This window comes from Protopterus annectens, chromosome 3.part1 (assembly GCF_019279795.1).
Source record: "Protopterus annectens isolate FY-2018-M chromosome 3.part1, PAN1.0, whole genome shotgun sequence".
NCBI classification, from domain to species: domain Eukaryota; kingdom Metazoa; phylum Chordata; order Ceratodontiformes; family Protopteridae; genus Protopterus; species Protopterus annectens.
In genome coordinates, this window is record NC_056732.1 from 1,067,346,004 (window position 1) to 1,067,418,092 (window position 72,089).

The 72,089-nt window shown below is 40.3% G+C and overlaps 1 long non-coding RNA gene across 1 annotated transcript; it reads left to right on the plus strand.

The window, feature by feature from the left end:
• Nucleotides 1–27,315: 27,315 nt before the first annotated feature.
• Nucleotides 27,316–60,059, plus strand: LOC122798873. The gene is made up of 3 exons (XR_006364323.1): nt 27,316–27,367; nt 56,519–56,610; nt 58,933–60,059. It is a non-coding gene; the product is annotated as an uncharacterized LOC122798873 (long non-coding RNA).
• Nucleotides 60,060–72,089: the final 12,030 nt, after the last annotated feature.

Genomic DNA, 72,089 nt, shown 5'->3' on the forward strand with positions numbered 1-72,089 from the left:
GTTTAGACAGTATCCAGTTTGGGGTTATGAAGGCTGTACCTACTCTGTCAGCAGAATTTGTTGTTCTGTTGGTCTCAAATGACCGTGAACTCCAGCATACACTGGATTAGTTCACTGTTGAGTGATAAGCAGCTGAATGAGAATCAGCTGAGGTCATTGTCCTCTCGCAGAAATGAGTGGAATGCTCTCTGCAGGTAAGGTGGGGGGCTATTTCAAGTGGAGGAGTTTCGCTATATAAGGGTCTTGTTCACAAGTAAGGGTAGAGTGGATTGGGAGATCAATCACTAAATGATTGCAGCAGTGATACTAGTGCCAGTATTGGCCATAATGTATCCACAAAGGCTTAAAAAGAAATAGTAAAAAGTCATGGGCATTCAGAAGCTATATAGCTGAAACACTTGATGTCCTTACAGGGTCATTTGCATGTATCACATGGGTCTCTATTACAGAAGGTTTAGGGTATCACACACTAATAATTCTAGCTTGGCTGGGTTTTTACTAATTGGTCTGTCTGTGTGAGTGTGACCATTTTACTCTTTGATTTGGATGTTAGCTGGTGTGTGTGTGTATATATATATATATATATATATATATATATATATATATATATATGAGTCTAGGACTATTCACTGAAAGCACATTTCACTGAAACACATTTGACTGTGAACAATTCACTGAAAACACAATTCACTAAAAACACATTTCACTGAGTTATATATGGCCCTTTCCCCACTGTAGTGTGATCCCGGAGTTAGAATATATAGTAAGGGGGGTGTGGGTGACACCTATTTTAAATATTTTGAACTATACACATGGATATTTGCAATTTTAATAAATTACTCTTTTCTAAACTTAATATATATCCAAACTATGTAGGGGGGCTATGCCCCCCACACCCCCCAATGTGGAGGGCAGTACACCCACACCTCCCTTACTATATATATTCTAACTCCAGGGTCACACTACAGTGGGGAAAAGGCCATATATAACTTTCAGTGAAATGTGTTTCAGTGAATTGAGTTTTCAGTGAATTGTGCTTTCAGTGATTTGTGCACAGTCATTTGACTTTCAGTGAAATGTGCTTTCAGTGAATAGTCCTAGAGCCATATATATATATATATATATATATATATATATATATATATATATATATATATATATATATATCTACTACCAATAGTCCAAGAAATATATATTCCACTATATCCAATTGTAGTACAAATGATAAAACTAACAGATATTTTACATCAACATTACCATTTTTAATTTTTAATTCCAATGATTAAAAAGTAACTAGCCAAGCAATGCAGACTGGACCAGTCTTACCCTTTGGCATCATCAGTGCTATACACACACACACACACACACACACACACACACACACACACACACACACACACACACACACATACACACATAACATGTATGTGTGTGTGTGTGTGTGTGTGTGTGTGTGTGTGTGTGTGTGTGTGTGTGTGTGTGTGTGTGTGTGTGTGTGTGTGTGTGTGTGTGTGTGTGTGTGTGTGTGTGTGTGTGTGTGTGTGTGTGTGTGTGTGTGGATGTATGTATTACTTTTATATATTTAGTTAGGTATTTTTATATCTTAAGTTAGTTTGTCTTTCAGGCAACAGGAATGCTTATCGATGGCCATCAGGGCCTTCTCTTCCAGTATGTATGATTATAAATTAATCATAGTCCATGTTGGAGTGAATGATCTATCACGAAACCCATGAAAGACATGCAAAAGAACTTGCTGGAACTTGTTATCCAAGCTTCATTCAAGGATAATATTCTGGTTTGAGTGGTGTCCTCCCCTTACCTAGAATGATGCCTAGATTCAAGGAAAAGATAATCACATTCAACAATTGGCTAAGTAACTCTTGACATTCTAGGGCGTCATGTATCTCCCTAGGATGAGGTGACCAACAATCCTACTTGCCTTGCAAAGGATGGCCTGCAACTCTTCTTCAAGTGCTTCTGCATTCTGGTCAAAGTCTTTTCCACCTCCATTCTATCTTTTTTCTAGGCAGAGTTCATGCAATGAATACACCAACTTAACTAACAAATAAGTCATAAATTGGACAACACCAAACTGTTTTATTTAGAAGAACTTCTACATCTGGAAGAAATCCTTTTGTGTAGTCACTGAGAGATGATTCAAGTGTAATGACACCACCTAATCAGTGCCAGTGTTCTGTGCTTATCATACCTTTAAGCTCACTTGTAATGATAGAGACATCTCAATGTTTACCAGAGATTGTATCCCTTCCAAACTGATACCCCATGAACCTCTCCATGAGCTCATCATATTTCAGCTCACACTAAACTAGTCAGAAGTTTGTTACAGATCCCCTTCTATGGCCCCAAAAGATCATGAAAACTTCCTGGCATTCCATGAAACTGTTCCTATAAGATATGGTTCTTTAATCTTCAGTCACTTCAAATAGTCCTCAGTAAACTGCAGTTCTTACACTTCTGTTGTTGGGTAACCAAAATGTTTCTTAGATTGGGTTACCCAGAATTCCCTGGATCAAACTGACCAAAATCCCTGCAGGGGTGGTAATATCAGGGACCTCTTTTTTAGAGACTCGCCCTTGATATGTTCCCTGTTCTTGGTTAGCCTTCATTGGTTATATCAGACCACAAACTGGTTAGCTTTCATTAGTTATATCAGACCACAAACTGGTTAGCCTTACCCTCAGAGCATCCACTCTTCAGTAACCAAAGAATACCACCTTCTTTAGAGACTTCACAAAAGCAATCCTTTTACAATTCCATGACAAAATCTCAAAATTCACATTAACCATGCAGCAGATACAAGATATGCAGCCACTTATGGCAAGGATCTTCATGTTCATTTAGATAAAGGCATTGACAAAGGATCTTCATGTTCATTTAGATAAATGCATTGACAAAGGATCTTCATGTTCATTTAGATAAATGCATTGACAAAGGATCTTCATGTTCATTTAGATAAATGCATTGACAAAGGATCTTCATGTTCATTTAGATAAAGGCATTGACAGAACAGTCTCTGCCAGAAACAAATACAGCAGCAAATTCAACAACAAAACACTCTGTGGGTCAGTAGATAAATATTTATAAGCACTTTTATTGAATTATCACTTGTGACATAGGCAAACTTACATTTATATAAAAGTAATCAAACCATATTAACAAGTTCAGATTTACAGACATTGCACCACATATATTGTTACATATCCTATAATCTAAACAATGTCGCATAAGTTATTCAGTTTCTGCTTTCTTTTAAACCTCATTCCTCCAGAACATTTGTGTGCATACACTGTTCCTACAATTTCCATTTTTTTCCATGTAATTTACTTCTACCCTTTTCTAAAAATCATACTTTGTTCTTTTATCTCTTTTACAATATTCACTATTTCAAGTACATTTGGTTTAGACTTTAAGTTCCATTTTCTAGTAATTGTTTTTTGGCAGCCACTAGAATTAATCTTAATAAGGCCTTATTATGTCTAGAGAATTCAGGCCCTGTTTCCCAAGTCAAAAATTAATTTCTTTACTTGAGTTCATCTGCACACCCAGTATTCCTGACAGAGTACTCTGTAGGGAATTTTTAAAGCCTGCCGACTTAATATACTCCCAAAAATATGTTCCCAGGTACCACTTTCTTCCCCATCACAGGTCCAACATTTGCCATCTAAATGAAGATAAATTCTTTGGGTCTGCTTGGGGTATAAAAGTATCTATGCAAACACTTCCAGGCAAAATCCTAATATATATGTATTAGAAAACTAAAGCATAATTCACATCACTGCTCTGATATATTAGAAAACTAAAGCATAATTCACATCACTGCTCTGAACTTATTTATAAAAGCATTTCCCAATCACGATCCTAAAGGCATTGCCAACACACTAGCAAATAAGTTTGCTGCAAATTTCACCCTTGAAACTATCATTCCTGAGTCACTTTCCCATACCATCTCAAAGGATCATTTCTTTAAAGCACTCACCAACACTTCTTCACTGCGTCCTGTCAGTATACCAAGCTGTCATATAAACAGTGTCAGTCAGGCTGTTGCTGATCTCCTCCTTAATTTGTTCAACCTAAGGCTTGCCACAGGATGTATTCCTTAGTCATGGCATGCTGCTGTGGTGATGCCCCTCCATAAGGCTGTCTCCATTACTGACTCAGGTAGGTGCACCACCATTAGCCTTATTGGTGTTGTCTGTAAAGCCATTCAATGAATTGTAATGACATTATCAACAAGATATTAAAAGTTTCGTTAGTCTTGACCTGTAACAGTACAGTTTATTAAAGCAGACAATGTCTGATTAATATTGTATATTTCTGTGGGGTTCTGTCATATACCCCCTCCTTTTTGGCATTTATTTCTCTGACCTAAGCAATGACACCAAGAATCTATGGCTGACTATGCTTGCTAATGATTCTAAGTTGGGTGTAGTTGCTAAATCATCCAATGATATTAATACCCTTCAGATGGAACTAACAAGTTGCAACTAAATAATAAGAAATGCAGTATCATCTTCTTTGAAAAACAACACATTTATGTCACCTGCTGTATCAATGGCATCCCTCCTTCCAATGAATATGTGATGAGGGACTTTGGCATCTGGGTGAATGGTTCACTCTCCTTTGATCCTCATTAAAAAAACTTGAGTCAGTAAAATCCTTCTATATGTCACAATTAATCACAAAGGGCATTCCATCTAAAACCAAGGAAATCATTGTTCACCTGTACTCTGTCCTAATTAGACCCATTATAGAATATAATGCACCATTTAGCATTTATTTAACTGGACACATTAAAAAACTTGAAAAACCACAGAGGTGCCTCACAAAAAGGATGTCAGGCCTCAAAAATCCTAGTTACAGGTACCTGTGGAATCACAGTTCCCTGTACTCTGTGCTATATAGGCCCTTGATCACAGATCTGCACCTCAGTTACAATGACCTTGGGGACCTTAATACCTGAGACCCCCACTTTCTCAATATCCTGAGTTGCACAGCCAATTCTAGAAGAAGAGATCTCAATTTACATCTGGTAAGAAAGAAAACAAAATGGAGGGCAAGAGCTTCATTACCCAGCACCTCTACATGCTCATGAATAGACTCCACTTGCATGCGAAGCAATGTAACTACACATCAGCCTTCAAATACAGCTTAAACAAATGGATTGATGCCCTAAAATGCACTCTGGGACTTACAGGACTGGCCCTCCTTGAAAATGTTGTAGAGCCTACAGGTGGTTATTGGTTAGGCATGCATGGCCTCTGATCAAATAGCGTTGAATAGCCTTGTACTTCCTATGATTACTATGATATATCAGATCTAGGACTATTGAATGAAAGTTCAATCGTCCGAATCCACAATAACTGAACACACTTTAACGAAAGTGCTTTCACCAAAAAATTGCTTTTGTTAAAGTGCGTTAGAAAAAAAAACAATAAATCTTCTTTTATGCAGGGGGCAAGCCCCCCTGCACCCCCCATGTGGGGGGCTGTGCCCCCACACCCCCCTACTTTAATATTCTCACTTCGAAGTTGCTCTACAGTGGGGAAAAGGGAAATTTCCCTTATCCGCACCGTAGTGCGACCAGCACAACGAGCATACTTATCCGAAAGGGCTGCTTCGGTGAACAGCACTTACAGTCAAGTATGTTTGGTGATTTCTGCTTCAGCAGAAAGTGCCTTCGGGGATCTGTAAGGATCCTGATATATCAATATATGCATATATATATATATATATAGAGAGAGAGAGAACTCTACTGAAATTAATTGAAACCTGTGTAGATTGACAAGTGAAAAATACTGACAAAAAAGATAAACAAAAATTGACAGAACAGTGTGCTTACTCCAAGACATAACCTCAAAGCAGGCAAACTAAAAACAACATAGCCTTCACAATCCTGTTACTTAAATATACCAATTCTGGGAATGCACAATAATGGGGAAAGTGTATATTCTCCAACCTCATTATCATAGCGGTCCTGCGCAAAAGCCAACAGTTTTCCCGTCAACAAAATTAAGCAGTTAAGCAGACAGAAAAATGTCTGGTAATATACTTATTTTTTCTGTATGAACAATTTAAATGCGTATATTATTTTGGAAAGTAAATACTGATTTTAGCTTTGATGTTATAATAGCTCAACTAACTATATGACACTAAATATTTCGGAATTCATGGACTTTAATCATACAAACTTGCATAAATTCTAAGAGTTAACCAAGCCACCTTGGAATGTCACCACTCTCCATGACGCTTCAGCTGCTACTTCATCTAAACTCGAATCCCATTGTAACCAAACATAATGAGAAATTTAAAAATAAACCACCTTGTGATCTACCACTATAAATAAGCATTATATCAAGCTAAAATAACATAAAAGAAAAAAAAAACATTAAAGTCCCACAACAAGTCCAGGTTCATTAAAGACTTTATCAAAAAAAAAATATCATAGAGGAACTAAACATGACCATCAGAAAGACCAAAGCTGAATGTGAACTGCATAAGAAACCAAAGATGACTACAAATCCTGCTTTAGGTATACTAGAAGACTGAGATATAACACCTTGTAATGTGTACAACTAATCTAAAATGACATTTGCTACTTTGAACCTAAATATATAAATACCATATCTGCAGACAGAATTACTGCCAGTTTTACTCCAGAAGCAGTTATTGAAATTCCACAAAAATCACTGCACCCCACACTCTCCTATATACCACTTCAATGTCCCCAGCCAATTTACCTTGATGTCTAGTTAATAGAACCAGATATGCCTTCATTGAACCCCTTCTGCACTTATTTTACTTAAGCATAGCATAAGGTATATTCCTGAAGTTTAGAAAGAAGCTGCTGTGTAAAGGGGTCCTTATCATAGACCACAGGAGCTGCAGTCCCATCAGCCTAAGTAGCCAAATTTGAAAGGCCATGGATGCTTCACATCTGACCACTCAGACTAAGATATTAAAAATCTCATGCAATTGGAATCACAACAGATTGTTTTTGTCAAGCCCAGATCATGTCTTCTCAAGTCAGTAAACTTATTTGACAAGGTTACAGACACAGTGGATAGTGGCCACTCAGTCTACATGGGGTATCTGAATCTGGCTAAGGCCTTCAGCACTGTACCCTATGCTGGCATTATAAACATACTAAAAGAACTAAATGTAGAGCCTTACATGTTAATAATGACGGCAAACTGGTTGAAGGCTAGAACTCGTACAATTAAGGTGAGAGGTGCCATTTCAGAAAGTAAAAAAGTAGCTAGTGGAGTATTATAGGGCTCGAGTACAGCAACTATTCTTTTTTGATATATATTTTTTCTGATCTCCCTTACAAAATTCTGAACTATAGCTAACCAAATTCACAGATGACAGCAACTAGGTACTAATAGTCAACCCTCACTGATACAGATGAATTTCAGTGAGAACTAGCCCGTATAATCCAATGGTGTACACAGAAAGGGCTCAAACTAAATACAAAAAAGTGTAGCATCATCATCTTTGGGAAACACACCTCATTTACAACATACAGCATAGCCAGTACACCATTGGACACAGTAGTCAGAGATCTCTGCACCTGGAGGTGCAAGTCCCTCATGTTCGACCACCATTGGGAAATATTTCTGTCTAGCAAAACTAACCTGCAAAGGTATCTCATCAAGGTGAAAATATGTTATTACTTCTCTGTACTCACCTGTATTTGGACCAACTATTGAGTACAATGCCTTTTTTAGAATGCACATAGCCAGGCATATCATCCAGGTAGAAAGGTTTCAAAGTTTCCTGATGGAAAAGATTACTGGACAGAAAACTGTAGCTGCTGTGACAGACTACAAACTCATCCCTATAATTTGTCTCTTATAGACTCCTGAGTGGAGATCTATGCCAGGCATTTTGAGCCATCACAAACTCCATCATCATGGACCTCTTATATCTTCACAAGATGAACAGCTGCACAAACACATGAACCACAGATATGAAACTCCACCATCAAATAACCAGACCATATTGGAGGAACAAAGTCATTATCCAACAGTTGCACATCTCTGGAACAAATTGCCAGCTGCATGTTATGGTGTATTGTCACACTTTCCATATTAAATGATTAATAAACCCTCAATGACTGGAGTAATATTTTTTACAACATACAATATCAAATTTTACATTGTTTGAAACAGTGTGTGTTATTTTTGCAATTAAGATTGTTAATAAGGACAGCCCCTTGAAAGTTGTCTTGAAGCTAAAAACTTCTGATATGACATTGTGAAAGACTAAACCCAAAATGCCTTGCTAACTACACTGGTGTATAAGCTACTATTTATCTATGCTAAGTGTAGTAGCAGGTTTGTCTTATAGCCTAGTAAGACAAGTTGTCAGCAATGTTTTACAGATAAAGCACCCTACATTGAAAAATTATATGGGATGATTTATTAGTGAAACTGTAATGTAAGTGTTCCTCTAAAGAAGTATGGTATTATTGATTACTCAGAATGCACTGATGTTGCATATAACTCTTGCCAGCACCTAAGGTGACATCATTTTGTGGATGTGGTCATAAAGAAAATGTATTTATTTATGTATTTACTTATTCACGGACATTTGTTTACTGGGAAAATCTAACTGGACAATGGTACCCATTTTCAGCAAAGTCCTGGGGAGAAAAATTCCAGTAAAGACAATTATAGATATTAAATAGCATTCATAGGTAAGTCCTAGGCAAGTTGCCTTTGTGTGATACTTTAACCCTAGCCAATTTCTTTCAAAGGTGAGAATCAAACCCTGTACTTTAATTTCTGTGAGGTATATGAATGAATTAGTAATGCAATCGATTTACTATACTTCTTATTGGAAATTAAAGGTAATGATTTACTGGCAAAGACATACAAACAGAAAAAAAAGACTTTATAAAGGAAAAAATAAAGAGAATGATTAACCGTTAAATACATAACATTAGAGAAGGAAGGCAGTTAATGGATATGTTGAATAACATGGTTGAAGCTGTGAGAAAGAAGGGGGAAAGTAAAATGTAGGTAAATTAGTCTTGGAGAAGATAGAAAATTGTTTATGTAAACAGAAAGTTACCAAAGATGCAACAGATAAAATTGAAGAGTATAGACAAGGAAATATTAAGGAAATAAGAGATTAAATTATGTAAAGGAGTACTATATAATTTTAACTGGAAGATTTAGGGTTTTTTTCATGGAATAAGCTGAAGATGCTGGAAAAGAATATAGAAAGTGCATAGGCCATATATAGACTATGAACAAAGCCAGGATTCAGCTAGATATTCTTTTATAGGTTCATGGGTAGGTTCATAGGTAGGTACTAGGCTATTGGCCCAAGGGCCTATGTAAGCCTAGCCAACAAGGTTCCCTGGCTTATGCCACCCAGGAAGTTATAGTGCAGAGTTAAATGTGCTGAGGTTAGAGATGGACTTCTGCGCAAGTGGGGTTACGTTCTAGGATTTGGCAATGCAGACAGAGAACAGGGCATTTCCTGCAGATTTCTCAGGTATGTAGATTGAGAGAACTTTTTATCATATGAGCCTAGTAGTCTGTTGGGACAGTAGTTTTTTAGAATGCGAAATGCTGAGGTAATTCAAGTCAAAGTATTTGTTTTAAGGAAGAGCAGTGATGGATTCTATATGGTTTGTAAGCAGTTAATTTGCAATTTTGTTATAAAATTGTTCTAGTTTAGTTCCTAGTGTAACCTGAAGATTAAGGAGGATTAGCATCCCATAAAAGATTGATGGTGAGAGGTAGGTAGCATCCAAAGTTCTTTTGGTGGTGTTACTAAGAAAGCTTATTTGCTCAGTATAGCATTGCTAGCTTCTGGTGAGCTATTTTAATTGCAGGTTGAATGTGTAAATCTTTTACTGTATTATCAAAGGAGTTAATTGTAAAGTTGGCTTTGTCTTCTGTGTGGGATTTAGGGAAGAAAAGGAATAACTTAGTTTTTTTTTTTGGGGGGGTGCATTTAACAGTAGTTATGCATTGCAGATCTAATTTTTGATGGAGGTAAAAGCTTCTACTGGCTAATGTCTGAACCACTGGAGATTAGTCTGGGATAGACCCAGAGAAGACATTTGTTGCAGGAGGGTGATATGTGAGATAGTGTCAAAAGCTTTTGACAAGCCATGGAATAAAGAGGAAACAAGTTTGCAATTTTCCCTGGCTTGGTTGGTTGATTGTGTTTGTGAAGGTTAGTAGGACAGAGGTTGTTTTGTTACGGCCAAGACAAAAAACATGTTGTGTAAGAATGATGTGGTGTTCATGGAGGAGGTAGTATAGTAGTTGCTTCTGTATATATTTTTCCAGAATTTTAGACAGTGGAGACAGTACAGCTCTATGTCCAACGTTTGATAATTCAGTTGTTCTACCAACTTTGTGGAGTGGAATAATGCATGACTTTTTCCAAAGGGATGGAAAATAGGGCTCTTTTACTGGCCTGTTTATAGGAATAGAGATGGAGTAGGCTATATAATCAGCTGCTATCTTGAGGTAGAAGAAATAGAGATAATCTGTAAAGTGAAAGCAGGCAATTTTTAATTTCTTCAAGACTTTATGGATTTCTAATACCATGATGGGAATGGACCATCAAGAGGTGATCTTATGTGCTATAAACTTCATCATTTTCTATAATGCTTTGTAATTCATTTTTTCATTGTTTCTCAGCTATATCTATGTTATAGTGTTTACACAATCCCCAGTGCACCACTCTTACCAAATTATAATGCCTTTTAGTATACAAGTCCTCTACCATGAGGGTATATTTCCATTTCTGTTTGACAAAACCTGCATTTGTCAGTTTCTCATACCTTTTCAATGGAATTTATAAACCAACGTGTGTGTAGTCCACTGTCCTGGGCCATCATTATTAGACTTTAATTTTTTTGGTTTCAATCCACCTCTCCTTAACCATACCTGCATCAGTCTTGGTTAACATGAGGTTGCTCCAGGAAATCTTCACACTTGCCACTATATTTATAGATTTTTCCAATTTTCTTTCCTTCTGATTGGATCCATTTCTTTACATCTGTTCTTTTGTTTTTGGCATATTCAGTTGCTGTCTGAATTTTGCCTACATCTTGTTTGAGTTCCATACCCACCTAATACCAAAATGTTTCTGCTAAACTAAGCAAGTATGCCATATTAGACTTCTTCTCCTGATGTTTTAAAATTTTCACTGTGTTTAGTTCTGTTGGGGTCAACAGATATGTATGCAGTCCCACGATTACAGACCTATCAATTTCATGGAGACCCATACCTCCTTCAAAGTAAGGAATAGATAAAGTCTTGGTGTACACTGATTTTTAGATATAATTTGATAAGCATTTTTCTTATTTTCTTGTCCAACTATTCTAATACTTTTGGGGCCAATCAGTCATCCCAAAGATATAATGTAGAACAGAAAGAACAAATTGTTTTATAGCTTGGACTTTTTTCCTAGATGTTAAGGCAGTTTTCAGTATTAGTTTTAATCTTCTAAAGTATTCTTTACTGACTTTTATTCTTATTTCATCCTATGTTATTGCCAACCTTTCATCTATTCTCAAATATTTATACACTTCCTCCTGCTCAAGTTCCTTTATATCGCATTCCTGTCCCAAGTTAATATTTTCTTGGCACTGCATCTTTCCTGTTTTAAATGTTGCTTTTGCACATTTATCAAGACCAAAATATGATTCTTCTATCATATGAGAATTTCTTTAAGAATTTTTTTATTAATTTAACATAGTTATAATATATACACAGAAATGAAGAAATTCAACATCACATACTGTTATACAATCTTAGGAATATATTGAATTATCAGGGTAATCTTATATAATTAACATGTTAAGAGTCTTTCAACAGCAACATTTCAAGGCTATCCCAACCACTAAATGTCTTATTATGATTTATAGATCTTATTCTGATCACTTCTTTTTCAGTTTTACATAGTATTGCTGTTAAATTTAAAAAGAATCTTTGAATGTAGGAACTAAACTTGATTTCCAATTTTGTAACAACTTTTTCAAGCTACTAACAGGAGACAGCACAACAATTGTTCTTGTTTGACTTTTACAGATAAAGGAAGTGGAGCATTCAGTAGTATTATTGATCTAGTTAAAGAACAATTATCAGACCATAGACCCTTAAAAACATCTTATCTTATATATATATATATATATATATATATATATATATATATATATATATATATATATATATAATGTTGAAGTCATACTGAAGTCATTGCATAACTGTGCAGTTTTATTTTTTTCTAAAGCTACCTCCACTTTATGCATTAAAACTGTTTGCTATTTTGACATTAATATTTTAGTGACTTCGGTGTTATCTCATTTCTTTGTTCTTCAATCCTCACTTTGTGTAATTTGTCTTGTATTTCTAACAACTCTTTATACCACTCTTTCAATTTATTACTAGCCCATCTTCCCATTTATCTTTTTAAGGAGTCACATAGTGTGACTTTATTAACCTGACCATTATCATTGAAAGATAAAAAGTTCTAAGATTTGTTCCTTAAGATAACTCTTAAATTTCTTTAATTTCACCATATATATTGAGATTCTGTGAATAATCTGATAAATTTGTATATCCATTAATATATTAAAACGTATTGTATTATGATCTGATAAAGGACAAGGAATAGTTTTAAAATAATTCACTTTATTAAGTAGATCTGGTGAGGCATAAATCCTATCAATTCTAGTTTGCATTCCTTGTGCCTAAGAGTAATAAGTGAATACAAATTACTTATCTTCTGCTTTTACTATTAAATCAGCTAAATTATTATTACTAGTCCATCTGTTTACTGCTTTATCTGATACCAGAATTTTTTTTCTTTTTTCTGTTCACTGTTCTTCTGTATTAGATATACAGTAAATATCCTCTGCTAAAATTAATTACCCTTCCAATGACTCTGCAGTAAGGTTATGTGACATTTAGCTACTCTTGCCACTATTACAAGAATCCAGTAAAAATTAGCTAGTGTATAGATTTTGCTTCACACATGTGGAGAGAAGAAGTGATCTTTGGGATATGATACCTGTCTCTCTAGCAGGTCGTATTTATATCACAGGCAATGTTTAAGTCTTTAGAATGGGTAATTCTGATGCTGTTTGTTTTGCAGATATGCAGAAGATTCATTAGAGTAGGTTCTGACAATGCCTTATATGCCAGGCATAGATCTTCCATCAACAGTCTGTAAGAGAAAGAATACAGAGATAGGGCCTTGAAGCAGTCTACATAGAACATGTTACTTATGTCCTATATTCTTTTAGTGAGGAACCTCCGTGGATGTTCCACTTGTTAGATATACCTGGTTACGTAGATACCAAAGGGGATATTGTACCCAGTGACAGATCTGATGAATGCTTAATACAGTGGAACAATGACTTCCTCGGGCTTAGCTACCATACTTTTGTTAATTAGATGCACAACATAGAATGATTTCCTCAATACTGTAGACACATGATGGTCAAAGGCTAGATTACTGTCTCTGTGTCTCCCCAAGTACCTGACTACTGGGTCAACTCTTAGGGGTGTGTTATCAATATGATAGTTACCAGGGGTGGATGACTTCCCAAAAGATACTATTATGCATTTTTTGGCATTTAGTTTTAGCCCATGGTTCTGGCACCAGTTGTTTGTCTGTGTCAACTCTTCCTAAAGAACATTTGTGTCAGTGGATGACTAAATGACAGCTCCTAATTTCAATCATCTCTACATTTTGTCAGCCAGAGGCCACTGACATTGACCTTGACTTCAGAGAAGTAAATGCCAAAAATGAGTGGTTCCAGGATCAATCCCTGAGGGACTCTATTTGTGACTGACCTCTTTGCAGAGGTAGACTCCCCAGTACTAACTTCCTAAGTCCTGTTTGTGAGCCAGCTGGCTATTCATCGGATTACATATGGTTTTGTACCTAACCTCATAAGTTTGTCAACAATAACAAATTGTGGATTTTGTCAAATAACTTGTCCAGGTCAAAGTAGGCAGTGTTAACCATTTTGTCCTTAGCCATTGCTTTGGCGACCTACTCAAAGAAGTCCACCAGGCTGAGTAGGCATGACCTGCCCATCATTCATAGGTTCATAGGTTCATAGCAGGTTAATAGGCTAATGGCCCTAGGGCCTTTACAAGCCTAGTCATGTTATACTACTTGTTCCCTAATTGACCTTGGTTAGATGGTCATTATTTGCAGAGCCAGTCTATGATCAACACTGACTGCCCCTGTCTGTGAGAAACATAAATGTCACCCTCAGAGCGAATTTACAGTCTCCCATCCAATTGTCTAGATTGCGCTTGATGGAACCAGATTGGGTTGGGTCCAGTGTCTGGAGGTTTCCTGCATCATTATAGTTCATTTTCATGATAATTCTTTCCATGGCTTTGCATATGACACTAGTGAGACTTATAGGTCTATAGTTTCCAGGGTCGGTAGATGGCCTACCTTTGTGCAGAGGGATGACTGTTGCTGTTCTCCATTCATGAGGCATGAAGCCTGTTTGGAGGCTACAGTTAAATAGAAATTCCAGAGGGCCTGATTGATCATGTTTCATGCCATTTAGAAGGCATTCTGTGAGATTGTCTGGGCCCATTGATGCAGCGTTCTTTGCCTTAGAGAGAGAGAGAATTAAGGACCTGTTCCATAATGATAGTAGGGGGAGGTATATTTGATGGTATTTCCTGAGGGAAGGTCAATGTAGAGGGGAGGTAAAGCTGCACCTGAATTTGTCATCCAGTAGGTTTGCTATATCCCCTGGCTTTTTTTAATTTCTCCAGGTCATTTGGGTTTCTAATACCATGATGGGAATGGAACCTATTCCTAAGTCAAAGTATGACTAAAGTTCATGAAATTGTATTGTTTTAATCTGTGATGTTAGCCAGAAGTGTTGCTTGCAGCACCCCCAGTGTGCCCAGTAATGACTCCTGCAATTCATATGGAGTTACATGTATTGATAACATTTCCAAGTATGATTGTGAATTATTTTTATAAGACCCATTGCTTCAACTACTATTGGAACTGCCTGGGTATCCTTCTTCCACACTGCCATCATTTATGTCTGCAAATCCTGGTATTTTATGACTTGTTGTCTTTCTGTACATAAGACACTGTAGCAGTATCAGTGATCAATGCTACTTTGTCTTCTTTTCATGGACTACTATATCTGTTTTTCTCACATTTGTTTTTCAACTGTTGGTAATGGGTGATCCCATGTGATATAAACTTCATCATTTTCTATAATGGTTTGTGGCTCATGTTTCCAATGTTTTTCAGTATTATAACGTTTGCAGAATCCCCAATGCAATAGTCTTTCAGTATTCAGTCCTTCCACCATTAGCATATCACATTCAGCAACAAGATCTACAACTGTCTCCAATTCTGTTTTACAAAACATACATTTGTCTGTTTCTTCCACATGTTCAATGGTCTTTTGTAAACCAACAAGTAAGTAGTCCATTATCTTGGGCTGCCAATATTAGCATGTCATCTTTTGGTTTGAATTCGCCTCTCCTTAACCATTCCTGCATTGGATCCTGATCAACATAAGGTTGTTCTAAGAATTTTCTATACTTGCAAGTATATTTATGCATTTTCCGCATTTCTTGCTTTCTCATCTGACCCTTCACCTGATTTCCTTTCTTTTGTTTTCTGGAACACTCAGTTACTGCCTGATTTTTAGCTACGTCTGGTTTGATTTCCATTCCAGCTTGACACCGTATATGCTACTGCTAAACTAAGCAGGAAGGTCATCTTAGATTTATTCTCTTCATGTTTTAAAATTTTCACTATGTTTTTGTGATGTCAGCAGATATGTATGCAGTCCTATGACTGCAGATCCATATGTGTAATCAGTTTTGAGAAGGCTGATACCTCCTTCAGAATGGGAAATATATAGTCTTGGTATACACTGATTTTTATAAATCATTTGATAAGCATGAAGCATCCTTCTTGTTTTTTTGTCCAACCAATCCAATACGTTTTGGGGCCAGTGAATCACTCCAAAACTACAAGTTAGGCCATGAAGAGTAACCTGGTTTATAGCTTGGACTTTGCTCCTAAATGTCAGCACTGTTTTCAGTATTAATTTTACTCTTCTAAAATATTCCTTACTATGTTTTATTGGCATTTGCCCATATGTTTTTTTTTATCCTTCATCAATTTCAAAATAGTTATACACTCCCTCTTGCTCAAATTCTTTTATATCACATTCTTGTCCCAGCCTGTTTTTTTCTTGGTGCTGCAGCTTTCCTGCTTTAAAGGTTGCTTTTGTACATTTATCAAGACCAAATGACATTCCTATATCATCTGAAAAAATTTTGACCACATGCAGTTGTGCTTTCACTTCCTCATCTGATGAACTATACAGTTTTTCAACCATCAACAAAAAGAAGATGAGAAATCTTTACACTTTGTTGTTTTCTGGGCACCAAATTGTACCCATGACCTAATCTGTTAAGCAGATAGCTTAATCGGTTAAGGGCAAGACAAAAGAACAGCAGTAATAGAGTCACCCTGGATTATCCCTCTTTGAATTTTTATCCCTGGAATAATATTTTGTCCTTTAGCATGGCTTAACTGCAAAGTGGTTTGCCACTGTTTCATTGTCAGTATAATGTAATTGATCAGTGTAGGGTGTATCTTATGCATTTTTAAGGACTCTTTTATCCATGAATGTGGGATACCATCAAATGCTTTTTATAGCCTATCCATGCCATACTTAGATTTTTCCCCTTTTTACAGTTCTCCATTAGGATTTTATTTAATAACAAATGATCGTTTGATCCACATGACTTTCTTTTGTTACCCTTTTGTTCTATTGCCATGATTGAGTTTTCTTCTAAATGGCTATAAACTCGGTCAGCATCAATTCCAGTGTATAGTTTATATGTCATCAGAAGGCAAGTTATTTGTCTATAGTTTCCAAAATAGCTTGTTGTTTTGCTCTTAAGTAGTATTGTTTTTCTTGTTTTTAATCAGGTTGGTGTCTATTTGGAGTGCGCATCAAAATAGTTCTTACTCATAACTAAATCTTAATGTAAATATGTTAATACTTTTTAGCCAGAAGTTAGGTACTGCAAATGGGCCTGGGGTTTTCCATTTAAGAGTTGTTATTAACTTTGTTGTCATCTCATTTCATATCCTGTACATTTGAATTTCTTATTCTTACTTTTACTTCTTCTATCTGTTCAGCATTTTTGTTATGTTCCATAGGATTTTCATAGATATTTCTTCAAAATGTATCTATTTCTTCTTTTTTGGTGGTGTTTCAATTCCTTTTGCTTGCTTCCCAATTCTCTATAAAACTTTTTTGTGTCATCAATAAATTGTTTATTTTGTACTTTTGATTTATATTTATCTGCATATCTTCTACATTTTTCTGCCTGTGCTGATATTTTTAGTTTATTATTTGCGATAGTACATGATAGCTCCTCATCTGTTTTGATAGTGTGTATTGCTTTCTGTCTTTCTGAGTATTTTTGTTGATCTGTTCCCTCTTCTATACTCTTCTAACAGTGACACTTCTTGTCTTTATTGCTTTATACTTTTCTCTGTTCAGTAGGAGATGGCATTTGATTTCCCCCCTTCCTTTATTGCCCTGTGTTTTTATAGTAAGAATTTTAGCTGTTATTAATTTAGTTGCACAATAATATATCCTATTTACTTTTGTTATATCACATGAATTTCTATGAAGAGTCCTAATTACACTGTTCATTTGTTTTATGAAACTTCTAATTTTGGAGATTTATTGATTTTCTGCAGTGTATTTCTTTTATAGATCTTTGCACCTGCCCATCTCTTATTAAATCAAGCAGCTCTTCTCTTAGATCATTTCTTCTAAACTGTGAACACATTCTTTGTTCTACATTTTCTGTGGGCATTCAAAAGGAAAGTTCCAGAGCAGCTTCCTGTGCCACATTCTCTTCAGTTTCATCCTGTGTTATCCATTGTTCATTCATAAGGGAACTCACTGGCCTGTCACTCTACAACATTGACTGTATCAGAATTGCCAGTTTCCTGTTTCTTGCCTTGCTGTGCAACTCTAACTGAACTTTTATACTGGCTTTCCATGGAAGTCTTTGAAGTATCTTCATATGGTAGCTGATCACATGTTTTCCTCTCCTGTGGCTTCTCCCTAATTTGGGCATTCATTGCTCTATCCCGCTGTGGTGTTATCAGAGTTAGATTTTCTACACTAAATCCTTCACTTTGCAGGTAATCCATAACCTCAGTTTCTATTTTTTTTTTAATTTCTCCATTACTAGTCCTCTTTTCTACTTTTCCTGTTTGTTTTCTTATTTTTTGGATTGTAAAATGTTTCATATCTGGATGCCTTTGCTTGAGTTGCTCTTCAAATATGTTCAGCTCTGCTCTTTTTGTATTGATTAGTTTTGTTTTCTCCTTAAATATTGTACCATATTAAATCTTTTTTCTTTCCCATGTCCATATTTCTTCTTCCGAAGTCTCCTGCTCCTCCTGTTTCTCCTTCCTTGGGAGACTCGTTGTTCCATCATGTTGTGATATGACCTGTGTTAGACTTGCTACACTAAATCCTTCACTTTGCAGGTATTCTATAACTTCAGCTTCTATTTTTTTTTTAATTCTACTCTACTAATCTTCTGTTCTGCATTCCCTATTTGTGATCTTATTTTTATATTCTGAAATTCTGCATATCTGGATGGCTGTGTCTGTATTTCTCTTTGAATATCTTTGGTGCTACTTTTTTGTAATAATTAATTTGGCTTTCTCCTTTTCAGAAATATTGCCACTTACCAGATCTCTCTTTCTTTCCTGTGACCACATATCTTTTTTATACCTTTCAAAAATTTCTAGATTTTGCAAACTAGTTGTCTTGTGTGCAACTAGGTATAAGTGAAATTTCAAGGGTGCTTTTACAGGAAAAATATATGTGGCTATACAGGGTGCTGCCAAACACTTGAAGGGAAACTAATAAGTACAGCTTGATGATTTATGAATAAATGGATAAATAAAGCTAAACAACACATAAACATTGGCAAAAAGAACTTCTACCACTCAACCCTATCCACTGAACTCAGGCACCAGGAAAATTCTGGAATACTATGAACCAAATTATCCACCCTGGCAATCCCTCCACACCCAGCCCTTGCCCTAATAACACCCCCCCCCCAAGAAACGTCTTCTAGTTTCAATTCCTACTTCAGAGATACCAATGACAAACTTATGCAGACTTCCAACCAAACCAACCTCTTAACTCCCACTACCCCCACAACAACATCTCTTCTCTCTAAAGCCCCTGACAATATTCCATCTTCATTCCTAAAAATAGCTGCAGACAGCATTGCTCTTCCTATCAGCATCTTAATCAACAAATCCATGCAGGAATGTTATGTGCCCAAACTACAGCATGCTGCCTTTATCCTACCTCTCCATAAGGGAGGCAAAAACAATAGCATCACTAATTTCTGCCCTATAGCTATCCTCTCCCCTATGTCCAAAATCCTAGATAAATGTATCCACCTATAGCTTATGCCATACCTAGCCTTACATTAACTAGTTACTCCAATCCAACATGGATTCTGACCTGGCCATAGTACTACCATTGCCCTGCTCTCATTCTTAGACACAGTAAATCTAGCCCGTGACTCTGGTAACATTGTCTCTACAGCTCTACTAGACTTATCCAAAGCATTCAATAACATTTCCCACACGCACCTCTTAAACCACCTCTCTAGCCTCCATCTCTCCAATAATTCTTTATCTTGGTTCTCAAGCTACCTCTCTGGTAGGTCTCAAGCTGTGAAATGGGGGAAGGGCACCTCCTTCTTCCTTCCAACCCCCACTGGGGTACATCAGGGATCTATACTTGGTCCACTGCTGTTCAACATCTTCATTAATGACTTCCACAAAGCCATACCCAATACCAAAATTGTACAATATGCAGACAATTCCACTTTAATCTGCTGTGCCCCCACCCTCCCTCAGCTATAAATAATAACCCAAACTGCCTTCTCCTCCACTGAACAATGGATGCTCCAAAACCACCTCTCACTAAATGCCAACATATCCAAAATTCTGTTATTCTCTCCATCAAAAGCCTCCCCTCTTGATAAACATTTTTTCCAAATTGTAAGCCACAACAACACTGCCTTAGAGGTCTCTCCCTTCGCTAAACTTCTTGAGGTAACTATTGATGAACACCTAAAATTCGACACCCACATCCAGCAAAACATTAAGAAAACTCATATTAAACTTGGTATGCTATACAGAAACATCCACTTCCTTTCCCCTCCCACCAGACAAACTCTTGTCACTACCTCTCTGCTTCCTTCACTTTTATATGGTGCCCCAATCCTATCTAACCTATCTGCATCTCTCCTCCAAACTGGAAATCTGCTATAATAAAATTTCTAAATTTGCCACCAAAGCCAAATTCTCCTCCCATCACTGTACTGCCCTTCATTTATTAAACTGGCTTGAACTCCCCAACCATCTAGATTATATCCAAATTACTACAGCCCATAAACTAATTTTTCAACCTACTAAGTGCCCAGCCCTATCCAATATCCTCCAACCATACTCCCCTCCAAGATCTCTAAGATCATCCCACCAAAACCTAATCACTGTCCGTAAACCCAATCGTCCTGGGCAGTATTTGCTATCCTTTTCTTTAGCTAAAAAATGGAATTCCTTACTATCCTCCCTAAGGACTTGTGAAAGCTTTGACACCTTTAAACCTCCTCCTCTACACTCCTACCTTTCTTCCAAATGGAAATGCAACTGCTCTCTCCCCACATAGCCTCATGCCTCTCTCTCCCCCACAAACGTTTCTCTACCTCTGAGCCTAAACCTAACCTGACATAACAGTAAAAACCTGTACAACCCTATTCAACCTCTACCACCTCTGCTCTCTTTCACTTCTCTTTCCCCCTCTTTCCCAGTTGCCTTTTTCCTCCATACACTTCAAATACCTTCTAACCTGGTAACATACTCCTGTTCCACAGCTGTGAACTTCTAACCTTCTAACTTCTTTGGCTAAAAATATAATCTGCAACACTGTATTCCTGTTCTTTAGCTTAAAATTAAAATTCTGCATCCTCAACTTCTCAATAAATTCCCTCTTCCTACTCTATATCATACCATCATAAATACTTGACACCATGAAACCATATAACTTATGTTGTTCTCTGACTCTTAATCATCTTTGATTTGTGTTTCTCTTTACTTTGACTGTAACTGTGAATGCACTATGTAACACAATTTTATTTAATTGTACTCTTCCTCGTTTAATTTGGATTTTTATGTGAATCAATGTGTATAACTGCATATATATTTTACCTCACTTAATTTTGATTTTTATGTGAATAACTGTGTATAATCACTATGTAATGTGGATATTTATGTGAATAACCGTGTATAATCACTATGTAATGCAGAACGTTTCTCCCCGGGTCTCCACTGAAAATGGGCTCCCTGAGCCCAGTGAGCCTCCCCGGTCAGCAAACTGAAATAAATAAATAAATAAACAAACAAATAAATAAATAAGCCAATCCCCATTAGCTACAAACTCCACAGGATTTCCAGTCTCAATTCTCATAAATCACTCAATTAGCAAATCTATAGTTCTTACTGTCTGGAAAAAATTCTATACTATTCCCATCCACAAAGATGGAAACTCTGTTGAGCTTTGAAATTACTGACCTATTGCCATACTCTTTCCCCTCTCAAAAATTCTTGAACATTGCATCCACAAACAACTTATGGCCTACCTTAGTCATAAAAACCTGTTCATCCCAACAAAGCATGGCTTTTGCCCCCACCATAGCACCACTACTGCTCTAATCTCCTTCACTAACTCCATCTGCCATTCTAGAGATAACAACAAACTTGTATCCTGTCTCTTTCTCAACCTTTCCAAAGCCTTTAACACTGTCTGTCACCCTATCCTACTCTCCAAACTTTCTCAACTTAACATCTCTTCAGCTGCCATTTCCTAGCTATATCACTGACAGACAACAATCTGTCAGATGGCTCTCAGCTCTCTCTTCCTTTCTCCCTATCAAAATGGGAGTCTCACAAGGCTCAATTCTAGGACCCCTTCTCCTTAACATCTTCACTAACCAACTTTACACATCCTGTCCTCAGTCATCCCTCATACAATATGCTGATGACTACTATCACCTCCTTTGCTGACAACCTCTCTGACCTTCTATCAGTGACACAAGAATTTTTCAACCTTACAGAATCTTAGCTCACCAACAATCAACTTATACTCATCCCCAAAAAGATAAAACATCTGCTCTTCCTCCCCAAATCCCTCTCCCACCTTAAATCCTCCTTTACTATCTCTTCCCTCAACAACACAAAAATCAAACCAGATACCTACACTAAGTTTGCAGGGGTTATCATAGACGACCAACTTAAATTTGACCTTCGTGTACTCCACAGTATAAAGAAAATCCACCAAAAGCTTGGACTTCTTTACAGAAACAAATAGTTCCTCACAGCTAACTCCAGAATCTCACTTGCTGAAACTTATTTTCTTCCTAACCTCTTCTACAGCTGTGAAATCCTCGCAAACTTACACTCCTCACTACTATCAAACTTGAAACTGCCTATAATAAAGTTGCTCTATTTGCCACCAATCTTCATTCCAAAACACACCACTGCCATGCCCTTAGGACACTCAACTGGCTGGTGTTTCCTCACCACTTGCTTACTCAACGTCTCATAATCCACTCTATTCTTAACAAGCCTTCATCCTGCCCTAACATCTTCTCACTGGTCTCCCTTTATACCCCTCCATTAACTTCTATGAAGTTCCAACCAATGTCTCCCACTGATACATAATCCTAAAAAAACTATTGCCCAGAATCTATAGAGTTACTTCCCTGCTTTATCATGGAACAAGATTCCCGTGTCCCTCACTAACATCACCCGGTCCACGAGTTTAAAAAAAGCTCTCAAAAACCAACTTTCCAACACTTGAATCTGTCACTGTAATCATCCCACCTGAATTCCCTTCCCTGTCCCCTCCTCCCTCCATTTACCTTACTTTCCTTACCTCTCTAAGCTCCACCTCATCCCTCCCAACTAAATATTCTTCATTACAGCTAACTCATCTTATTACATCATACTCTCCTACTTCTATCTATCCTCCTTTACTTCTCTGTACCTGTCACCTATTGCCTGCTTCCTCTTTATAACCTTGGCTCTCACATTAAATTTCCACAGCTCTGGTAACCATAATAATAATTGCCTTTAATTGGCTCAGTTGCCCACTGATGATAGTACAGAAATCTTACTACCTGATACTTGCTATTACATGGTCTCAATTACTAAAGCATCTATACTTGTTTTGCAAATGCCTGCATGACTGCTACTCCCTACTTGTATTTTGTAATAGCCATTGCATAACCTTATTGTACTCTGATATGTTTATATTTGTTGTATATATATTTTTTTGTTTCTTGTATAATTTCTTTTATAGTTTTGTAATATAGAGCTTTTCTCCCCAGGCCTCTGCTGAAAAAGGGCAGTAGCTCAGTCGGACTAGCCTGGTCGACAAATGTCCAATAAATAAATAAATATAAATAAATAAAGTATGTAGGCAGATATTCTGAAGCTAGAAGCAAATCAAGCAGTATTTACTGAAAAGAGGCAATTAGCTTGTTAAGAATGATGAAAAGAGGGGAGTCACATGAATGGCTACTGCCTGACTACTACTGGTGTTGGTCTCACCACAGTTTCACTCTGCTGGGATACGATGTCCCTTTGCTGCTGCTTCTCTCACCAGAAACAAAATAATAGCAACCATCCAAAGATGAGAAGTAGGCCACAGCCTGTTTGGTGATCCACATCTTGTCCCAGATGATGCAAGGGTCTGTAGGCTTGTTGTACCCTTTTACTTGTAGATGCCTTGAATAGCAAACAGACCAATCAGGAAAGTCAAGGACAGACACTCACTTCCTGACCAGAAAAATTAAAGAATCTATAGACTTTTCTCCTTCTCTTTCCAGGAGCAAACTATAAACACAAATTCCAAACTGGCAGATATGAAGCAGTTATTAGGCTTTTTGGTGATCAACAGTCCCCAAGAAATAATGTTCCTGTGCACCTTCTCTAACCAGGAGCAAAACAGAAGCACTAATCCAAAGATGACTACTAAGAACCACAATCTGGGCTCACCAGTAATTGGTGGTCTTGGAGTAGATGTTACAGATTTTAAAGGTAAGATGGAAAATGGGTTAATACCATAAGAGCTGCAGTGTGCGCTAAGTGGTTTGAATTGAAAGAGGGGGTAACTTAAGCTTAAGCTATCTAAGTGGAGAGAAAAGAGCAAGATAGATTGGAAGGGGTGGGCACTTTGTATACTGGCTATATGGAATACCGTGAGATGGCCAATACATTTAAATAGTTGAAGGGGAGTGATTTCACAAAATGATAATTATGTGCTTACTCACAATAGCCAATGATAAAGCAGAGGGGAGAAGATATGTTGTCAAATTAACATAACGGCCAGGTAACGATAAAAACAGTTGAGTTTAAAAACACAACAGCACCAGGGTAGAAGGGTAGAGAAAAACTTAATTTCTGTGTGCCTTACAAGTGACACAACTGTGGTCTCTTTCCTATTTTAAATAGGCAATTAAAAGAAGAATACAAGTAAAACACAATGTCAAGAAATTGACTCACAATATTTAAAAAAGAAGAAGGCAATAAAGCAACCACAAAATACAGGAAAGCAAAAACAAATTAACCCTTTCCCCTCACAGCAAGTTGTGGCAAAGTCTGGGTCAGCTTTTCTAGCAAAGCCTTGGAATGTTTTATTTTACCCCTTAACTTACTGGTACTTTGCTTTTATTAATCTTACTTAGTAGATATGTCATTCCTTGTGCAAATGCATATTATTCGTAAGATGTTTATTCTTCTTATTAATTGAAGTATTACAAACAGTCTTGACTATATATAAAATAATTCCTGCTTGTTTAATTTGAATGTGTTTTTAGCCATTGTGAACAGCTGTTCTGATTTAAGCTTCACATCTTGACATTAGAATTTGATTACAACATGTGAAAATGACAACTCACAGTACAGAATAGCTGCTAATTTCCTGTGTAAGCTTATCATTCTTATTAATTCTTTTAAACTGTTCTAATCAGTAAACAATGTCTAACTTTACTTCTTTCCTTTGATATATATATATAGTTAAGAGTAAATAACACTACAGCATAAGCTATTAACATTCAGCAAAATATAAGCAAATTATATATCAGCAACATGTCAATATAAAACATTACTATGACTCTTGTTTTACCAATTTTTTGCTTCTACGAAAAGGAATAATATATGTTCTCCAGGATTCAATAAACTCTGTGCAGGTTTCGTGTAGAGCCTACACAGAGTGCATCCATGTACATGATGTGCCTAAATGCAGTGCTGCACAATCCATATTAATGAAGCGTGGTATGCTTCAACAGGATTTTGTGGAACGCAACAGTGTTTCTGGCTGCAAAACCTCTATGGAAATGCAATGAGCATTTCCATGTAAGGTTGCTGGGTGCAAAACCTCTGAAGTAAATGCAGATATCAGTTCTGTGTAAGGTTGCTGTCTGCGAAAGGTTGATTGTAGTCAATGATTGTATGGCAGCACAGCAATTGCTTTACCCTTTTCTGAGGTTTCTTCGTCTAAATGTGTTTAGGACCCTGCTATAGATATGTCATTCTCCTTTTTTTATTATTATTATTATTTTTTTTTGTGTGTGTGTGTGTGTTTGTGTGTGTGTGTTTGTGTGTGTGTGTGTGTGTGTGTGTGTGTATGTGTGTGTGTGTGTGTGTGTGTGTGTGTGTGTGTGTGTGTGTGTGTGTGTGTGTGTGTGTGTGTGTGTTTGCACAATGTGCTGCTTAATGCAAACAGCTTTGGCTATGCTTATCTCATTTGTATGACTGGGCCACCCATGTAAGAGACATGACTCAGACAGCCAAAAATAGAAACTGGATGTATTCAATTAATACGACTGGACGTCATGCAAACCCAGTAAGTGACGCTGCACTGCAGCTAACAATGTTAAGTTAACAATGAATACTAATCCTGTGGCAACAGGTGTTAAGTCTAGGTCTGGAGTGTATATAGTTCTGGGTTCTGGTACAGGGTGTGCCAACTTTTCTTTTACTCTTGTGACACTGCAGATTCCAAAGACATGCATCTTAAGCATTTCTTCATGGGCCTCCGCTGAAAATAGGCTCTGTCCTAGTTGGACTTTTCAAGTCAACAAATGTTAAATAAAAATAAATAAATAAAAAGTATGCAAATTAAGTGCAACATAGGCAAGTGTTTTCTCAACTTTCTTGTGGCAAGAGCTATAAGTTTAAAACTACTATACACATGGTCCAAGATTCAAAAACTGTATATTCCATGCACTTTTATTCATGTTCCAAGTCACATTATATTTACTCTCAGTTATAACACCTGACATAAGTGTAGTTGATGTTAATATTTATATGTATGAGGGCTGAGACACTAATATTGTGTCACATATTTACCTATTTATTTATTTGTGTATTGTGTATATATTATCAAAAGTATGACTGTGGATAAAATTTGCACTATGTTCATGCAACCATATTTCTGCTATCCCATTTGAGTGACAGAGTTACACAAGTGACTGTATATCAAATAATCTTGGAATTGCATTGCTTGTCACTAGTGACCACCACTTACCATCATGCAAACACATGCACTCTGGCTTACTGTGTTTGTGGGATGGTAATCGGGGCACAGATTTTTTCAAATATAGCAAAAAAAACAGTGCACATTCTCAGTTAGTGCAATATATGCAGTTGGTGAAAAAACATGATATATAAATTGGAATTGGTGGGAAATGCTCATTATACATTGAGCTTGATCTTTAGGAGACATGGCTGGTGTTGTTGGAGAGGGTTTGTGCTTCCGCTCACAATGCTGGGGTGTTCAGGAGTCCAAAGTCTTTGTTGGGCTCCTAGTTAAGGTGCATGGCTCATGCCTTCTGCAGGGGAACTATGTAAGCTCTCAGTATAAGTCTGAAGCCTGGACTAGTGTGACAAGGGCTTTGACTAGTGTGATGGGTATCCCAAGCACTAGCAAACAATGCCATCTTCATTATGATGACCTCCTTAGGAGAAAGTGGGATACCCTTGATCAGTGGATCATGGAATGTTGAGCAGAGAGCACTCCACAGATGTGTATGTATAAATTGCATTAACTAATTGTAAAAGTCAAAGCTGAATATAGTCAAAACCGGCATTCAGAATGGCATTCTGTTTTGTTTTACCTTTTCCATAGCTGCCAAAGAAGGGGCCGTCCCATGGTGCGCAGCTAGCAGAGGTGAGAGAAGCATGTGGTATGTATGCATATAAAAAGTACTGTCATTGTACCTTTAACAGTTAGAGATGGCTTAGTTGTTATTTCATACAGTTGTATAAAACTGAGCATTCATAGCTCAACAGTAAAATAAAGTATGCATGCATTAGTCTGTAGCACAAAGCAACAGTTCCACATTCTCAAATAACAGTGAGCATGCATCTGTAAAGTATAAAAGGTAAGTATGCATGCATTAGTCTGTAGTCCAGAAGAAAGGTACAGCATTACAGTATTCAATGGTTGTGGGTTCAAAGACCACACTTCCCAATTATACAATAGTGTTTAAATATATTCAGTTCAGATGTCTATACCTCTGGCATGAATAGCCTGCTGTCAGTTGTAATCAGTATAAATGGAACATGCATATGTGCAATATATTCCTGCATGAAAGATTGCTCGCTGCAATTTGATCTGCACTATAGTGTGCATGTGCTAGGAACTGGGTAGTCTTCAACCTAATAAAGAAATGTCTTGGGAGTTGGTATTGTTAAAAGTAAAACGTAGCAGAACAGAGTTAAATAATTGTAGAAAGCTTTGTACTGTATATTAGCTTTGAAGTTAGTAATGTCCTCCTTTTTTTTTTCTCTCACCCCACTCCTTTTCTTCTATTTATTTATTGTTTAAGTTCTTATTATTTTATTGTTATTATGTATAATATTGTATTTCATTCTTATATATTTTGTTTTTTATTTTATTTTTATTTTGTTTGTATTTATGTATTTTAATTTGTTTTATTATTTCTAATTTTGTTTAGTTTGTTATCTATTTTCTATTGTTATAATTTTTATTCCTATTTTTGAGGTTATTTTTATTTTATTATTGTGTTTTAATGTTTTTATTTTTATTACAACAGCACAACAGAGTAGGCAGGTTCCAGGTGATCCTCCTATTCTCACTCCACCGGCCACTGCACCAAGGCCCAGCACATCTGGCTGCAACCTGGCAGCACCCCCTCTGCTGCTCCTGCACTACCTGGCCCATTAGGTAGTTCTGTGTCAGAGGATAGACCGCTGGTTCTCTCTGGGAGCAGTGGTGGTGGGGCTGCATTTATCATCTGGGATGAGTTGCCAGGTATGGTGCATAGGATTGTGCACTGCATAGTGGGCACACTACTACACCAAATGGACCACCTGCTCTCCAACATTGTACTAAATAATACAAGGAGACACAGACATTAAACACTGCTACCATTAGCGCAGTGAGGTGTGCGGACTCAATTCTCACTGTCACCCAACTTGACATCCATGGGTTCACAATTTCCCCACCCTCATCCAAACCATGGTGCTTACCACCCTCTTGTGGCCTTCACCATCCCTGTGGTTCCTCACCTTGCCAACTTGCCTGCCCCTGAAATGCCTATGTCCCCCCCCCCAAAAAGAAACAAACAGGGCAGCTGTCCCCCCAAAAAAAACGTCCCATACATAGCTCTCTAGTATGGCCTTGGTGCTGTAGTCAGTAGATTGGGGTCAGGTGCATCCTGTGGACCAGTCCTACCCCACTGTGCTGTGGCCAGTCTTACCCCACTGTGCTGTGGCCAGTCCTACCCCACTGTGCTGTGGCCAGTCCTTCCCCACTGTGCTGTGACCAGTCCTACCCCACTGTGCTGTGGCCAGTCTTACCCCACTGTGCTGTGGCCAGTCCTACCCCACTGTGCTGTGGCCAGTCCTACCCCACTGTGCTGTGACCAGTCCTACCCCACTGTGCTGTGGCCAGTCCTACCCCACTGTGCTGTGGTCAGTCCTACCCCACTGTGCTGTGAAAGAAAAAAAGAAAAAGAATAAAAAGACATGAGGGTTGCAGTGAAAGAAACAAGGAGAACATTAGTAACGTCATATGTGACATACAATGCAGTTATACAATTCTTTGACTCTATTCTGCTACCTTTACTTTTAACAATACCATCTCCTAACAAATAACATTTCCACTGTTAAGACTACCAAGCTCATAACAGATGCACAGTATATTACTGATTGATAGCAGCAAGCAATCATGGATGTGTGCATATATTGTACATATTTGTGCTCCAGTTATATTGATTACACTTTACAGCAGGCTAGTCTTGCCCTTGATTTATAGGTCTGACATTACTGTGTATTACTGATGAAAACAGTATTGTATAGTTGGGAAGTGTGATTTTTAAACCTACAACCTCTGACCATACCTCTCAAAGGTACCAAATCCCTCTGTATTTACCAGTTTTGAAGGCAAAACAATAGGGTGCCATGAATTTCTGAGTGGCCTCCGTCAATTCTCAATTTTTGCTGCCGGTATACACCTGACATCATTTTGCAAAGTGAAGCTGTTTTACAAACATTAAATCTGTAATTTATATCTGATGATGAGGAATACCTTTGCAGGCTCAGTTCACTAGGTTAATGAATGTAACTCTTTAAAAAAAATCCACTAATAGATTAAGTGTTGGATGTGAAAAGGTCTTTATTTCTGCTCACACCACTACACATACAAGCTCCTCCTCCAGACGACTGGGCAGTATAAACACTCTTAAATTGCTAATTGCTGCCCTCCACTGTCTTGTCCCTGAATGGTTAAAATATACTGGGTTGTATTTCCTCCAAGCCATTAAGAAAAGACAGCAGTGAAGTAACACTCCTCTTCTCTCCTTTCATAATTCAACTCTTATAAATAAATATTTTGACTTTATAAAACAGATCCATGGGATTCCTGTTTAGTGACTTGGAGCTGTCCTCTGCTCTTGAATGCCTAAGACTAAGGGCAGGATTCACGATGGCTTGCATGGAGTCTAAGAGTCGTGTAAGACTCCATGCAGCCATCGCGATCCAGGAACAACCCAAAATCCCATGTAAGAGACCAGCTAAAACGACTCTTACACGGGCAGGGCGTGGATATGCTAATTACCTCACTTGCAGCCGAAAGGCATGCAAATGAGGCAGATTAGTGATCCACGAAGCTGAAACCAGCCCGTGTAAGAGTCGTCTTAGGTGCAGAAATGTACTCAGTTGACAACTGAGTACGTTACTGCAAATAACACAATGGAGCCATGACAGCTCCAAATAAAGTGTGCATATGTTGCAGGCAGCATGCCAGTGGCCAAATATGTGGCCATTGGCACGGTAACCCGATGCAAACATGAAATAATTTATTTTTTTTCGGCGATCGGCGATGTTTAAACGCAGCGCAGCCCCGCGCAAATGGGCTGCGCTAAATAAGACATAAAAATAAAGGTATGCAGATGATACAACCATCATTTCCTCAGCCCCAACACAGTCGGAACTTTATTCTCTCACACAAAACACCTTCACTACTATAGAGCAATGGTTCTCTAATCATTGTCTCCTCCTTAACCCAAAGAAAACCAAACTCCTGATTTTTACTCCCACTCACTTGTCTCCCTCCATTAATTTCACACTCACATCCAACAATGGCACCCTTATCTCTCCAGAACAAACCACCAAACTCCTGGGTATTACAATTGACAATCAACTAAAATTTGACACTCACATTAACTCTACAATAAAATTGACTAACAGAAAACTAGGTTCTCTCTATAGAATCAAATCTTTCCTTACTCCAGAAGCTAAAACTACAATAGCTAGAACCCACTTAATATCTACCCTATTATATGCCTCCCTATTTATACTAATCTTTCTAAACATAATCTTAACAAACTAGCTACATCATATAACAACATTGCCAGATTTGCTACAGCCTCTCCATACAGGACTCATCATTGCTTCAATCTAAAAATTAGGTGGCTAGAATTACTCCACCAAATACAATTTAGTCAACTTACAATTGCCCATAAAGCCCTTTACCACCCTGACAACACTCCAATGCTCTCCATCCTCATAAAACCCTATAACAATCTAAAACCTTCGCTCCTCTAACAAAATATTGATTCAAACTTCTCTATCTAATAACACAGCAGGTGATTCCACATTTTCCAACTCGGTTGGTAAAATATGGAATCAACTACCTCAAGACCTCACAACTCAAACATCACTCCCAATATTTAAAACTAAACTAAAACTCTTCTTATCCAACCACTGGCTTTGCTCTTGCAATAACCCTGACTAAGCATTCTTACCTCCTTCTTTTTTGATTCTTTACACCCATTCGTTTTCTTCTTATATCTAACACTCTAAATTATCCTCTATATAACTGTTTCTGTTATTCCATATGTAATAAAGGCATACATAAATATTTTTTTCAACTTCCAATGTAGTTGTAATAGGGTAATTAAGTTCTTTATTTTTATCTTTCTTTGCTAAATCTCTTACTGTACTCGAATACTATTACATCCTGCCATAGGCTTAAAGTACATTGTTTTTTTTTCTATTATTAATTTGTATGTTATTTGGTACATTTTGTTTATTTTTACCTAAGTAGTATTGTAGCGGAGCTTTTCTCCCCGGGCCTCCACTGAAAATGGACATGTATCCAGTTGGACTAGCCCGGTAAACAAATGTAAAATAAATAATAAAATAAAAAGTATGAAACCCACAAATGTGGGATTTATGTAATGCATGGATTTGCAATGCAGGGACTAGCAGACCAAAAACAACATGGCCACCGTCTAGTGGTTGCTAAGGGGGGAAGCTGAGTGTAAGACATGTAACTAAGCATTATTAGGCAATCCTATGTAAATGAGTGGTAGGATAGTGAATCACACTGTCACATAGCAAATGAGCACATTCCGTGTAGTGTAAGAGTTAGATAAGGGGGAGTAATAGAGTAGGAGATAGATGACATCACAGGGGGGAATGTCAGGAAGAAATCCAGCTCATTGGAGCAAAGTGGTATGTGAAAGATGTCAATCACACAGCATAAAAAGAGGAGTGTCAACAGATAAGCATGGGAAAGTCAAGAAATAGAAGGTGTACACTGTGGCCAACACCACAGTTTCTTGCTGTGTGTGCATGTGCGCTTGTGCTCGCTGGGAGGCGCGAGTAAGGCAGAGTGCGCACATGTAAGGCAGAGTAAGCATGTAGGAGCTTGTGTAAAGATCTATTAACCTGTTTGCACTGGTGTGCATGCATTTTAACCCAAATAAGCAGATTCTAGTCCGTGTAAGCATGTGTGCGTGCGTGGTAGCCACTGTGAGCGTGTTTTCGCTGGTATGTGCGCTGCTCCCCCCTGAGAAAACAGAGAGGAAAAAGGAAGCAGAAGAAATAGTAGGAAGCTAGCAGGGAATACTGGTAGAGCTAGCAGGTGAAAACAATTAGAAGCAGGCAATTACACAGGCAGAATACTAGCCCAGCCCAGCACTTAAAACACTGCAAACAGCATTGCAGTATGTTTCTCTCAAGAGACACTGCAAGACAGGAGTAAGCTAGTAGAAGTGAAAATTGAAAAAGCTGCACTCAGACCAAACATGCTAGGGGCTGCCATAGCTGTTATAAGGAGACATAGGAGACTTGCTGAGGGTGGTGACAATGCAAATGCTGCCAGTCAACCCACAGTGAGGAGACGGAGAAGAGTGTACAGGCCCAGGGTCACCTACGAGGGGTTACATGAGCTGGAGATAGTGGAGTGCTATAGAGTGGACAGAGACCTCCTGCAGCAAATTGTTGAGCTGTGCAGGCCACGCCTCACACACAGAACCAACAGAGGGGAACCCATCCCAGTGGAAACCAAGGTATGTGTTGGCCTAAGAATACTAGCAACAGGTACCTTCCAGAGACCAACTGGTGATATGATGGGGACATCACAGGCATCAGCCTCCAGGGTACTGCACCAGTTCCTGGATGCCATGTCAGCACATGTCGGTGAGCATGTATATTTCCCCAGTTCCCGTGAGGTATTGGCCAGCAATATGCGTCTCTTCCATCAAATAGCGGAATACCCTGAGGTAGTGGGTGCAATAGACTGCACGCACATACGCATCAAAGCACCAGCCGGTGAGTGGGGTAGGGCCTACATTAACTGCAAGGGCTTCCCCTCCATCAACTGCCAGGTCGTGTTTGATGCCCAGGGCATAATAATTAATGTGTGTGCTGGCTGCCCTGGGAGCTGCCATGATTCCCATATCTGGCATTTGATGCAGCTGTACCAGACATTTGCCAATGGAGACATCCCACATGGTCACCTAGTGGGGGATGCAGGATATGCACTGGAGCTGTGGCTGATGACACCCATCAGAAATGCACACACACCTGAACAAGAACGCCATAATGAGGCACACGCACAAACACGTAATGTAAAAGAGTGTGTGTTTGGGCTGCTCAAGTCACGGTTCCGATGCCTGGACACATCTGGTGGAGCCTTGCAGTACTCACCAACTACATGTACCCAAATTGTCATGGTATGTGCTATGCTACATAATATGATTCTGCGAAAACAGCTGCAGCAAGTCCAGCATAGGGCCGGGACAAACAGCCCCCCACCATAGCCAAGGCCATCACAGGCAGGGCGTGACTCGGAGGAGGAACAACCTGAGCCTGCCTCAGTAGGCAGAAGGAGGCATGCCCAGTATGCCCTGGCCTTGGCAAAGAGGCAACGCATAGCACATACACTGGCTCAGTAGGAACCTTGGGAATGATACCCCTCTCTGACTCACTCATATAGTAACAGGGACGCCTAACATGACACAACCGGCTTCCAAACACGTACAGGGAGTGTAGTATGTGCATCCGACAGAGGCAGCCCTGCAGCACCACCTGAGGCATGATTGCCATGTGTTAAGCAATGTAACACCATCTAATATATGCAAACATGAAGACCCTGCCTAACATCTCACCCTCACCAAGCATGATGCCATACTATGAAGACAACAAGATCAAGTACTATAATTGGCTGAAGTATTGCTGTTAGCAAGGAGGAACAAATGGCTGACAGCCTGGGCTGACATGCTGAGCAAGACATGATGCCCCACCTGCTAGGGATGGCATGCATCCAGCATACCTGTCTGTGTGGATACTGGCAAAGGCTGTTGTCACCCCCACTGTGCCTTGAATAGGTAAGGCTGGAAACACAAACCCACCACCATAGGTAGCACAAGGGATAACAACCTGGATGTAATGCTACCCAACGCCAGAAGTCTAACCTGCAAGGTGCATGCAGACCAAACCCACCTCAGCATGGAGAATGGTAATATCTGTTCTGTAACAGAAACCTGGGTCAAGGCCCAGAAGAGCACCCTAATACTACCAGGTTATACCTCATACCATGCTCTACAGCTCCAAAACATGGAACACACTACAATAGGAGTGTGGCTATCAGTAATTGTCAAGGATAACCCCACCCCCAGGTTGGTACCACAGCAAGAAGCAGCATGGACTATCCACGGGCAAGCAACAGTGGCTCAAACTGCGTCCCTGTTTTCAGCCTGCTACAGACCACACTCACAAACCCAGGAACCCCAGCCAGCCTTCCTGAAGACACTGCAGAGTAGGAATGTCTCAACAAATACCAAACAAGGCACACACAAAGTATGACATAGGTGGCAATCTATTATGTATGGAAGAAGTAATCAGGGACCTAGGGACACAAGTGGATGGTAACCTGTCATGTGACACTCACATTGCCAAGGTGTCCAGGAAGACCTGCTATATTGCCCACCTTAATATGAAAGGATGCACGTGTACATCAAGAGAGGTCACTGTACCCCCATACTCATCCCTTATCAGGCCCATACATGACAACAATGCCCCAGTTCGGATGTACCTTAACTTACACCTGCAGCAGTTAGAAAGACCCCAAATGTACCCTCACCAACAGGATAAAGGGTCCAAACATTTGACATCTGCAGCCTGGCTGAAGAAACCACAGCCCAATTCACAAGCATACTGCCCAGTCAGAGGCAATGTATGCCTGATGAACAAGGCCATGTCCAATCCAGAATTAATGGACATGCTCCACTGCAGAAACCCCAAATCCAGCAGAGACACCACAGTGAGATATCTGAACCTCCACACATAGATAAATAGGATGTGCTGGAGGGACAGATCCATAACCCAGAGGCTCCTTACACTCTGGAACAGAATCCCAGTCCATGATAGGCTGAGCACCACACTCATACTCAACAAGAGAAATCTGGTGAAGTGCATGGGAGATAGTAGGTGTACACTGGGGGCCATCCCTGCATCACATCTAGTAAAGTAAACCCTACATGGGCATAATACGCACATTGCAAGGGGTGTCAAAACTCACACACAGTCTGTCCATGCTCAAACAAGGCCAGGGCAGATAGCCTAGTATGAATCTATGAACCTATGACGATACAAATTGTGCAGGACACAAAGGATTATCACACAGCTGTCCTACCTGATGGTAGGAACCATGGTGATAATCCACAGATATGCTCTGCAGTACTCTAATATCACAAACAATACACCAAACCCACACACATTGACAACATCCTACCTAACAGATTCTTTGCAAACTCCCCACCAGCACCTAACTGCCAAATATGTATCCCAGCAGAGTGAAGGCCCCCTGACATTGCAGATGCTGAGGTAACAGCTAGCATCTACAAAGCACACCACGCAGCATTAATGGTACCAGATGGTGTTCTGGGTTGTGTCCAACAAGTACTGTAAGAAGAATGGAACACCAAATAGCACTACTGCTCACTATCAGTCTTACCACAGGATATGTACCCAAAGAGCAGTGTACAGCAACAGTGGTCCCTCACCACAAAGGTGGTGCCTGAATGGATACTGCAAACTATCACCCCTCAACCCTGACTATCTAGGTTGGCAAAGTAATGGAGAGGATGATCATGGATCCCAGGAATAACGAGATTGGGTACCTACAGACATTGGACCCTACCCAGTGTGGCTGTCATAGGTCAGATCCTGCCCCTTACACATGTCTGACTCATGTGAAACACGCTCCAAGGCCATTGATGTGGGGAATGTGGATCTCACAGCCTATCTGGACCTTGCTAAACCCTTCCACACAATACCCTAGTTGGTCAGTACAGATAAGCTCACCAGCCTAACTATAAACCTCTATCCAAGTAGATTGGTTGCAAACCAGCTCAAGGACAGAACTGACCTGGTCAGACATGCTGCAGCCATGTCAGACTGCAAACCAGGTACAACTGGCATCTCACAAGGCATGGTCCTGGGACCTCACTTGTATGCTATATATGTCACATAGGTACAGGCCAACATGGAAGGACTCTGTCCAAACAGGTTCGCAGAGGACTACAAACTGCCCACCATATCGGACCCTCCAGCTGACACAAGCAACCTACAAAAGGCACACATAGAAACAGACAAGTGGTGCCACAGCCATGTCAACAAGCTAAATGCAGAATAGTGTATAGTCATCCCCTGTGGAAACACAGTACATGGCCAGAAATTACCACATAGGTGTTAACCCAGTAAGTACATCAGGAGCAATAAGAGACCTGGGGACACAAGGTGATAGATATCCTGCATGTGACAACCATGTGTCTGTAATGGTTACAGAAACATAGTATATACCCACCTAGTCATGAAGATAAGCACAGCTAGGTCAGGGTAGGTCAATGTGCCTCTCCAGTCATCCATCAGCAGCCTCACAATTGTGTACAATGGCCGTTCAGGGATGTACCTTAGCAGACACCTGCATCAACTGGAAAGACCCCACAAATACCCCACCAGGAGGATCGCAGAGCTGTAACAGATGCCATGTGTTGCCTGATTAAACAAACTGCAGCTCCACACAGTGACATACCGCCTGGCTGGAAGTGAACTGTGTCTGATGTATAAAACCATGACCAAGCTGGTATCAATGGACATGTGGCACCATGTAAAATCTGAATGCTGGTGACCTATACAGCTGACAGGCCTGAACCCCAGCACAGACATAAACAGGACATGCTGTACCGATTGGTCCATAACCCAGAAGCTCACTCCACTCACGACTAAACTCCCAGTACAGGTTATCCAGGGAGTCCCTCATTGACTGTCATCCAGAGGAATCATGATGACTGGATGGGAGATGGTAGGTGTACCCTGGATATCACCTGTATGTCACGGGTAGACAGAGGCACAGCACACTAACCTTGACAAATGTTATGGCAAACACCAGTAAATGTGTGTTGAATGACAAACACTCTGTGACTAGCATTACAAATGGACTAGGGCACATGGCCATTGTTTGTCACTGTCCACACAAGTTGTGGAATACATTAACAATTTTGGACAATCATGAACTATGCTGTCCATATCTGAACAAAATGCAACATGGTCATATCTGTACAACTGGCCCTCAACCAGTCTGGTGTGCTCACTATAAATATTACAAGCAGTGATAGGACTGACACCGATGATACTGTCCACCACAGTGAAAGTACTGCACCAGTACACTATACGACAATACAACTGTTTGGTCAGTAGGAAAGGATGTTGACAACTGTATGCAAACTATCCCACGGCGACCCTGCAGGCACAGCATAATGCCTGTTAGGTTCAGACACAAAGCAGTTGGGCAGTAAGAACACAACCTGATTTCCAACACTCAACTGTACATGTGAAATATAGATGACGTCCACACACAAACACAAATGTGGTGTACCACAGATCCCAACATAAGGAAAGTTCACACTGGGCATGCTCGCACACTTAGATAAATGAGACGTGTCAGTCAAGAAGCCATAGAAACTGTGAACTGGGCATGCTCACACACTTAGGCCGTGTCACAGTTCAGCAGTTGCACACACATATCTGGCATTTGTATGTGTTAACACAGGAACCTCCCACAATACAGAAATCTGCCCAGTGTACACAGTGAAATTACAACAGAGACATAAGTAAAGTAATGGATCCCACTCATATGCAAACATCTTCCACAGTACACAAGTTGTTCATAGAGATAGGGAAAGCTATGGCAATAAAGACCCACAAACAGTGTATGAGCAACAGATACTTGCATCTGACAGGTAAACATATGGCCGTAGAGTGCAATACTAGGCTGTTGTCCCCAGGGAATACAGAAGGCTATCCACAGTGTATTTGGCATCTGCCTCCACAGTACAGTAGGCCACTGTGTCTGTGCAAAGTTAATGCATAGATATGCTCTCTCCTGTACTGATGGATAGTAACAGATGTACATACCTCTTCATACATAATGATATCAGCACACTATACATATGTCAGGAGCACAAGTGCTACCCAGTAATGTGAATAGCACACTCCACTACTGTGTCTCTCACAAGTGTCATAACATAGTTAGGTAGGGGTTTGAATCCTGCAAGTGCTTAGTGTGTGTGTGAATGTGTGTGGGGGAGTAGTGTGTGTGCAATTCCCTGTGTAAGAGAAATTTTCCTTTTGGCAACTAGTACAACACAACATATGCTGCATATTCCACTGTCTAAACACTGATGATGTCAGCACCCTATAAGTACAGCAGGAGAAAGCCATCCTCCCAGTAATGCAAATAGCATGTTCTGCTACTGTGTCTCTCACAAGTGACATAACATAGTTAGGTAGGGGTTTGAATCTTGCAAGTGCTGAATGTGTGTGGGGAAGTAGTGTGTGTACAATTCCATGTGTAAGAGAAATGTTCCTTTTGGCAACTAGTACAACACAGCACATGCTGTATATTCCACTGTCTAAACACTGATGATGTCAGCACCCTATAAGTACAGCAGGAGAAAGCCATCCTCCCAGTAATGCAAATAGCATGCTCTGCTACTGCGTCTCTTACAAGTGCCATAACATAGTGAGGTAGGGGCTTGAATCCTGCAAGTGTTCAGTGTGTGTGTGGGGGAGTAGTGTGTGTGCATTTCCATGTGTAAAAGAAATGTTCCTTTTGGCAGCTAATGCAACACAACACATGCTACATATTCCACTGACTAAACACTGATGATGTCAGCACCCTATAAGTACAGCAGGAGAAAGCAATCCTCCCAGTAATGTAAATAGTGTGCTCTGCTACTGTGTCTCTCACAAGTGCTCTAACATAGTTCGGTAGGGGTTTGAATCCTGCAAGTGCTCAGTGTGTGTGTGAATGTGTGTGGGGGAGTAGTGTGTGTGTGCAATTCCATGTGTAAGAGGAATGTTCCTTTTGGCAACTAGTACAACACAACACATGCTGCATATTCCACTGTCTAAACACTGATGATGTCAGCACCCAATAAGTACAGCAGGAGGAAGCAAGCCTCCCAGTAATGCAAATAGCACACTCTGCTACTGCGTCTCTCACAAGTGACATAACATAGTTAGGTAGGAGTTTGTATCCTCCAAACGCCATGTGCATTTTTGTCACACAGTTTGTCCATGTGTGTGGGGTGTTGTTCCCAATATTGCACGACATACATTATATCAGTAATGTGAATGCACACATGATGTATGTGTGTGCCACCTACACATATGTACCTGTGAACTTCAATAGTCCCCATGTCCGAAGCCTGCCTCATGTGAATACATGGAATATGCATTAGACAACTGTATGACTGTGGTGTTCTGTGCAGCGGCTGAATGTGGTATGTGAATATACAGTGTGGGTTGTAGATGGTGTCATCACACCAGCGAGGGATACACGACTGGTCTGGAGCATATAGTCCACATGTTGGTGATGAACAGGTGCAGCATGTTGTCACCTCTTGTGGGAGTGGTAACAAGTTGTTCCATAGCAATGCAGGGAATGAATGCTAAGAACCCTTCAGATAGGGTCTTGGAGCTAGAGTAATGCTCACACTCTATGTTTGGGTAGTCGCAGTCCACCCATATAATGGTGTTTGTAGAGACCGTCATATTCCCAGTGTTGTCAGGAAGGCCAAGTGGGTTTCCTGGATATGGGAGGGTGGTGTGTGCCAGGCTATGAACCTGAAGGCAGTCTAACCCACTGTTATTTGCACATGGATAGGCTCTGATGCTTTGTGCTGTGCCACCAACCTGGGGGTATCTGAGGTGCCTTTGGATACATCCCCCCTGTTCTGGTTTGGTGCATGTGTAGGGGAAGACAAGTATGGTATGAGGTATGACCCGGCAGTGATGGTGTGCACCTGGGAGCCTTGTACCAGGAGTCTGTTACTGCATGGATATTGCTGTACCCCATGCTAAGGACAGTTTCCACTGCATGCATCTTGAGGTTTACACTGCTGCTGTTGAGTAGCATTACTATTAGTGTCCTATCCCGTGTGATACCTGTGTAGGTGGCTATGTAATGTCAGCCTTGCATACAAAGGCACTATGTGTGTAGCAACAGCCTCTGCCAATATTCAATGGCCCATGGGTGACAGGTGCAAGCTGTCCTAAGCAAAGCAATGTGGCTTGTCCAGCATGTAATCCCATGCTGACAGGCATTGGATCCCCTTTGAATGTCACCGAAACATACGGCAATTGTAGAAACTGATCATCCTGTCTACATATTGTGGCAGCATTCTTGGTGAGGGTAAGATGCTACTCAAGGTCAGGATCATACCAGCCTGTGCCACAAGCTCAGAGAGCCCCCTCTATGTCCCCTAACATGTAGTCCAGGGAGGTGCGTCACAGGTCATACACACTGGCACAGACAATGACTGAGTCATATTTCTACATGCCTTGGAGTGACCTGTATGCTTGTGTTATGTGGTGGATCATAGTGCCCAATGGGCATCTCAGCGTGATAGAGGTACCTCATACAACTGTAGCAGGTGTGTTGTCAAGCCGTATGGCCTGTGACTGTTTGGCACACAGGCTTTGTGAGCTATGTGTTGCATGTGCTCTGCTCTGGCTTAACATTTGCTTGTGTGTCCACTTTGCAGGTGTCAGCTGCTCAGGCAGGATGCTATTCTGAGAGTCCAAGAATGTACCTGTGTGTTTCTGTGATTGGATTGTGGTTGTGGCGGGTCTATGTGAGACTGGTACTGTATTCACTGTAGTATCCCACTCCACCTGACAGGGTATGCTAGTACTGAGTTAAGAGAGCTTAGCCCCCATTTTGACTATGTGGTTGCATCTCTCACATGTGTTGTAAGTGTATGTGAAGGGGAGAGGGTTGTCTGTGTACATGAGGCAGCTGTAACATTGCCACATGACTCACAGATTCACCAAATGGACCAGAGAGTAGATTGACAGGTGACCTTTGCACATGCTACCATAGCATTGTGAATCCCATACTAAGTAACGACACATAGGGCCAATGAGGAACAAGGTATTCAAGGTGAGTATGTGAGGGTGTAGTGCTCCTGATTTGTTAGTGCTGGCATATATGAATGCTGTCTTGAGCAAACGCGAGGTAAGTCATATGCAATGTGTTACAGGCAACCTACATGCAAACAAGGCAAACAGTGATGTTCTGTCAAGTGAGACATGGACATCAGTACAGTAAGCAATACAGATGTCACTAGGGTTCCACAGAGGCACTGTAAATCTGCACTGCAGGTGGAATCAGTGTTTCAGGAACATAACAAGCAAATGTGCATACAAACAAAGCTACAGTCAGCAGGTCTGTATGTAGACTATACTACAACAAACAAGGTGTACGACTTCCAGTAGGTAACAGTGCATATATGCAGGCACTATAAGCCTGTACCCAGACATTCACAGGTCAGACGGGCTGGGTCCAGCCCCAGCCCCCACAAGTGTATAGACCATGTACCTTCGTAATGTTGAATAACCGGCCTGATACCCAAGTGCTCATACCTGTAATAATACACATTTCAAATAACAGACACTGAGCCCTCACTCAGCAGTTCCAGACTTAGTATGATGTATGCTACCTGTCCTGGCACCACAGTATCCTTGACATGTATGGAGACTCTCCCTCCTGTCATAGTTAGTTCTGTGTTTTGGTGCTGTCATGCATGGTATGAGGTGTGACCTTGTAGTGCTAGTGTGCTCTTGTGAGTCTTGAACCTGTTGTGTATTACTGCACAGATATCAACATCTTCAAACATCCTCATTGCAGAGTCGAGTGTGGACAGCATGCAACTCGCAGTTGACATGACCATCATTGAGTATCAATATGTACATTTTCGTATCCCCTGTGCTACCTATGTAGGTGGCCATCTCTTGACAGCCTCACCACCAGTATGCAAAGATGTGCAGACAGTATACTATGGTAATTACTATGGGTGTACAAAACAACACAATAACATTCATACTGTAACTGCATCAGGCATGCTGGTATTTACCCACAATTATATCATTACACTGTACTGTTGTCAACATTATACTATTACAACACTTCTATGTAGTCACTCTGTGCATCAGCACCATGTTAACCTGTTCCTGCACCGATGTTACAGATTGCAGGAGGTGGCACAGTTTCATCATATGCACAGGGTGTGTACTTGGTATGCCGGAGTCTGCCACTGGTACAACCAATTGACGTGTGTGTGTGTGTGTTGGTGAGGGACAGCAGTACAAGATGGGGCAATGTTGATGCAGTGTGTGCATGTATGCAGTAGCCCTAGGTGTTATCAATTTGCATGTGTGTATGCATGCACACAGTCCCATCTCATGGCTGCCATATACAGGTGTTTGTGGACAGCCACAGACTGTACCTGCCAGGTCATACAGATCACTGTCTGTGGCCATGGACACGGTACCTGTGCCTGGCAGGGGTGCTACGGACCATATCAGGTACTAAGCCAGACTGGGTACTGTCATCGGAAGCAGGTGGTTGGTGACTGGAGACAGGTCCCTGTTGGGACTGTCCAGAGCCACGTGCACGTGGTCTCCTAGGGCGGTCTGATGACAGCACAGATCCAGCATTGCTGGGGCTGCTGCTGGCACTATGGGAGCGGTCGCGGGCCTGTTGTCATCCGCGATGGCTGCCAACTGCTGCTGTTGCTGGCATATGGCCACGTCGATGTCTCAACCGTTCACCATTGCCCTGGCTCATGGACATGTAGTTGTGAAACAGATCTAATGTGTCCCCCCAATGTCTGTCAATGACCTCAGTGAAGTTACGGATGGTAGCCGCAACATCACGCACACTGTCACTCATAGCTGTGCGACATGCTCTCAGCTCCCTCAGACCCTGTCTGGCATACCGTTCCATACGTGACTGTGCCTGCATTACAGCCCAAAATATAGCTGAGGTTGAAAGACCTCTGTGGGCATGTCTGACAAGGGCGGTACACCCACGGATGCTCCCATGAGAACCCCTGGACGTCTGCCTGTGTGGTACCATGTCAGGACCCTGGCCATCGCTGCTGTGTGGGGATGCATGTGCCACTGATACCACATTACCCTGGTCAATGCCCACTGTATCCTGTCCATCACCTAGGGACATTGGTGACAAAGGATGTATTGGCAGGATGACTGTGCGCATTGATGGGGTCGACAGCTGTGTACTGTCAACTGGCTGACCAATGACGGACCCTGGCACACCTACCTGTGCCATTACACAGGTATAATCATTATCACTATCCACAGCAGCTGATTCAGGTTCCCTGCTGCACAACACCAGAGCAACACCAGAACCTGTGGGAGTAAGACAGGAAACACAGTTTACAATGTGTACACAATGTCACCACTGATACACACATGCACACATGCACACATGCGCACATGCACACATGCACACATGCACACATAGGCACATGCACACATGCACACATGCACACATGGGCACATTCACACATGCACACACCTCAGTATATGAGATATCAACACACAGACACAAACACACCTGCAATCAAACACATAGCACTACTGCTTCAGCCTATTATTACTGTTAGTATCAAGAGTATTGAAGGTAGTGGTATTACACACTCACCAGCATGGATAGGCTGCCTTGCTGTTACACCAGAGGGACCTGTAGAAATGAGACATTTATTGTCAGTGGGCACAACTGTGCCATTGATACTGTGAGTATGATACAGTTTAGTAGTGCAACAGTTAGCTTCCACAGGTCTACTGCTGATATTGAGAATATCACTCTTGCACAATAATTACCAAGATTACAGCTACAATATGAGGACACACCTCACACATGCATAACCTAACAATGTACAGAACGGTCAACTATACACATGGCATGTTACCTGCATGCTCCGTGTCCTGCTGCTGGGTGGCTCCAGCCTCCATCATTACACATGTATGCTGCTGCTGTTGCTGTTGGGCTGGATCCACAACACTTAGGAGTAGTCCCTCCAGTCTGGTGAGGGGGAGGTGTCTAGCCACCCCACCACCTGTGGCAAACTGCTGCCTGTGGATATCCGACGCACGCTGACGGACATTTCTAATTAAATCACTGCAGTGATGGCGTACCTGCTCATATGTCCGGTTATGTGTGCCTATGTCATTTACCCGACAGACTAGGTCTTGCCACAGTGCAGCCCTCTCCTGCTGGTTCTGGCTGGTGCGGGAAAAGAGTATTGTGAAATCCCGCACCAGGCTCTGATATATCTCTTCCTCCTCTGCAGCGGAGTACACAGGGTTTAGCTGGTGCACCATAGCCCTGAAAAGGAGAAGGAAAATATGTCAGCAATATATGTCAGCAAACTATGGCACACATAATACACATAATACTCGACTGTAGTGATATAACTTAACCACCATATATAGCATCTGTCTGTCTATTGGGGGATACACATGTAAATGACCAGATATCAGTGCTCATCTGACAACTGTGCAACAATACCTGGCACACTCCATATGACAGACTAGTATACTGCAGCAGTCAGCACACTGGTTCAGGTCCAATGCACAACCTCACACTGGGGGTTTGTATCAAGGTACTGTAAGGGGAACATTATCAACCCATGCACTGCATGCAATGCACGTTACATATTTCACTGGTAATGCACACTACTCTTACTTGCCATAACCCTACCTACACCACAGTGACATATAGGGTAACACAGTACAACATATGGCAATGTAGTATGTGTTGATAGCAATACCTCACACATCTGTCTCTGGCCTCACACCAAGGACACACACTACCATGACAGACAGACAGTCATGGTGAGCAATCACACCAGTACATAACATGCACCCAGTCACTGGCACACTCATTCCACCTGACATGTTTGGTTTGCAATGTGTTCATGGGTGTGCATTGTGTCTTAGGTAGGTTGTGTGCTTTTGGCCATGGGCCTACAGCAGCATACTGTTATGCTACCCTGCCCCTTGTGACACGTGTTATGATCGTAACTGCTCCTTACAAACAGTTACACAGGGTGACTCATATGGCATATTACCTATCTGCATAACATTCAGCAGGGGTATGTCTGACATCTACTCATGGGGAGCCTTGCTTCTTAATTCTGTGTGGTTTACTCCAGGGTATGTTGTATCTGTGGGTAGGGACCTGTACCTCCGCCATGTGCTCTATACTGCAGTGACAAGGATGACAGACATAGGTCATTTGTGTTGTGGATGTTGGAGGTGTTACCATGGTTGTTAGACAACTGTCATGGGTGTGACCGAACTATGTATATCCAGCAGTGGTAACCTCTATGTAGGTAGTCTGTGTGTGCTCTGTGGTCTTGTCAGTCACTCTGCATAGGTAATGTGTTTGAGTGCATTGGCACAGTTACTTGCGTATGTCTGCGTCCTTCTCCATATCTGTAACTGTCATGGGACGTACATACCGTGTAGGTCATTGTGGGGTGTAGAGGGGTACAGTGACCTACATGTCCATAGCTGACACACCATGTCTGCTGACACATTCCATGTACAGGTATTACAGGACTAGTGTGCCACTGTGTATATCAATGGGGAGCCTATTGTACACTTGTTGCCCCTGTTCCCTCCTGACACATGCAGTGGTGGGCAGGCATGCACATATGTGGTGGTTACTGGTGTCAGTGTTTTGGAATGGGGCATGGTACTCCAGTATCCACACTGGTGTTCACTCCATGCCTTTGTCACCAGGCACCTGTTGCAATACATCTGCACACATGTGCCTCACTCAGTATATATATCTATCTATATATTTATATATATATATATATATATATATATATATATATATATATATATATATATATATATATATATATATATATATATATATATATATATATATATATATATATATATATATATATATATATATATATATATATATATATATATATATATATATATATATATATATATATATATATATATATATATATATATATATATATATATATATATATATATATATATATATATATATATATATATTTATATATAATATGTATATATAGATGTAGATATAAACATATAGATGTGGGGAGAGAGGGGGAGAGAGAGAGAGAGAAAGAGAGACAGATGGAGAGTGAGAGTGAGAGGGGGTGGGACAGAGAGAGAGATAGTCATATAAAGACATATCTGTTGTCAGTCAGATCTGTCTGTATATGTATATGTATATGTATCTATATATGTATGTGTGTATTACATATATCTGCATGTACATATTCTATCAATCTCGATGTCTGTGCAGTAGGTGAAACCCAATTCAAGACTCCTGAGAGCACACCAGCAGTACCAGGCTATACCTCGTATCATGCTTTTTGGCCCCAAAACTTGGGCCAAAACAAAAAGGGAGGGGGAGTGTCCATATTCATGAAGGACACCCACACCTCCAGGTTACTGGCAACACATGAAGCATCAAAGACCATCCAGGTACAAATAACCGTAGGCAAACCAGCTGTACAACTGGTAGCATGTTACAGACCACCCTCCCAATCTCAGGAACCACAGTCAGCCTTCCTGAAGACATTGGAGGATATGAATGTCCCACCACACACCATCATATTGGGCGACTTCAGCTACCCTAACATACACTGGGTGCATTATTCTAACCCAAACACCCTAGCCCAAAGGTTCCCAGAATTCACTAAGTCAAATGCAATGGAACAGCTAGTCACCTCTCCCACAAGGGGAGATAATATACTAGACCTGATCATCACAAACATGGGGACAATGTGCTACACACTGGAGGTATACCCCTCACTAGTCACATCTGACCACAAACTAATCACCCTGGATATACATATCCCACCTCCCCCACAACACAAAAGACTACAGTGAGAAACCTCTCAATTGCCGACTTTACACTTCTTAAAACTGAGTTGGTATCCTTTAAGCCCACTGGGCCAGTGGAAACCACATCCCACAATGCAGACACCTTTGCAAATGCTTTCTACGGACATCTCCAAGAATGCATGGATCATGCAATTCCAAATAAAACCAAGACCCTCTCCACCAAGGGCAGGCATCCTGTCTGGTGGACCCCAGCCATGAACAAATTGTATAACAACAGAAGGTAGCTACTGCACGATAGAGCAGAGTTCCATAAAGATAAGGCACCTCTGATCAGCACTAGTAGAAAGATACATTCTCTCATACAAACATGCAAGGCCAACAATGAGAGGAGAATCGCTATGGACACTACAGATAACCACAAGGCCTTCTTCTGCTATGTTAGACACTTGGGTGGGAACCCTCAGATATGTTCAGAGTTAGTTCACAGTGACAAACACTACACTGAACACACAGATATTGCCAACATTCTGGCAGACAGGTTAAGTGCAGATTTCTCCCCTCCCTCACCCTCACATGAGGAATTACTTATCCCAGCTGACTGTAACCTCCCTGTCATCTCAGATGTCCAGCTGAGAACCACCCTCAGCACAGCTATAAACACAGCATCAATGGGACCCGACGGTATTGCAGGTTGCATGTTACGTGAACTCCAAGAGGAGCTAAACCCACACATAAAATGCTATTTAACCGTAGCCTTACTACAGCATATGTACCTGGACACTGGCATACAGCAACAGTAGTCCCACTCCACAAAGGAGGCACCTCTACAGACCCTGGTAACTACCGCCCCATAAGCTTAAACAGCCTGGTCTGCAACGCTATGGAAAGAATCATTATGGAACTCATACACAGAGACATTGGGGACTTACAGACACTTGATCCCACCCAGTTCGGCTTTGTAGAGGGCAGATCCTGCCTTTTGAACCTGGTTGACCTTTTCAAATCAGTCACTAGAGCCATTGACGAGGGCACAGCAGTCCATACATCCTACCTGAACTTGGCTAAAGCTTTCGACACAATACCCCACTCTGGCATCATAGACATGCTCAACAGCTTAAATGTAAATCCATATGTCACAAGATGGGTTGCAAAGCAGCTAACGGATAGAAACCCTAAAGTCAAGATCACTGGTGCCATGTCAGACTCAGAGCCAGTCAAACATGATGTCCCACAGTGCTCTGTCCTGGGACCCCTCATGTTCAGCATTTATTTCTCAGATATGGAAGCAAACATGGGAGGGTAGTGGCTGACAATGTTCAAAGATGACTGCATACTAGGTTCCATAGTCGATACACCAGCTGACACATACATCCTACAGAAAGGCCTCACTGAAACCGACAACTGGTGCCGGAGTCATGGCCTTAAACTGCATGCCACATAATGTATAGTCATACCCTTTCGGAAAGACAAGGTACCCACATATTATCACATAGACAGTAACCCACTGAGTACAGACAAAGTCATCAGAGACCTGGGGACACTAATCGATACTGACCTCTCATTTGACACCCACGTTGCCAAAGTGGTTGGATAGACTTCCTACCTTGCCCACCTTATCATGAAGGGATTCACATCCAGACCATAAGAGGTCATTGTACCCCTATACTCCTCCCTTATCAGGCCCATGACTGTGTACTATGCCCCATTTGGTATATACCTCACCTGCCACTTGCAACAGCTAGGGGGACCCCATAAGTACCTCACCAGGAGGATCAAGAGTCTCCAAGTGTCATATGCTGCCATACTAAAGAAACTCCTGCTCTATTCCATAGCATACCACCTACTTAGAGGTGATCTGTGCCTGACATACAGGGCCATGTCCAATCAGGAATTGATGGACATGTTCCACCTCATAAAATCCAAATACATCAGAACCACAGCAGCTACAGATTTAAACCTCAGCACAAATATGAATAGGACATGCTGTAGGGACAGATCCGTAACTCAGAGGCTTCCCACACTGTGGAATAGGATCCCAGTTCATGTTAGGCAGAGACTCTCACTGACTCTCTTAATGTGAATTCTTGACGAGTGGATGGGAGATCATAGGTTTACACCAGGGGTCATCTCTGTGTCACTACCAGACAGAGGCACAGTAAACTAATGCTATTATGTACGGGGGTCTTCACTGTATCACTACTATACAGAGGTGCAATTTTCTAAATCTATTCTATACACTGTCTGCAGATAGCCTAGTACTAAACTATGGCACTGTGAAACTATATATGTCTATGTATGTCTACATCCCTCTCTATCTATGTATACACACATGCATATTATATATATATATATATATATATATATATACATGCATACATATCTCAATATACATACGTATACACGATTGATATATATATATATATATATATATATATATATATATATATATATATATACTCCTTTTTAGTTCCACATATGTATACACACAGTAACGTACTGATGAACATCCATTACTGTACAACCTACTTGTACATTGCACTACAACCTACATTGCTATGTGCACATAGCTACCTTCACATACATATGTATGTAGAGCATTCAGTGACAGTTGCAGTATGTCCCTGGCCCTATGCACATCTTCATATACATAGATACAGACCAATAACACATCTGGAGGGTTTACAGTATGTAGACTATTATACTAGTACTTTACATTACCTGTGTCTGTTGCAGCTGTTTGCGTAGGCTTGCAGTTACTTGGCCTGCTGTCAACCTCTTTGTTTTGTTGTTACTGTTTTTTTTAATATTTTTATTTCTTTCTCTTTCTCTTTCTCTCTCTCTCTCTCTCTTTCTCTCTCTCTCGCTCTCTCTCTCTGTCTCTACCTCCAGACGGTGCAATGAAAGTATTGCATGTGTGGACTGGGAGCACAGGATGCTTTTGTAGGTATCTGCACATGTCCATGTGAAGGCCTCTGCACCAATTGTTAGCCAGCATTTACTAATTGCATGCAGCCTGTTGTGTAGTGATTGCAGTTCTCACTGTGATTACAGGACTGTGCTATAAAAAGGTCTGTTAGGTAGGCGTAGCCCTTTCAGATTATCAGGGTGGGGACCATGCTGGTTTGCTGTTGACACTGTTCTGTGAGTGTAAGGATTGGTATGTCTCTCATATTTCAGGCTGTGTTGTAGACACTGCAATGCATGTTGTTCTGTAAGCTGAGTATTCCTTCCTCCAGTGTCCTCTTCACCGTGTGTATGTAAACTGACACCTACGACTAGTAATACTGTGTATATGGTTGTGTGTGCTTTCCTGTGGGGATTGTGGTGTAACTGGCATATAGCAGTGGCTCTTGCATTTTGTTGCTATGGCTTCAGTATTTGGCCTTTACATTCACTCCTTGTATGCCTGCTAGGTGTCTTTCCTGTAATGTGTTGCTATGGCTTTCCTATTTTCCATTTACATTCACAGCTTGTTATGCTTGCTAAATCTGTTTGGGCAGCAATTCCCTATGTGTTTGTTGTGGTAGGGTGTTACTGCATGCAGTGTGGTCTGGCTATGGTGTGGGCCTTGACACTTACAAGGGTATTTCATCATGCTGCTGAGTAGGCCTCAGATACTCTCAGGTGCATCTTTTATCAGCCTCATGGAATGGTGCATATCAGTGGGATACTCCAATGAAATATTCTGATATTCTGCAGTTGTAACTGTGGGTTATTTCGAGCATATGTATTACTACACCATTTGTGACGTGCAAGTGGTGCATACTTTCAGTAATTCATAGTTACCATTGCATGTGTAGTTACACCTTTCTGCCTACTGTTAGTACATTTCACATGGTGTCAGTGGGGCACAGTTGACATTTGTTTTCACATCAGGGACATCCCTGTAACTCAGTCACAGTTGCTATGTCTGGGCTCTTAACTATTCAACTATGGCAGTGTTTATCCTGCTCTGAGTATGTGTGTCTTGCCAGATGCTACTGTGACATTATTACCTAGTAGCTACCAACTAGCATGGCTGTTTCTCATCACACAGTACTATTTTACAAATCCACTAGATTTGACAGTAAATATACATGACATGCCTTGTGTACTAGACTTGCTATATTCCCTTTACATTACTTCCTACTATTTTATGATATATTTCTTTCAGCACAATGCTCTTGTATAGCAGTCATGGCTTAGTGGTAAGTCATGCAGACTAGTGTTTCCAAGGTCCTGGGTTTGAGACTGATGGAGGTATTTTATTTTGCTGCTGAGAAAACTACAAGCCTTGTCATTCAGAGTGACTAAGGCACTTTTAAGTAATTGTAAGCAGGTTAGCGCTGGTTTGCGCGGAGCTCACGCATGCGCACTGTCGCTTAGCTTCGTGCACACATGCTTAGCTAAGCGCACAGAAGCGCACACCCACTTACTACTGCTTAAAAGTGCTTACTCTCGCGCACACCCACGCTATATTCTTTTAAAGAAAAGAAAATGGGGAGATAGGAAAGTGGTGAAAAAGTTGGCACAAAGAGGGTAGGACAGTAGGAAAACAAGCTCGGGTTTTGCAGGAGGGATGTAGGAAAGGCCCATAGCTGCCCATTTCTTTGGCAGCAACAGCTGTGCATATGTTTGTAATTTGGTGTGAAATTTGAAACCTTCCACCCCTGAGAGAGGTGTGAGGACAACAATAATATTTGTTGTACAGCCAATTGTAATTGCCAGTTTACATGTCCAGCAGACATGTGTGTAAAATGGGCAGCTGTGTATGGGGCGTAATTTTTTTGTGGATACAGAGTGCCCTTTTTTTTTTTTTCAGGTGAGAGTGGTATGTCAGGTACAGGAAGTCAGTATAGCTGGGGAGGTAGGTAGGGGAGGTTAACAGATAAGACAAACAAGACGCATACAGGGGTGGTGTATGACACATGTGGGGGGGTTACACAATTGACGGGGATGGATGTTTGGATATCTCGAGCCCATGAGCCCACAGATGGCAACAGTGGAACTGAGATCCCCACCCATGGGCAGTTGCCACTGTGCCTTCACTGCCCAGGACGGGGTTGTGCTGGGGGCTGTGTAGGATGGGCATCAGTCACACCCGTGAGTTGTGCCACCCGTGCCTCAAGCTGGCGTAGGGGCCTAAGCACAGAGTGCCTGATCTCCCTACGCACCACAGTCCGGACACTACGGAGGTTGAGTGGATGTTCTCCTCCGGCCACGCTTGCAGAGGGGGGATGAGCCCCATCCCCTGCAGCGCTTCCACCTGCAGGTGGCACAGGGCCACCGGAGGAGGGTCCGGCCTGAGCACTACTGCCAGGTTCACTCACCAGCTGAGGTGGGAGAGGTGGGTCCGCTGGAGCCCGCCTTCCCTGTCGTCCTATGTTTTGCATTATTTAATGACAGTTTGGGTTAGTAACGTGCAATACAATTCACAATTAGTTGTAACAGCATGCATTAGTATTCCCATTAACCAAACACCCATAAATTCAAGCCATTGAACAGCAAGCATAACTCATGCATAATTTGAACAACAATACACAATCCAACAACATGCAGGGTTGAGTGATGGCAACAGGCCATCAGGTTTGGATGTATGAACAGGGCACATGCATCAACGTACATGCAAATATGTATGAACCAACAGGACAATTGTCCAGGGGAGTTAATTGTGAATACACATACCCATTTCACATGGAATGGATTATTTGTGGTTATAGGGTAGGGTGAAGAAATATTTCATTAACAACTTCAAATACCTATACATATACTGTACATTTCTACTAGCTGCAGATATATACACACTACAGGTCTGACTACAGTTTCCTATGTGTAAACTTATGCATGTTGGTGATAGGAATGTTACTGCTACATCAATATACATTTCATTTGTATTCATACACATTCATATCTGGCTCTGTTCAGCTACAGCATCCTGCTACATTTGCTTTATAAGGCTTTAGACAACTGTGGATGTTTGGTATTTCATACAACCATACTATCTGCATATTGCAAACTGAGAGCAACATATCCAGATTGTGGGACACACATTCCAGCTTCAGTACTTTATTCCACACATTTCGCTGTTTAGTTGTGCCTGTCACATTCATTTCATTCTGTACTGACTGCAGTATACTTTATTCAGGAGTTATTACAACTTTATTGGTGGATTCATACCTCTTTCTCACACACTCACTTGTTTTATGTTTACAATTCAGGATGGTACTTAATTCTAGGCTTTATTGACATGTTTTACTTGGTTATAACAATCCTTTCCAACAGTCTCACTTGTGTCATGTTTCAGAATTTAAACGGGGATATATTTCACACATGTGTTTTACTCAGCTTGTGTAGCTGTAATTTTCAGCCTGCTGCAGGTTATGTACTATTATATTACAGGTGGTACATCTTTATTTCAGACTTCTTTCATTTTTATTTTTGGATTACAGGCTGCATCACACTTCTGTAATCACACAGTACTAGCAGAATCTCTCTTACACTGTTTACTTGCACTTAATATTAATAGGTGAATACACTGCACTCTTTTGCAAGCTGTCATACTTATATTTTTTAACAGTTACAGGGAAAGAATTAATAACCTGCCTGGTGGTGCAACCGCACAAGCCTATCGGCATAGGCTCGACGATTCACAGAACGGACACCTGCAGCTGCAATATAAATGAAGTAATATTGGAATACACATCTCCATAATATTAGCTAGGTTAAATTTCTACATAAATAATTACATGTAACTTACTCAGTAGTGGGGCGTTGGGCATTTGCCGGGCTTCCTGGATCCAACGGTTCAGTTGGTCCTTCTTCTGTTGCTTCAGGTCCACATGGTGGTGACGGACCTGTTCACCAGTCCTTGATATTCCTGTGGCACTGTTGAGATCATGTGCCAACCGGTCCCATGCCTCAGCCTTGTATGCTCCCCACAGGACCTGGCCCTGCATGAGTTGGGCCTCATGATCATGGACGAGGAGCCAAACCATATATTTGGACTCCTCAATGCCCCATCTCTGTGCTCGGAAGCAACTACCCTCTCCTACACCTACCATCCTGACTGCAAATCAGTTCCACAATCAGTTATGCTGTGTATTCCTGCCTATGGGGTTTATATATGCCGTTTTTCCCGCACTTATCTGTGTTTGGCCATTTTGGAAATGTATCAGCTTCACAAAACCTGCTTTGTCATGCTTCTCTTTCCATTAATTCCTATATATATGCTATTACTGCATTTCTAAAAGCAACTGTCATGGCTTAGTGGTTCAGTACTTTGACTATGGTGCATGGTATCCTGAGTTCGAGCCTGGCCATTGCTTTTTATATTTTATGACTGTCTACACAGGCTAGAAGGTGTGTCTGTGTAAAGGCAGTTTTGATACAGCTTGCTCAACGTTGCCTGTCGGTTAGCTTGTTGGCACGGTGCGCAGCTCCGCGCAAATGGGTCACGCTGGCTTACGTGCCGTTTGGCTGTCAGCACACATATTACGCTCTGCTCAGCTACGGGCACACAGTTTCAGCATGTTAGAACTCTGCTCAACCCCGGGCACTCATTTTACACCTGTTAAACCACTGCTCACCTACGGGCAGATATACTCAGCTTGTTAGAGTGTAGCTCAGCTATGGGCATTTCTGACATTTTTTTTTCACACATTTCTTCATAATACATGGCCCATTTCATTACATTTTACATAAAAAATTATTTTATACATGTACATATATATCAGGGAATTGTTTTGTGCTTATTTCACAAGGAATAAAAATTGATGTTGTGGGGGCTCGAACCATGACTGCCTCCTCTTCAGCCGACATCTCTACCGCTACGCTATTGCTTCTTGGCTTACTTTGCATATTTAGATCTTATATGTTTTTCCACTGACTGCTAACTGTGGCTTAGCGACGGGCACGCCCGCGCCAACGAGCACACTCATGGGCAAACACCTTTAAAAGTTATAAAAAAAATACAACATGTTCATTTTTACATTTTATGTTAATAGTCTGTGGGGGCATGTGTTGTGTTGTGTTTATTGACATTTACACGGACTCTGTCATTGGGGGTTTACTTTCGGGACTGTTACTCTTCTGGGGGCGTGTCCGTTTGCAGGGCTCGCCTTACAGACATGCCCCCTACTTTCTTACACGGACCGTGTTAGACTTGGGTGTGAGTCAGCATGCCCTCATGCATATGCATGGCATGCTGACGTCACACCGTTTCACTGCAGCCTCCGTGTAAGCCTTGTAACTCTTACATGGAGGCTTTGTGAATCCTGCTTTTTGTCATTGCAAATGTGACACATACATGCAGAGAAATACATAAACAAGATATAAAACACTGAATATATGCAAGAGTGAACCTTTTAGTAATTCTTTTTGGAATGTTGTAGTGTTAGATTAAGCTAGACTAACACATGAGTTGGAATCCCATGGTTAATCTTCTGTTTCAGTCTAGTCTAGTTCAAACAAAATACATAAATGTCTTGATTTTCATATTAAACTTTTCATATTTAAGTATGAATTCAGTCTGATCTCAAATGTTGAATGCAATATTAAAACTGATATTCTTTAATTACATCAAAAAATCAGGGGAACATTGTGAGTGTCAAGTGTCCTTAATAAACAATGATCACCCAACCCAGAACATTGTGACCATATTAGCAGGCAAAAAAAAAAAAAACATCTGTGCAAAGAGTGGCAGGAGATTTAAACTGTGGGTGATGTTGCTAGTAGTTGTGTATCACCAATCAGTCTAACACTAATGCCTAATGCCTTCAATATGGCTGCTGGCAGCAAAAGCTCTGGATAGTACGTTTATGAAGTACAAGCACTGTGCCAACAAGGAATACTTATTTGCAAGGACTCAGGAGTTGGAAGAGTTATACTGCATGTGCCTCCCCACACCAAGTGTAAACCTGCATGCATGTGTGTAGAAAACAAAATGTCTGCGTCTGAGACACCCAGCCACCAGGTAAGTTGGGAGCAGTTTTTGTTTTTTTAAGTAGTAGTTTTCAGTTAGCTTTAAAAAGTAGTAATTTGCTTCTTTAAACTCGTTTGTATTGGAAGTTAAGCATTTAATTCCCACACTGTACAATCACTTTTATTGCAAATGTCTTTTGTAAGATGTGTTGTGATGTTCTGGGATTTTGCAGGAAGAGATATTAAGTTTGTGTTCCACACCGGCCTGCAGACTGTATGCCCATTATTCCTGAAATAAATTCTCAGTAGACTTCAACATGGATTTCATTTCTGTTACCTGTCATGTAGTGTACTGCACTGATTTTGTGTTTTTGTTTAAATCAAGCAATGAAAGGTGCTGCCTCCACCACCTCAGAGAAAAACTTCTGCCAACTTGCCATTCCAGGGAAGAGGCTGGACACACACTACATTGATTTTGTGAGCCATTTTTTTTCTATCATTAATTAAGGTTCTGACCTTCAAGCCCATGAAAGCAATATTGTTGATGCTAGCTCTCAAAAACTCCCACATCTTGCACAGCTAATACATTGATACTATGCTGTTTTGATCCAATAATTAAAGGACCTTTGGATCATTTAACAAACTGACTTCCAAATTTGCTGACTTTCCCTTTGGGCAAATGTGGCATGTTGATTGTTAAAAATTAGATAATATGGCTAGCATTTGCTTGTGCCCACTCTGATTCCTGACACATTTCTGAGTGTCTGACACTGTGCGTGATAATTTCATTGTCATTTCATTTCAGTACATGTCTTGGCCTTACCTTTTGAATAGTTGCCTTCTTTGCTTGTGTCAACCATGCACCTGCCATTAACTGACTGTAACAGGCACTGCAAGGGTGTGGAAGCTATCTTCTTGAGGTTCTTGAACCGCTTAGCATACTTCTCAACTGTCTCTATGTTTGACTTAGATTTTTTTACCTGCCCTCCCAAAACTAGATTGGATTGCTGAGAAAATAAAATTGTGCAAAATAAAATATGAGTGAATGTGGGATACAAAGTACGAGTTCAATTAAACTAATAGGGACCAAAAAGAGATGATGTATAGAGAAAGTATGGCACATTTGCAATTCAAACCTCATGAACCCAGGTTATATGGAGAACGAGAAAGAAGGATGAAGAAGAAGGTGCGGTAAAAGAATCATTTTGCAAGTATGAGCAAAAGGGAAATCAAAAGTGATCTAATGAAACATGTTGTGTTACAGAGCCTATGTTGTAGAACATGAGAAATAACTATACTAGTGACGGGCGGGTGACAGTAGGATATCTGATGTGTGACTGAGCTAACTTCAAGCAACTAAAGTATCCTTTGCCGTGAATAAAACATTGAGGATTAAACTCTTTACATAATTCCATACACCACACTTGCAAAGTTGTTTTTTAGTAAATGTACGCAAATGCATATCATTTTAGTCTGTTGACTTAAGTGGATATGGCCATATCTTAAGTACTCCTAATGTAGGGGTCTTTGCCCCTTTTTATTTGTTAGAGAGACTGAAAGCCATGATGTAAACTTGGTTAGTGGTAAATGAGTATAAGCTGCAAGTCTTGCGATGGTAGATGAGGGACAATTTCTGATTATAGCTTAGTTAAAGTGTAATTTCATACTCTGCCTGGTGTTATACTGGAACTTGGTAGTTATTATTGCAGATCTGCTGTGACTGAAAGAAGGGGGGATCTCAGGGAAAAGATATAGCCAGACACTTCCATGCTCATCTGAATACATCTTTAATGATCTATTAGAAACTCCATGAGATGGTTAGATCTGATTATGTGTACATCTGTGTATATTAAAACCTGCAACAGTGATTTTAAATATTGCTCCTGTAAATAGTGGCTAGAATAACAGGTTTTGTATTATTATGTATTTTCTGAGGGATAAAAGTCTGAAATTCAAATGTTTGCCCTGATTTATTATTATTTAGTGATTTCAATCTTCATGTTGGTATCCCACAATTCCATTGCAGCGGGTGTGGTTACATAATTATGTATGTAAATTTTATGTGAATCAGCACCCCAATTTCCGGCCAGTTCTACCTACTTTTTATGGTCTTTGTCCAGATTTTTGATGTTTCCATGTTGAAAGGTATGCCTCTGACTATTCTGTAATAATGGACTCCTGCTTTCGCTTACATACTAATCCATGCATACTTTTCTTTTACAGTTGACAGATGCATACAAAATGTGACACAACTGTATAACAACACCAAAAAGCTGTCTTTACTTTTAATGCTACAGTAGCAGAACTGTTGGATGCATACAAACCACATGTCTTGCATCTGTGACAATCTTGCTTTATTATATATTTTCTGAGGGATATGAAGTCTGAAATTCAAATGTTTGCCATTATTTATTATTATTCAGTGATTTCAATCTTCATGTTGGTATTCCACAATTCCACTGCAGTGGGCATGGTTACATGATTATGTATGAAATGTTATGTTAATCAGCACCCCAATTTTCAACCAGTCCTACCTACTTTTCATGGCTTTATCCAGATCTTTAATGTTTCCAGATTAAGAGGTATGCCTCTGACTATTCTGTAATAATGGACTGCTGTTTTTGCCTACATACTACTTCATGGATACGTTTATTTTACAGTTGACAGATACTTACAAAATGTGATACAACTGTATAACAACACCAAAAAGCTGTCTTTACTTTTAATGCTGCAGTAACAGAACTGTTGGATGCATACAAACCACATGTGTCTCACATCTGTGACAATATTGCTTTATAGGTTCACTGATTCAGTGCTTTATCTGTGCCAGCTGTGGAAAACCAGGACAGAACAGAATAACGTGATGAATACCAATCCTGACCAAATGCAGCTTCTAACTCTTACAAGAAGCATCTGTAAGTGATACTGACACATTTGTGAAGTGCCCTCAGTCCAGCATTCTTCAATCCAATGGTCAAGTGTATTGCTCATCCTCATGCTGTGGTATCTCTCGTGATTTCTACATTGTTCACCAGTGCGAGGGATACCGGTAGAACTGGTGAAAGCCTGGGCCAAGCTATTCCATGCATCTGACATGTAATCCAATCCATGATATTGCCTCTGCAATAGCTGCAGCCCATGTTCATTCACTAGGAGTCCAACAAATGCTTTGAATTCCTGGACATCACATCTTTGAGCACAAAATCTCAAAACCTCTCCACGAACACCTGACATTTTTAACACAGACAAAGACCAATGTAGAATGATGTTTTCCTGCCAATTCCAGTTCTCACAGATGCTGACAGCCTGCACTCTTGAATTTTGCAACATTTGAAAATTATGCACATTGCTTACCATTGTGAAAACAAAGACATAATAACCAAGGAAAAACGTTAAGCCAAGCTGCAGTCCAAACATCCTTTATTACAACTTCACAAACATGAAATGCCTCTGTTAAGTGTTTTCATCCCAAACTTCTCAGGACTTCATCAGAACAAAGGAATTACCCCAAACCAGTCCATAAATACATGCCTAATTAGTTAACTAAAATCAATAATATCCAGTTACAAAAATCTCTTGAGCCTTAAAAATATACACTTATTAAAATGTATATGTGTATAGGAATAATACATATATACTGTATGAGTAAAGCCTAACTTTTATGACACATACAGCACTGTTGCATGACCTTTTATTAAACATGAATTTATCATTCTAAAATGTTTCCAAACTTTAACATGGAATTGATGCTTACACACATTAATTCCAGAGGCTTTTGTCGCATTCAAAATTAACTGCCATTTAAGTTTGTAAAAACGTAAACTCATCCACAAACACAACCACAGAACAATGTATCAATTCATCCAGCAAAGATCGACAATTCACCCACCAAATAGATGAAAAACTTCCAGGAAGGCAACAGGATATCCAAGAGCATAAAATATATACATATTTATTGAGCAAGAACAAGAAACGTAAGCGCTTTCACGGTATTACAATCCACTTCATCAGACGTCTGATGAAGCGGATTGTAACACCGTGAAAGCTCTTACATTTCTTGTTCAATAAATATTTATATATTTTATGCTCTTGGATATCCTCTTGCCTTCCTGGAAGTTTTTTATCTATTTGGTGGGTGAATTGTCGATCTTTGCTGCCATTTAAGTTTAGCAATATTTAAATTTTCATCTACCACAAACCATGTGCATCCTTTACTATTTGTTCAATTAATAAAAATCCAAACTTGTGATTCTGATATTCTTTAACATGTCAATACAGGGAATTAGTTAGATTCATATTTTTGATGTCAGTGACATGTTCATATATTCTGTCTTTAAATTGCCTACAAGTCTTTCCTATGTAAAATGTCAGACATACCAAACATTTGGCCAAATAAACCACATTTTTACTTCTACAATTATAATCCCTCCTGATAGTTATGTCCTTCCCATTAAGGCAAAACTTATTGCCAGTCACCAATATATAGAGTCATTGTGTGCAACTGCCACATTTAAAAGTTTCGACCTTTTTACTTCCTATAAGCCAGATTCCAAAATTTTCTTGAAAGACCTGCCCTTATTATAAACAAAACTAGGCCTATCACCCACAACCTTAATCACTTCCTTATAAATACATAATATTTCCCAATTCTTCTTAATCACTGTTGCTATATTAAAGGAATCAATATTATAAGTGGAAATGAAACTTTTTCCCAAATTTTTTTCACATTACTGCTATCAATAGTATTAGCCATTGTCAAACTCACATTATAAATGTCTCCTAAGATAGGCTCATAAACCCTTTTATTTCTCTTGTTGAATACTTCCTGTTTAATATTATCAACAAGGGTTAGTGGATAGTCTCTCTTCAAAAACATATTAGAAATAAGTTCCAGTTCATCCTCAAATTCTCTATCCAAACTAACCATTTTGGCTGCCCTAATCATTTGGCCCTTAACAATTGTCTTTTTCTGATGGTTTGGGTGGCAACTGGTATAACTCAAGTATGAATTGGAAAAAGTGGCCTTCCTATACATCCTAGACACAAACCTTCTTTCCTGTGATTCAACCCTCAATTCAATGTCTAAATAAGTTACTTTTTCTTTACTGTATTCGTATGTAAATTTCAAAAAATTCACAGTTTCATTGATGTAATTCAAAAATGTTTAATAGATAAGCACCATGTTAATGAGTTTAGTGTTTATAGGAATAGTTTTTAAAAGTTATTTAATATTCACTTATATTTTTAGATTTTTTAAGATATGTTTAAATATGTGTTTAAAGTGTTTAAGACATATAAAAACATTTTATTACCAATCGGTTGGTATATGACGTATTAAATGATGTATGTTTAAGCTACACCTTTGTGTTTAAGCTCCTGCCCTATAGGAAGTGATGTAATGACCAATTTATTGTAGAGCAGAGTTAAAAAGGGTGTTGGTTTTGTGTTTTTTAACCTCTGAGGAAGCTACTCTTTTGAGTAGTGAAAACGCTGTCTATTTGTTATACAATAAACCTGCGTTCAGGCTCTTGCTGGCTTTGCTTTCTTCTTGTGCTCGTACCTGTGGTTTGTTAACTGGTTTGACTTTTTATCCGTTCACTTCAGTAATTCAAAAATTCTGTTAACTTTTTTTGCGTACCTTGTCAGAGCAAAAACATGTCATTCAGGTATCAGGTAAAAAACACAATATCATCCCTAAATTGACTATGAAAAATATATTTTTCTCCCCGTATCATATGACATAGTTCGCAAATATGGGGGTACAAGCTGCCCCCATTGCTACTCCAGTCACTTGCTTATAGTACTGTCCCTCGAAAAACAAATAATTGCTTTTAAACACCACTTCCATTAAGGTGCTGTACGCATTAATGTTATTCTGTTCAAAGCATCCAGTCTCTGCTAATTGTAGTTCTAACCATGCTAAACCAATACCATGGGGAATTATAGAAAATAAATTACATACGTCTATAGTAATAAATAAATGTTGTCCTTATATGCAATTTTATTTATATTATCTAAAAACTACCAAGTGCCTTTACATATATAGGGAAAATACTGCAAACCCTTCTTCAAGTGGAAATCTAAATATCTCTTAATGAAAACATTTTTCACTCTCTTTCTATCCACAATGAGCCTAAAACTTGAGTTTTTCAATCCTTTACGTATTTTAGGAATTCCAAAAATGTTTAAACTACTGGCTGGTCATTTTTTAAATATGCATATTCATTCTCATCAATTTGCCCTTGAAATAGCTTGTCCTCCAATAGCATGTCAATTCGCCTATAAGCGATATTAATTTCATTAAGAGAACTTTCTTGATATATATCATCATTTAACTTGCTGGACATGCTGTTACTATAATCACTACTATCCATTATGACCACCCCATTACCCTTATTGGGTTTTATGATTCAAATAGATTTATCACTTGAAATGTCCCTTAGCAAATTTTTCTCACAATCAGTCAGATTATTCTCAATATTATTATTTTTAAAAGTTAATATTTCCCTGAATTGTGAATCACACACCTTTTCAAAAATGTTAACCACATTAGCCAATGGAGGGTTGTAAACAATAGGTTTCTTTAGAACAATGTCACCATTATCAACATTCCCCCTCCTTAAACCATAAGGCTGGATTCAATTTGTGTGTATACATTTTCAAATCAATAAGTAAATCTACTATATTTGCTCTCCTAGATGGAACAAACGTAAAGCCTTTTGCAAGCAAATCAATGTGTTTTGTGTCAATTATTTTTTCTGAATAATTAAAAAATTTAAAATCACCTTCTGTATTGCTAATAATAATAGGTTCCAAAGCAGTAAAAAAATCATTTGCTTCCTCAGTCAACATGTTTTCATTATCTATAACAATTCCAGTATCATCAATTACACCATACATCAATTGTCCATAAGAAATGTCCATACTTTCATGTCCAATATCATGAACATTTATCATTGAATGCATATGATGGAAATCAAAGTCATACGGTCCCACATCATTATAACCAATTAAAGTACTATCAGGTTCCCCACAACCTGAACTAAAATTATCACACATATTCTTGTGAAGAGTAAATTGTTATGCTCAGGTTGAAAAATACAGGCTGCTTTATTATACTCGCCGCCACTGGCGTAGTCGCTAAACATTAAACAGTCACAACCTTTCTCTGTTACCCCACAACTGCAGCCATTGGGAATGCCAAAAGTTCTTACTTCATTAAATAACATGATAGCAAGGTCCATCATCTCCTCTGCTGATTGCTCACATAATATTTGCTATTTTTCGGCCTCGCCCCCTGTGCGACATAGTCCTTGTATTGTTTTTGCACATAATTGGGCTTTTGATAGTTCTTGTTTTTTTAATCTTTCAGAATGCCTGTATTCCTGCCCTAAAAGGGCCTCTGCTGGCTCATGCATGCCTTCATGATGTCTAGTATATGACGTCACTTCCTTCTCTGGATGTGCATTGTCACTGGTAACTCTCCAATCATCACCATGGTTACCACTTGATTTTGGATACACCTTATTGAATCCATATTCATTGGCGTCTTGATCAATTTTATTCCTCTTTCTGTGAAAGATATTTTTACAAATACTCTCTAAATTAAGAAATAAATTGTCATAATTTTTTATAGGTTTTGAAGAGCAAATCATTTTGCAGAAATGCGTTCTGTTCATCCAACTGTTTAGAAAGTTGTTCCAATTCAATTTTTTTTATATTTGACCATCAATTTCATAATCTCCATTCCTATATGGTCAATTTTGTACTGTGAATATAGAAGCTACTGATGCTAGGGCATATTTTGAAAAATAATTTCATACTGTAATTTATGCATCAAAACCTGTTAATGCCAAGTGTATTTGTAATGGGGGAAGGGAGCCTTGGGTACATTTAATGTGGAGCAAATTACTGTTAAACATCTGTCTAGTATATATTATATATGGGGCATGGGTATCATCGCCACTATATTTGACAACCAAAAACCTCTTTCTCCTCTGGTTCTGGTATGCATTTTTGCCTTTTTAAAACATGTTTGGGTTGTGTAGGGATGGATCATGCTATTAAACAATGTACATAACTTTGTGGCAAGTGTGAGGAAGATCATAATAGTCTTAGCTGATGTGTGATAATGGCTCATCCTAATGATGTCTCACCTAAGGATGGTCAGAAAAAAAAATGAAAAAGCATTTAATTAGAATGTTCCACTGAGAAGATAGTGCAAGGTGAGGAAGCATTAGTTCCACAACCTACTAGGTGGATGGCCTTAGATATGGATTCAGAGGAGAATTGTCTGGAAGTGGATGCGGAGAAACAGACTGATACTATTAAACAAGAGGATACTCTTACTGGTTCTGGGACAGATGTGGAGGAGATTAATATGGAGATTTTAGATCCTGGAAGATATTCTGGAGACAGTGAAAAAAACAATAAATATTGAAGTGAAAATGAAGAAAGACTGGACAAGGGTGGATCTATAATAAGTAATCTCTCTGTTTTAATCTGTAATATTAGTAGTATGCTGCCAGATGTACAGCATTTACTTATTCTGAAATGGGTCATGTTGTAAGGAAAAGGCTTTGGGCATTTAAATGCAGACTGGAGTATATCTAAAGAAGTGTGTAGCATGTGTATGGAGTTATGGCTGGCTCATTATCCAGTGAAGATATATACTCCAATGTGACTGAATGGTGGCTGACCTTTCAAAATAAATATAACACTACAGGATTTATGAGCAGAAGTTTATTAGGAAAAAAAGGGCAATTATAAAGTCATAGTTTTTGAATTTCAGGATTCCATGATCAATCAAGATAATGTGTTTTTGGAGAAAAGAAAGACAATTGTATGAGTTAACAAAGGATAGAATGTAGGGCACTTTTAGAAGACTGAGGTATTTCCTGCAAGCAGGCAGGATGAGGCTATACATTTTTAAAGCAGAAAAGTGTATTGGAAGGTGAATGCCTTTGAGAGTTTATTGGATGAATCTGGAATAGAGAAATATCAGCTGGATGTAACTGTTATCAATGAAGACCACGACGTCCAGTATATAGGTTATGAGTAAAGGGTTGTCTTTTAAACTGGAAGGTTTCAAGTACTAATAGTAAATTTGTAGAAGAGACAGAAAAAATTACAGTGTCTGAACTCTATGCTGCTCTTTCTAGTGTAAGAGTTAATAGTGTTGCATTGGAAGATGGTCTAGAATATCAAATTTATAAGGATATGATGGATTAACAAAAATAATTTTGTTTGAGGTATTAAATGAGTAGTATAAACAGGGTGCAAAGCATGCAGAAGTGATATGTACAATTATGACATTTATCTTGAGAATTTAAGGTCAGTTGTGTTTTGCATCAGTAAGTACAAAGTATTAACCATTAAGAATAGCAAGCAGCTTAAGGGATTTTTTTGTGAAGGGGAATTTATAGAAAAGCAGGCTGCTAAACATAAGAATTACTGCCATTGCTGAAGGAAAATGTGTATAAAATTAATAATATTTTTAGGAAGGGTTACTTTTGGTATGTGACATTACAAAGGCTAACAACAAGACAAATGTTACAGAATTACAGCTTGGACAGTACAGACATTCCATGGGATTCAGCAAGCTCTGCACAGTTTGCAGGAATAGTGCAAGAGCTGCTGCACACAATACGGCCGACGAGCAATCCAGGAATGAGCTCCCGGGACTTGCATGAGTGCTCCTACACTATTCCTGCATGGACACAGCTCCTGTATTCTAATTACCCCATTTGCAGGTATAAAACATCCACATGAGGTGAATTAGTGATCCAGGAAGCAGGCAGGCGTCTGTGCAGGAATAGTGTAACCTGCAGAAATGTATTTGGCTACTAACTGAATACATTTCTGCAAATTACAAAACGGAGGCATGACAGATCCAAAGAAAGCATGTATTCAATGTAGTAGGCATTCCAATGGCCCAATATATGGCCATTGGCATGCAAAATAATTGCAAAATTATAAAAAATAACTTTTATTTAATTTTTTGGCTGATTTCGGCTGATTAAGAGTAGGGCAGTGGTGCGCAAACGAGATTGGCCCGAAAATAAGAAAAAAAAGTTGGAAATAAGCTTTTAAACCAAAATCAGCATTCTGCCATAATAGTCAATGGCATGCATAAGACAACAATACCATGGAATAGTGGTTGCTAAGGGGGAAGGCTGAGTGTCAGTTTTGTAACCATGCATTAGCAGTTAGTTTTATGCAAATGAGGGGATTGATACTGAATCACAGATTTCCCTCAGTGTTAACTTGCACCCAACCATGTAGGTGCAACAACACCATGGTATAAGCATAAGAGGTAGATGACCTCATAAGGGGAAGTGTCATGCATGCTGTAATCTTATTGGAGCTCTGTGGCCCGTGTTTGCCCTTAGCTAAGCACAGCTAAGGAAGGGTGTGTGTGTCTGAGGGTACCTAGCTGTGTTTACATTGCCTAAACGGGTGTGTGCGCCATGTACCAGGTTTTAAACAAACAAAAAAAAACAGGAAATAGCAGCTCTGTTCACATCTGAGCACTGGGTATGCATGCTGCACCTTGGAGCTTAAACAGGAAGCCAATGAAAAGGGAAAACAGCAGTAGGAAGGCAATCAAGGAGAACTAGCATAGCTGGCAGGTGAAATGTATCAGAATCAGCCAATTACACAGGCAACAGACTAGCCCAGCCCAGAACACTACTATAAACTATGCAAACACCTTTCACTCTGTTTTTTTCCCACAAACTCTACACCATTGGTGTACACAGAAGGGGAAATTTTACCTGACAAAACTAACAAAATGATAGGGGCTGCTGTCACTCTCATTCATCAATATGTGGAAGAGGCTGAGGGTGGTGAAGATGAGAATACTGATGACCAACCCCCAGTGAGGAGAAGGAGAAGAGTGTACAGACCCAGGGTAAGGTAGTGAGCTAGAAATAATGGACCGCTATAGGGTGGACAGGGACATCAAACAGCAAATTGTTGAGCTGTGCCGGCCACACCTCACACACAGAACCAACAGAGGGGAACCCATCCCAGTGGATACCAAGGTATGTGTAGGCTTAAGAATACTAGCCACAGGTACCTTTCAAAGGCGAACTGGGGATATCATGGGGATCTCACAGGCATCAGCATCCAGGGTACTCCACCAGTTCCTGGATGCCATGTCAGCACTTGCCCGGGAGCACATATATTTCTTCAATACTCATGAGGCGTTGACCAACAATATGCATCTGTTCCACCAAATAGCAGAATACCCTGAGGTAGTGGGTGCTATAGACTGCATGCACATACACATCAAAGCACCACCCGGTGAGCGGGGTAGGGTCTACATAAACCACAAGGGCTTCCCCTCCATCAACTGCCAGGACATGTGCGATGCCCAGGGCATTAAAATGAACGTGTGTGCTGGCAGCCCTGGAAGCTATCACAGCTCTCACATCTGGCATATGACACAGCTGTATCAGAGATTTGCCAATGGGGACATCCCATATGACCACCTAGTGGAGGATGCTGGTTATGCATTGGAGCCATGGATGATAACACCCATCAGAAATTCACAAACACCGAACAAGAACTCCATAAAGAGGCACATGCACAAATCAGAATCATAATAGAGCATGAGTTTGGGATGCTCAAGTCATGGTTCCAGTGCCTGGACATATCCGGTGGAGCCTTGCAGTACTCTCCAGCTACATGTACACAAATTATCATTGTATGTGCCATGGTACACAATATGATCCTGCGGAAACAGCTGCAGCAGGAACAGCATGGTGCAGGGCCACACAGCCCCCCCCCCCATCATTGCCAAGGCCAGTACAGGCACAGAGTGACTCGGAGGATGAACAACCTGAGCCTGCCCATGTAGGCAGAAGGAGGCATGCCCAGTATGCCCAGGCTTTGGCAAAGAGGCAACACATAGCTCATACACTGACATGGTAGGAACTCAGGGAATGACACCTCTCTCTGACAAACACATACAGAAAAAGGGATGCCAAACATGACACTACCTGTGCTTTACCATGTATAGGGTGTGTGCTATGTGCATCCGACATATTCGGCCCTCCAGCACCATCCTCAATACTGGCACAGCCACAAGGTAAGTCACTCTTCCTATGAATTGCTGAATGGAGTAGTATGTTCTGCTAGTTGTATCTATGGTATGGATGTGAACATGCAAGGGAATCGGGTGGCTGAATGGGATGGCAGAAGATAGTGGACACCTATATGGGTAGCATGAAATCCATAACAAATACTGGTGTCAACAAAGTAGGCAGTACTAGACAAGGTGACAAATCCCACTGCAGTACATGTGGTGGCCCAAATTTGTGTACATAGGACACACACATGCATGTCAGTGAGGCTCACATACCCAACAACAACCTCAGCCAGCAGGACAGTGGCTTGCAGCTTGGGACTGTAGGAGTGACAGAATGCACTGGCCTGCTACAGATGGCCTGCATCACTACCAAATGCCCTACAGTCCTCTATCAAAGGCCTGTGCCTCACCAATACTGCCAATGTATGTTATCTCATGGGGTCCCAACTAACAACATAACACAGTCCACAGAACACAAATGCAAGGCTATGTCGACAAATCCCAGTAGCATGCCCACCATGTCCTATGCATGGACTGTGGAGAAACCCCTAAATATTGCTGGGATGATGGGACAAATATAGGGATACCTCTCAGATATTACTCGCATAATTTTGGGAAGAGGATAGAATAACAGAGTGGGGGGTGTAGAAGCATGGATGCTATGGAGTGTGTGAAGTCTGAAACTCTGATGTGTGCTCATACTACCCCTGCCTGCAAACCCAGTAATGTGTGGCTACAAACCTGCTTGTAAACCACAATGTGAAGGGGAACTGTCCAGATATATAAGCCCTGCCTCTGGGTAACCTGGGTGAATCTGTACAGCTGAGAGGTATGGCCATAGTAGGATATGGCCATTCTGTTATGTCGATAGATGTACAAGCAGGGGATTCTCAGCCACCACAGTACCAAGGTGCTGGACTGTTTACACTGACCCATCAGCAAGTGTCTGCAGCTACCACTCCAGAATGTCATTAGGGTGCAAGAATATGTAGGCTGCAGACCACAATACTGGACACAGCTTCATTCATCTTGTATTTCCCAGGAAATAACTACAAGTAAATAAGTGTATCTGTCAGCAGTTGATGACATAATACATCACAGTATAAAACAGTACATATGTCTGAATATCTCTGCTAACACCAACCATGTAACACAAGCAGCACAGAAACAATAGTTACAGTATCCAACTATTTTTCACACATTGTGACTCCTTATTTTCAACTTATCTACAGATATCCTGCAGAAACAGGTTGCTAGCTGTAGGTGTAGAACACAAAATCCCGCACTGGAGTACAACCTACCTGTACTGGATTCACACACTCAATACAGAAGGTCATACTGGGCGTGCTCCTACACTTAGAGAACTGAAGCCCATGTCTGACAACAACAGTGGACTATACATATCTGTCAGTCTGACAACAACAGTGGACTATACATATCTGTCAGTCACAGATGTCTGTGCACACACACTACATTGCACACCATTCATGCTTTGCACACACATTGGATAGGAATACTCACACATATCTAAGGTCAACACACTATAATAGGTCAAACATACACACACACACACACACACACACACACACACACACACACACACACACACACACACACACACATGTGGGGAAGAGAGAGGCAGACAGTGACAAATAGATTGCCATCATGAGGCCTGTCCCACCCACCACACATCCAATTGACCAATATCACATGATGTGCCGATGTCATTCACTGTAGATATTTGCTTTTGGTAGCCCTCAGCCCTATAGTGTCTGTGGTGCTTGTGATAACTGTGTAACATGATAGTACAAATCAGTATTCATCTAGCATTTGTATACCCAGTCCTGTCAAATGTAAAGTTGTGTGTGAGTGAGTGTTGTGTGTGCGTTTTCAGAGGAATGGTTTATGGCCCAATCACACACACACTGCACTTCTCATTGCCCATGTTAGCACTCATGCTGATATCAGTCCCCTTGAAAAAACCCTCTGGCCAATTCTCAGCCCCATGAGCTCTGTGGCACATGCAATAACTGTGTAATGCTATAGTGTGACATACTAGCTAGGTAGTTCTAATCCCAGAAATTGAATCTGTGTGTGTGTGTGTGTGTGTGTGTGTGTGTGTGTGTGTGTGTGTGTGTGTGTGTGTGTGTGTGTGTGTGTGTGTGTGTGCATGTGTGTGCGTGTGTATGTGTATGTGCACCTCCCATTGCCCTACTTTATCAAGCCTGCTGATGTCAGTCACCTTGAAATACCCTTTTGGACAAGAGTCAGCTCTATAAGCTCTGTGGCACATGTGATAACTGCATAGAGCAATGGTATAATATACTAGCTAGGTAGGAGTTCTAATCCCAGACTGTGAAACTGTGTGTGTGTGTGTGTGTGTGTGTGTGTGTGTGTGTGTGTGTGTGTGTGTGTGTGTGTGTGTGTGTGTGTGTGTGTGTGTGTGTGTATGTGTGTGTGTGTGTGTGTGTGTGTGTGTGTGTGTGTATGTGTGTGTATGTGTGTGTGCGTAGAGATTAATGATTTTGAGGCCATTCACAGTCACGACACCTCCCATTGTCCTACTTTAGCAAGCCTGCTGATGTCAGTCACCTTAAAATACCCCTTTGGAGATGGGTCAGCCCTATAAGCTCTGTGGCACGTGCAATAACTGTGTAATGCTATAATGTAATATACTAGTTAGGTAGGAGTTCCAATCCCAGACATGGCATCTGTGCAACTCTGTGTGTGTGTAGAGATTAATGATTTTTAGGCCATTCATGTTTACTACACCTCATATTGCCCTGCTTTAGTATGCCTGCTCATGTCAGTCACCTTGAAATACCCCTTTGGACAAGGGCTAGCCCTATAAGCTACATGGCACTTGCCATAAATATGGAACAGTGTAGTAGTAGTAACTACACAGGTATGGGTTTGAATCTCATCTGCAACAAGTGTTTGTGTATCTCAAAGATTTTGGCCTCATTTAACCCCAGTACACATCTCAGAGCCTGACTTTAGCAGTCCTGCAGATGCCATCCTCCTCGGAAGTACATGTTACCAACCCTAAACCATGTCAGGTCAGTGGTGCATGTGGCAAATGTGTAACATAATGATCTGTAAATATTATTAGATAGAGGTTTGAACCTCACTCCTGGCAAATGTAGATGTGTGTTTAGGGTAAAATGATTTTGGGATCTTTCACCCACTATATCACCCAATGCCAGTATTTACAAGGGTTGGTGATGGTCCTCACCTTAGAAGTACCTTGGGACAACATCCATCCTATAAGCTCCATGGCACGTGCAATAAATGTGATACACTGTAATAGCAATACATAGCTAGGTAGGGGTCTGAATTACAGTACTGGCAAGTGTGTGTGTGTGTGTGTGTGTGTGTGTGTGTGTGTGTGTGTGTGTGTGTGTGTGTGTGTGTGTGTGTGTGTGTGTGTGTGTGTGTGTGTGTGTGTGTGTGTGCCTGTGTAATAATAGGATGCATTGTGAGGTGGGTTTTGCTAAATTATTATGTTGAGGAGCTAGTATATGTCACAATGTCCACCTTACAAGAACAACAGGTGTCAAACACCAGAGAGGCTGGTGTAGACAATCCATAGCCCTACATGTGACATTATGGATTGGTGAACAATATAGGAAACCCTTGTATTACTCAGAGAACACTCTCCACCCATGTCTCATACACAAACACACTTGGCTAGGCAACAACCACTATATTGGTAGTTCCTTGCATATTGCCTCACAGATAGTAACCACAGTGTGATTGCAGTGGACTACATGCCTGCTGACCACAACAGTGCCACTGACATTAGAAAGTACTGTCATGTGTTACATCTCCTGACTGAGTGTGTATTATCCAGCAAGTAAAA